The sequence below is a fragment of the Protopterus annectens genome, chromosome 3.part0 (genome assembly GCF_019279795.1).
Source record: "Protopterus annectens isolate FY-2018-M chromosome 3.part0, PAN1.0, whole genome shotgun sequence".
NCBI lineage: Eukaryota > Metazoa > Chordata > Ceratodontiformes > Protopteridae > Protopterus > Protopterus annectens.
In genome coordinates this window covers 1,806,851,056-1,806,923,144 of record NC_056731.1, presented here as the reverse complement: position 1 = coordinate 1,806,923,144, position 72,089 = coordinate 1,806,851,056, and positions in this window count along the sequence as shown.

Below are 72,089 nucleotides of genomic sequence, written 5' to 3'. Positions count from 1 at the left end.
AGTGTTAATCAGTCTGACTAGGATTTCCAAATGACAAGTTGATGTGATTTGATCAAAGAATATAATCCATCATCAGTGAAAGACACTAACATATTATCCCCAATGACAATGAACACGAATTTCTAGGATTTACCCTAGACACGTCATAATTTTTCTCTCAGCCTATAATCCATTAAGTACAGAAGAAGTAATTAGGGACCTGGGGACCCAAGTTGATAGCAATCTCTCATTTGACAACCACGTGGCCAAAGTGGTTAGAAAAACATTTTATATAGCCCACCTAATCATGAAGGGATTCACATCTAGATCAGGGGACGTCATCGTGCCTCTTTACTCATCCCTCATCAGGCCCATAATTGAGTACAATGCCCCTTTTGGGATGTACCTTACCAGACACCTGCAGCAACTGGAAAGACCCCAAAAGTACCTCACCAAGAGGATCAAAGGGCTCAAACAGATGCCATATGCTGCCTGGTTAAAGAAACTTCAGCTCTACTGAGTGGCATACCGCCTGTTCAGAGGCGATCTGTGCCTGATGTATAAAGCCATGTCCAACCCGGAATTAATGGATATGCTGCACCTCAGAAAATCCAAATCCCATCGAGCTACGCACTCGAGAGACTTGAACCTCAGCACTGAAATAAATAGGACATGCTGGAGGGACAGATTCATAACCCAGAGGCTCCCTTCACTCTGGAATAAAATCCCAGTCCAGGTTAGGCAGAGTCCCTCATTGACTCTCTTCAAGAGGAATCTTGATGAGTGGATGGGAGATCGTAGGTTTACCCCGGGTATCACTTCTGTGTCACTGTTAGACAGGCACAGTATACTAACCTCGAAAAAGGGCATAGCAAAATAAATTTAAAATGGGTGGCGAAAGCCAAACACATTCTGGCTAGGCTTATAAATGCCCTAGGGCAGATAGCCTAGTATGAACCTATGAACCTATGAACCTATGAACCTATAAAACACACAAGCTTCAGTCTCCTGAACTTGAGACCCTAGAAAACATCATTATGATGTATTCATGTCTAGATATTGGTTCCTTATTACACCCAGAGCTACACTTCTTATCAATACCCTCATATTTAAGATACTAAAATTTGGATACAGTCCCCTTTTAACAAGAACATTACTGCTTAAAAAGCAAACCTACTCTGTTAGAGGCACTGATGAAGAAAACATTTGGTTTCTAGTTCTCTTTTGAAACAACACTTGGAGAAAGAGCCGTCTCTAATCTAGGTCTTGCTACATGGAACAAACAAAAAAAAATGTGGAAATCAACAGACCTCAACACCTTTCAAAACTGAATTAAAAAAATCTACAGGATGAAGCAATTTTCATAGGTTAGTATTAAGCTAACTGCCTTTGCGAGCTGTTGTAAGCATAGCCAATTATCTCTTGTGAGACTCAAACCCTGCACCTTGTGTTTGTTAGGCCACCCTCCCAAACCCTTTTTATTTATTTTAGGGATACTGTATAGATTTGACATCATTTTTTGTACCTCATCATTAGCATGAAATGTCTTCAAATTTCTATAGAGCTGTTGTAATATGTAAATATTAAAAATACTGTTAATTCTGTACTATATTTCTGTACTATTAATGAATTTCAAACATTTTCAAATGTACCTTAGACCTTATTGTATGCTCCCTACCAGATTTAAATGTACATTGCAATTTGTTGTGTGTTTGCTGCTGTCTGGGCCCTGGCCATAAATGAAAAGGGTTAGTAGACCAGCTTATAAACTCAATTAACAAGTAAACAAATAAATAAATAAATAAATACTTACATACATGCATACATACATACATACACACACATAAATAAATTAAAAAATAAGCAAATAAATAAATAATGGACAGTTTTCATATGGGTGTGATCAATGTGGGAAAGCATAGGTATCCACATTATCCAAAGAACACAAAAAAGAGAGACAGCGGGCAAGTTTGAAAACATGTGCTACATGAACATTGAACTTGCAGCATCCCCCAACCACAGAAATAACTGTTGGATAATTTTTCTTTTTTTAACTGACCAGGCTAGAGTACTTACCCACTTGACCTTTTTCAGGCTCTGATTGGGAGCATTAAGCTGAGAGAACTAAATTGTGCACCTCAGGAAGCACTTTGTTAATAATGCATGACCGTAATCCTCTTTGCCAGCTGCTCAGTTGATAGCCTATGTGCAATAAGAATGCAACAGGCCTTTTTTTTCCAAGTTTGCTTCATGATTCTGCAGTAGAGTTAAGGTTTAGGTTTAGAGTGATAACTCCAAAAGTGTATGCATTGCTGTCCACATTGATTTAAGCATTAATTGATACTACTCAACCTCAACCATGTGGAAAGCCCTACATTTCTGAGCATAGCAGTCCATCACCATAGGACATTATAGGTTACTACACAGTACACTTCCAAATAAATTGGTATGCCATTTAAAAGAAAGTGTGAAATATTCAGTTATAGTTTTTTTTCTTTCATTTGTAGCAAAAGGTGTCACAAAGAACAGCTCAGTTTGAGAAAGAGCACTCCGTCCAGAAAATAATAAATACACTTCCATATTAAAAAGAAACTTGTATACCTATCATTTACCTTACCATATTATAAGAAAGTGAGAGAGCTGCATTATCACTTTAAAATTACTTTTACTTGAGTGCAAAGACAGTAATACAAAGTGATAAACCATTAAGTTATACATTATGGCTGTCATGTGTCCCAAGTAATCAGATTTTGTTCACATTCTGAATTGTATAAACACGATAGCTTTGGATAAATGTACTCTGTATTTTCATTATGCTACTTGAAAATTTTCTGCCTTCATTGCACATGGCTCTTACTGTTCACAAACTCTACCCCTAGGAAAGTACAGACGCAGCTGTTAAATTTCTAATATTTCTCTCAGTGTTCCAGTGTGTCTGCAATAAGGTCACTCTGCACTGTTTGCATTCAAGCGTCTAATGACCTCAGTGACAAATAGGAAATTACACCATGCAGACATTTTCTATAATGTAAGAAAACATTTTTAGCACATGGAGACCAATAACACCATCTGCATGCCTATTTTTCCCACAGAGACTGTGGTTCTATATCTGTTTATAGACAGACAGATAGATACATACATACATACTGTAGATGTGCCTATATCATCAATATTTATACATATATTTCTGTATATACTTATCTCTCTCTCTCTCTCTCTCTCTCTCTTTCTATAAACACACACACACACACATATATATATATATATACAATCACATAGTCGCTCGCACTGTGTGCAATTAATGTATGTGCGTAAATCAGGTAGCAGAACCATCAGTGTGAGTACAATATTGTCGAACCTTACAATAGCAAACAGCCACTATAGCAAGATTTGACAGTGTAGTGCAGAATGTACTATAGTGGGGATTAGGAAATGTACCCTTTCCTCAGTGTAGTGTGATCTCGGAGTTTGTATATATAAGTAGGGGGGGGTGCGGGGTGCAGGGAGATTTGCCCTCCTGCAAAACATGTTAAAATATGTTTAGCGGTTATGAGCATTTCAGTGAAGTTGAAATGTTGAAATGTTCGACATTCGACTTCACTGAAAAGCTCAGTTCAGCATTTACTGTAGTTGGTGTTGTGATTTCCAAACATTTTCTTCAGATATCTGCACTTTTGGCCACAGTAGTTTCGAACATGTGATAGTAAACCATATATAATGAGAGGGAGGACAGAGGAATGGTGAGGATGCAGGGAGTAGAGGTGGTGAAGGTGAATGAGTTTAAGTACTTGGGATCAATAGTTCAGAGTAATGGTGAGTGTGGAAGAGAGGTGTAAAAGAGAGTACAGGCAGGATGGAGTGGGTGGAGAAGAGTGTCAGGAGTGATTTGTGACAGACAAGTACCAGTAAGAGTGAAAGGGAAGGTCTACAAGAGGGTAGTGAAACCAGCTATGTTATACGGGTTGGAGGCAGTGGCACTGACAAAAAGGCAGGAGTCAGAGCTTGACGTGGCAGAGTTGAAGATGTTAAGATTTGCACTGGGTGTGATGAGGATGGACAGGATTAGGAATAAGTATATTAGAGGGTCAGCCCAGGTTGGAAGGTTTGGAGACAAAGCCAGAGAGGCAAGATTACGTTGGTTTCGACATGTGCTGAGGAGGGATGCAGAGTATATTGGGAAAAAGATGCTAAGGATGAAGCTGCCAGGTAACAGGAAAAGAGGAAGGCCTAAGATAAGGTGAGGGAGGACATGCAGGTGGTTGGTGTGACAGAGCAAGATGCAGAGGACAGGAAGAAATGGAAACAGTTGATCTGCTGTGGCAACCCCTAACAGGAGCAGCCGAAAGAAGAAGATATACATATATATATATATATATATATATATATATATATATATATATATATATATATATGTGTGTGTGTGTGTGTGTGTGTGTATATGTATATATGTATATGTATATATATATATATATATATATATATATATATATATATATATATATATATATATAAAACATCGAAAATTCAAAACACTGAAAACCCAAAACATTGAAAACTCAGAACATTGACAGTGTGCTTAATAACCTTGAAAACTACATTGCACAAGGAAATAAGATTACCTCCACCTACAACAACACCTAACTAACAAATACACTTTCGATTACGTTTCTGCAGGGGGGCAAGCCAACCTGCACCCCCCACAACCCCGGTAAATTAAATATACCAACTCCAAGATCGCACTACAGTGGAAAAAAGTAAATTTCTTAATCTCACCAGCTCCAAGATTGCACTACAGTGAAAAATAGTTTATGTCCTAACCTCAGTGTACGGTGATTGTGATATAGTGAGGTTAGGAAATTAACTTTTATCCATTGCAGTGTGATCTTGAAGTTGGTATATTTAATTTACTGGTGGTGCAGGGGGGCTTGCCTCCCTTCAGAAATGTAGTAGAATGTCTGTTTGTTAGTTAGGTGTTGTTATAGGTGGAGAGGCTGTTATTTACATATGCACTGTAGTTTTCAATGTTATGAAGCACACTTCCAATGTTCTGAGTTTTCAATGTTTTGGGTTTTCAGTGTTTTGGGATTTATATGTTTTGGTCTCAATGTTATGAAATTCAGTGTTATGAAATGTCACTGTTATGAAGTAGACCTTTATATATATATATATATATATATATATATATGTGTGTGTGTGTGTGTGTGTGTGTGTGTGTGTGTGTAAATATAACTCTCTCTCTCTCTCTATCTCTCTCTCTATATATATATCTACAGTGGATATAAAAAGTGTACAGACCCCTGTTAAAATGCCAGGTTTTTGTGATATAAAAAATGAGACCACAATAAATCATTTCAAAACTTTTCCCACCTTTAATGTAACCTATAACCTGTACAATTAAATTGAAAAACAAATCTGTTAGGGGAAAAATATAAAAAATAAAAAATCATACAATAAGCTGGTTGCATAATTGTGTACACCCTTAAACTAATACTTTGTTGAAGCACCTTTTGATTAATTACAGCATTCAGTATTTTTGGGTAGGAGTCTATCAGCATGGCACATCTTGACTTGGCACTATTTGCTACCTTTCCTTGCAAAAGCGCTCCAAATCTGTCAGATTGCGAGGCATCTCTTGTGCCCAGCCTTCTGCAGGTCACCCCATAGATTTTCTATTATATTTAGGTCTGGGCTATGACTGGGCCCTTCCAAAACTTTAATTTTATTCTGGTGAAGCCATTCTTTTGTTGATTTGGATGTATGCTTGGGGTCATTGTCATGTTGAAAGGTGAAATTCCTCTTCATCTTTAGCTTTCTAGCAGATGCATGAAGGTTTTGGGCCAAAAGTGACTGGTATTTGGAAATGTTCATAATTCCCTCTACCTCAACTAAAGCCCCAGTTCCAGCTGAAGAAAAACAACCCCAAAGCATGATACTGCTACCACCCTGCTTCACCATGGGGATGGTGTTCTTTTGTGATGTAAAGTGTTGTTTTTGCGCCAAACACACCTTTTGGAATTGTGGCCAAAAATGTCAACCTTTGTCTTATCAGCCTACAACACATTTTGTCACATGCTTTTGGGAGACATGATGTATTGTTTTGCAAATTTTAGCTAGGTCTGGATTTTTTTTGTGTAAGAAAAGGCTTCCATCTTGCAACCCTAGCCCATAGTCCAGACATGTGGAGAATATGGGAGATTGTTGTCACAAGTAGTACACAACCAGTACTTGCCAGAAACTCCTGCAGCTCCTTCAGTGCTGCTGTACGTCTCTTGGCAGCCTCCTGATCAGTTTTCATCTTGGGCAGGATTCACGAAGCCTCCATGTAAGAGATACAAGGCTTACACGGAGGCTGCAGTTAAACGGTGTGACGTCAGCATGTCATACATATGCATGAGGGCATGCTGAATCACACCTAAGGCTAACACGGTCCGTGTAAGACAGTAGAGGGCGTGTCCGTAGGCCGAGCCCTGCAAGCGGACACGCCCCCAGAAGAGTAAAAGTGCCCAAAGTAAACACCCACGACAGAGGCCATGGAAATGTGAATAAACACAACACAACACATGCCCCCACAGACTATGAACATAAAAATATATAAATGAACATGTTATATATTTTTTTTAAATCGTAAAGATGTTTGCCCGTGAGTGCGCTCGTTTGCGCAGGCGTGTCCGTAGCTTAGCCACAGTTAGCAGTCAGTGGAAAAGCATATAAGAACTAAATATGCAAAGTAAGCTAAGAAGCAATAGCGTAGCAGTAGAGATGTTGGCTGAAAAGCAGACATCCATGGTTCAAGCCCCCACAACATCATTTTTTTTATTTTTAGTAAAATAAGCATGAAACAAGTCCCTGACAAATATGTACACATATAAAATGATATTTTATGTAAAATGTAATGAAATAGTCCATTTATTTTGAAGAAATGTGAGATAACAAAACAATAAAAAATGCGAGATGTGCCTATAGCTGAGCTACAGTTTAACAAGGTGAGTGCATCTGCCCGTAGGGGAGCAGTGGTTTAACAGGTGCAAAATGAGTGCCCGTAGGTGAGCAGTGGTTTAACATGCTGAAACTGTGTGCCCCTAGCTGAGCTGCGCACTGCACTAACAAGCTGATGGGCAACGTTGAGCAAGCTGTAACAAAACTTCCTTTACACAGACACACCCCCTAGCCTGTCTAGACAGTCATAAAATATGAAAAGCAGTGGCCAGGTTCGAATCCAGGATACCATGCACCATAGTCAAGGTACTGAACCACTAAGCCACAACAGCTGTACTTAGAAATGCAGTAATAGCAAATATATAGGAATGAATAGAAAGTGGAGCATGACAAAGCAGGTTTTGTGAAGTTGATACAATTCCAAAATGGCCAATCACAGATAAGTGCGGGAAAAACGGCATATATAAGCCCCATAGGCAAGAATACGCAGCATAAACGATTGTAGAACTGACTTGCAGCCAGAACGTCAGGAGTAGGTGAGGGTAGTTGCTTTTGAGCACAGAGGTGGGGCGTTGAGGAGTCCAGATGCATGGTCTGGCTCCTAGTCCACAATCATGAGGCCCAACTCATTCCGGGCCAGGTCCTGTGGGGAGCATATAGGGCTGAGGCATGGGACCAGTTGGCTCATGATCTCACCAGTGCCACAGGGATTCCAAGGACTGGTGAGCAGGTCCGTCACCACCATGCAGACCTGAAGAGACGCAAGCAGGACCAATTGAACCTTTGGATCCAGGAGGCCCGGCAAATGCCCAACACCCCACTACTGAGTAAGTTACATTTAATTATGTATGTAAGAAATTAAATTAGCTGATATTATGGAGATGTGTATTCCAATATTACTTCATTTATATTACAGCTGCAGGTGTCCATTCTGCAAACCACAGAGCCTATGGTGATAGGCTGGTGCGGTTGCGCCACCAGGCAGGTCAGTAATCCACTCCCAGTAACTGTAAAGAAATTTAAAAGTATGACAGTTAGCAAAAGAGTGCAGTGTAGTCACTAAGTAATAAAATGTGCAAGTAACAGTGTAAAAGTGTTTGCAAGTATTGCTTGATTCCAAAAGTGTGTTGCAGTCTGTAATCCAAACAGAAAAATGAAAATGTCTGAAATAAAGTCTGAAATAAAGATGCCCCACCTGTAATATAATAGTACACAACCTGCAGCAGGCTGAAAAGTACAGTTGCAGAAGATGAGCAAATCACATGTGTATAATATATCTGTTGAAATACTGAAACATGATAGAAGTGAGACTGCTGGAAAGGATTGTAATAACTACAGGTAAAACATGTCAATAAAGCCTAGAAGTAAGTACCATCCTGAATAGTAAAATGAAAACAAGTGAGAGAGTGTGAGAAAGAGTTATGAATCCACCAATAAAGTAGTAATAACCCCTGAATAAAGTATACTGCAGTCAGTACAGAATGAAATGAATGTGACAAGTAGAACTAAACTGCGAAATGTGTTCAAAGTGTTGCTGCAGCTGGAATGTGTATCCCAAAATCTGGATATGTTGCTCTCAGTCTGCAATATGCAGATAGTATGACTATCTGAAATATCAAACATCCACAGTTGTCTATAGCTATATAAAGCAAATGTAGCAGGATGATGTAGCTGAACAAAGCCAGATATGAACATGTATGAATAACAATAAAATGTATATTGATGTAGCAGTAACAGTCCTATCACCAAATTGAAGTAGTTATCATATAGGAAACTGTAGTTAGAACAGTAGTGTGTATATATCTGTAGCTATTAGAAATGTACAGCATATGTATTGGTATTCGAAGGTGTAAATAATATTTTCTTCACCCCACCCTATAACCACATATAATCCATTCCACGTGAAATTGGTATGTGCAATTACAATTAACACCCCTGGACATTTGTCCTGTTGGGTCATAAATATTTGCATGTCCGTTGATGCATCTGCCCTGTTCATACATCCAAACCTGATGGCCTGTTGCCATCAATCAACCCTGCATGTTGTTGGACTGTGTATTGCTGTTCAAATTATGCATGTGTTATGCTCGCTGTTCAATGGTGTGAATATCTGGGTGTTTGGTTAATGGGAATACTAATGCATGCTGTTACAAATAATTGCGAATGGTATTGTATGTTACTAACCCAAACTGTCATGACATAATGCAAAACATAGGACGACAGGGAAGGCGGGTTCCAGCAGACCCACCTCTCCCACCTCAGCTGGCGAGTGCACCTGGCACTAGTGCCCAGTCTGGACCCTCCTCCGGAGGCCCTGTGCCACCTGCGGGTGGAAGCGCAGCAGGGGATGGGGCCCGTCCCCCCTCTGCAAGCGTGGCCGGAGGAGAACCACCACTCACCCTCCGTAGCGTCCGGACTGTGGTGCATAGGGAGATACGGGACTGTGTTCGTGGGCCCCTACGCCAACTTGAGGCACATGTGGCACAACTTACGGGCATGCCTGTTGCCCAGCCTACACAGCCCCCAGCACAGCCCCATCCTGGGCAGTGAAGGAACAGTGGCAAATGCCCATTGGTGGGGATATCAGTTCCACTGTTGCCATATGTGGGCTCATGGGCTCTGGATATACAAACATCCGTCCCCATCAATTGTGTAACCCCCCCACACGTGTCATACACCGCCCCTGTATGCGTCTTGTTTGTCTTGTCTGTTGACCTACCCAACCTACCTCCCCAGCTATACTGTCTTCCTTCACCTGACATACCACTCTCACCTGAAAAAAAAAAAAAAGGCACTCTGTACCCACAAAAAAATTACGCCCCATACATAGCTGCCCATTCCGCACATATGTCTGCTGCACATGGAAACTATCAATTACAATTGGCTGTACAACAAGTATTATTATTGTCCTGACAACTCTCTCAAGGGTGGAAGGTTTCAAATGTCACACCAAATTACATACATATGCACAGCTGTTGCTGATGAAGAAATGGGCAGCTATGGGCCTTACCTACATCCCTCCTGCAAAACCCGAGCTTGTTTCCCTACTGTCTTACCCTCTTTGTGACCCCTTTTTCACCACTTTCCTCTCTCCCCATTTTCATTTCTTTCAAAGAAAATAGCGCGGGTGTGCGCAAGAGTAAGCACGTTTAAGCGGTTGTAAGCTGGTGTGCACGGAGCTGAATGCCAGTGCGCATGCGGGAGCTCCACGCAAACCAGCGCTAACCCGGTTACAACTGCTTAAAAGTGCCTTAGTCACTCTGATTGACAGGTCCTGTAGTCAGTTCAAAAGCAAAATAAAATCCCACTGTCAGTCCCGAACCCAGAACGAGTAGGCTGCATGACTTACCACTAAGCCATGACTGTTATACAAGAACATCGTGCTAAAATAAATATTTCATGTAATAGTAGGAATGAATGTAAAGGGAATATAGGATGTGTAGTACACAAAGCATGACATGTATATTTACTGTCAAATCTAGTGGATATCTATGATAGTAGTGTGTGAACAGAAACAGCCATGCTAGTTGGTAGCTAGTAGGTAATAATGTCACTGTAGCACCTTGCAAGCCACACACATACTCACAGCAGGATAATCACTGCCCATACCAACCTGTTACAGGAACACATCTGGACCAAGTAATAAAATATGAGGAGCAAAGGGCCAAAACCAGGGACACATTACAAATAATGTTACAACAAACTTAGACAGTTCAGAGAGTAACAGGTTCTGCATTTTGTGGGATGTTTGGAAGGGTATGAAGTCTGAAACTTAAATGTTTGTCACTATATTCTGACTTGAGCCCAGAGTGATTTGCCAGAAAAAGCTGTGCATGAGATATTGACCAAAATATGAGGCAGAAATGTGGACAACCTGCAAATATTTGTACACATGAGAGGTCTGACACCACTATATTTGAATAGTTAAAAGCCTAGACATAGTAACAGTGACTGAGTTACAGGGATGCCCCACAGATTCCATGTGAAATGTACAAACAGTAGGCAGAAAGGTGTTACAACACATGCAATGGTAACTATGAAGTCCTGAAAGTATGCACCACTTGCATGGCAGAAACAGTGTAGTAATACATATGCTCATGCTATCCCACAGTCACAACTGCAGCATACCAGGCAATTTAATGGGTGTACCCCACTGATATGTACCATTCCATGAGGCAGATAACAGATGCACCAGAGAGTCTCTGGGGCCTGCTCAGCAGCATACTCAAATACCCTAATAGATGTCAAGGCCCACACCATGGCCAGACCACACTGCATGCTGTAACACCCTAGCAGATATAGCAAGCATTCCAAGGTGTGAATGTACATGGAAAATAGGAAAGCCACAGCAGCACACTACAGTCAGGACACCTAGCAGGCATACAAGTAGTGACTGTAAAGGGCAAATATTGAAGCCATAACAACAAAGTGCAAGAGCCACTGCTATACACCAGTTACACCACATGTCCCACAGGAAAGCACACACACACACACACACACACACACACACACACACACACACACACACACACACACACACACATTAACAGTAGTAGTAGTCGTAGGTGTCAGTGTACATACACAGTTAGTACAGGAAACTGGAGAAATGAATGGAGAAATGTTAATCTACAACACAGCTGGAAATATGAGAGAGATACCAACCTTTACACTCACAGAACATTGTCCACAGCATACTAGCATGGTCCCTGCTCTTAAAATCTGAAAGGGCTACGCCTATCTCACATACCTTTTTATAGCACTGTTCTGAAATCACAGTGAGAACTGCAATCAGTACACAACTGGCTGCATGCAATTAGCAAATGCTGGCTAACAATTGGTGCAGAGGCCATCACATGGACATATGCAGATACCTACAAAAGCATGCTGTACTCCCAGTCCACACATGCAATACTTTCATTGCACCCTGAGGAGGAAGTGAGAGACAGAGAGAGAGACAGAGACAGAGACAGAGAAAAACAAAATGAAACATACACAAACAAAACTGGTCAGCAACAGCCACCTGAAAGCTGACAACTGGCAAGTGGAGCAGCAGGACACAAAACCAGATGGCAACACAAGCAGCTGTGACAAATACAGGTAACGTAAAGTAATACTATAAAGGTCTACATACTGTGAACCCTCCATATGTGTCATTGATCTGTATCCATATGTATATGAAGATGTGCAAAGGGCAGGGGACATACAGCATCTATCAGTGAAGGCTGTACATACATTTGTATGTGAGAGCAGCTATGTGCACATATCAATGTAGGCTGAATGTAGGTTGTAGTGCAATGTACAAAGTAGGTTTCACAGTTATGTATGTTTAGCAGTATGTTAGCGTGTGTATACAGTATGGTAAACAAACATGTTGATATACCTATCTATCATATGGATACGTATGTATGTCAAAATATGTATGTATGTATATATATATATATATATATATATATATATATATATATATATATATATATATAATATGCATATATGTATACATAAATAGAGAGAGATGTAGGAATACATAGACAGATGTAGATAGATAGAATATGTACAAACATATATATGTAATACACACATACAGATATAGATATATGTAGATACATATACATAGACAGACAGATCTGACTATCTACAGGTATGACTGTATATGACGACCTCAACACCCCCTGTCCCACCCCCTCTGTCACTCTCACCCCCTCTCTGTCACACACACCCCCTCCATATCTATAGCAATATATGTACATCAATATATATATGTGTATATGTATACAGACATATATATATATATATATATATATATATATATATATATATATATATATATATATATATATATATATATACATATATATATATATATATATATATATATATAGAGAGAGAGAGAGAGAGATGTATATATATTCTGAGTGAGGCACATGTGTACAGATGTATTGCAACAGGTGCCTGGTGACAACGGCATGGAGTGAACACCAGTGTCAAAACTGGAGTACCATATCCCATTTCAAACCATCTACACCAGTAACCACCAGATATGTGATTGGCTGCCCACCACTGCATGTGTCAGGGGTGAACAGGGTCATAAATGTGTACAATAGTCCCCCCAATGATATTCACAGTGGCACACTATTCCTGGAATACCTGCACATTGTATGTGTCAGCAGACATGGTGTGTCAGCTATGGACATGTAGGTCAGTGTACCCCTCTACACCACATAATGGCTGCCATGGTATGTACCTCACATGACAGCTACAGATATGGAGAAGGACACAGTGACATGTACAACACTGTGACAATGCACTCAAACACATTACTAATGCACAGTGACTGACAACACCACAGAGTACACACATACTACCCACATAGAGGTTACCACTCCTGGATTTACATACTTAAGTCACACCCATGACAGATGTCCAACAACCATAGTAACACCTCACACCATCCACAACCTAAATGACTGCTGTGTGTCGTCCGTGCCACTGCAATAGAGAGCACATGTGGAGGTAAAGGTTCCTACCCACAGATAAGACATACTCTGCAATAAACCACACAGTGTTAAGAAGCAAGACTCCCCATGAGTACATGTCACACATACCCCTGCTGAATCTTAGTCAGATAGGTAATATGCCATATGAGTCACCCTGTGTAACTGTTTGAGAGCAGCAGGTACCATCACACCACATGTGTCACAATGGTCAGGGTAGCAGAACAGTATGCTGCTGTAGTCCCAGGGGCAATAACATATTGTATAGTATTGTATTGTAATGTATTGTATTGTGTTGTATTGTATTGGTATGTTGAGGTGCCTCCTTCGTGGAGTGGAACCACTGCTGCTGTGCGCCAGTGTACAGGTACATATCCTGTAGTCAGGCTAGTGTTACATAGCACTTCTATATGTGTGTTTAGCTCCTGTCGGAGTTCATGTAGCATGCAACCGGGGATACCATCAGGTCCCATTCATGTTATGTATTCTGCTTTCCTGAGGGCGGCTCTCACCTGGACATCTGTGATGACAGGGAGGTAACAGTCAGCTGGGATAACTATGTCTTATTTTGGGGGAGAAGGAGGGGTGAAACCTGCACTGAACCTGTCTGCCACAATGTTGTCAATATCTGTGGTTTCAGTGAATTATTTGTTGTTGTGTACTAACTATGACCATAGTGGAGGGATTCTGACCAGGTTGCTAACATAACTGAAGAAGGCCTTGTGGTTATCTGTAGTGTCCCTCTTGATTTCCCTCTCAAAGTTGCCCATGGATGTTTGTATGAGGGAAAATAGATCCTTACTAGTGCTGCTCAGACATGCCTTCCCTTTATGGAATTATGCTCTGTCTTGCAGTAGCTTCCATCTTTTGTAATACAATCTGTCTATGGCTGGGGTCCTCCAGACAGGATGCTGTCTCTTTGTGGAGAGTGTCTTGGTCATATATGGGATTGCATGATCCATGCATTCTCGGAGATATCCGTAGAAAGCATTTGTGAAGGGGTCAGCATTGTGGGTTGTGTCTTCTACTGGCCCAGTGGGCTGAAAGGATACCATGTCACTGTTACAAAGTGTAAAGTTTGCATTTGCAATTTTATTCACTATAGTCGTTTGTGCTGGTGGTGGAGGTGGGATATGTATATCCAGGGCAATTAGTTTGTGGTCATCTCACAGTAGTTGATGATATAGCCCATACAGTACCTACGGTAGCAAAAAGGCAAACAAACTAGTACAAAAACTGGAAAAAGCAACCTTGTAGCCGGAAAGCCAACTCTAACCCGTAAAATAATCAAATTCAAAGTAACTTCTTTAACGCAAAAGTTTTTATTATTCTACAAAAAAGAGCGTTTTCGCCGTGACTCCTGTCACAGCTTCATCAGAAGAAAAACAGTTAGAGACAGCTAACCAAACTGTTCAAATACTCACATACAGGAAATGACAAAAGAGAACATATCCTGTAAAGTCAATTAAAAACATAAAATTCTAATTAAAATCAATACAGAATTATGTATATATAACAAACTACTTATTGCTAAATAATATATATATATATTAATGATATATATAAAAGCACATAATTCTGTTTATAATAGTACTATAAAAACCATTTCTGTATTTTTAACAGGAATCAAAAATATTTACCTAAAATAACTCTTTAACTTCAATATACAAGAAATATTACAATTCTCATTTAGACCGACCGGTCTAAATGTCAAGTTCAACTGCCAAGTTAGTTCAATACATTCAAGCATAATTTCAAAAGGGCCTCCCCTAATGTTTTGAGGCACCTGGTCAATACCCATGAAACTAAATGAGTGACCTGGGTTGTTTTTTACATGTTTCGCTAAAGCATTCTCAAGCAATGGTTTTTTTATAGCGTAAAGGTGTTGGTAAACTCTTTCTTTTAGTTTGCGGTTTGTCTTTCCTATATAAAAGGATGGACAACAATTGCACAAGGCAATGTATACAACCGACTTAGATTCACAAGATATCCTTTGATTGATCTGGTACCTTTTGTTCCTAACTAAAAAAGAGTTACCTGTCATCATGACTTTACACATGTTACAACGGCCACATTTAAATGAGCCACTGGCTCTCGTAGAACCATGGGAATTAGACATATGCTGCAATAATTCTTTTAAATTGCTACTTCTTCTATAAATAACAAAAGGGCGCTCGCCTAACTTTTCAATAAAGTTAGCAGAATTAATTACCAACGGCCAGTTTTTCAAAATTATAGCCCAAATGTCAGTAGAGTTTAAGTTATATTGAGTAATAAAACTCAAAGAAAAATTCCTACATTGTTCGAAACGGGTAATAAAGGCATTTTGATTTGTTATTTCATTGTCGGTGGAAGGCCGAACATCAGTAACTTGGTCGAGCAAAGGCTTGTAAATGCCCTTTACCCGCTTAGAATCAACTTCTAGAATAAGGTCATTTAGAAGTAGAATGGGGTATCCACGGTTTAAAAACAAATCCTTCAAGAACTGACACTCAGTTCTAAAATCACTTAATGTACTGCACATCCTTCCTGCACGTACAAGCTGGCCCTTAACTATAGATTTTTTCTGTTTAGGTGGGTGTAAGCTAGTGTAGTGCAGGAAGGAATTGCCTTGTGCAATTGTTGTCCATCCTTTTATATAGGAAAGACAAACCGCAAACTAAAAGAAAGAGTTTACCAACACCTTTACGCTATAAAAAAAACATTGCTTGAGAATGCTTTAGCGAAACATGTAAAAAACAACCCAGGTCACTCATTTAGTTTCATGGGTATTGACCAGGTGCCTCAAAACATTAGGGGAGGCCCTTTTGAAATTATGCTTGAATGTATTGAACTAACTTGGCAGTTGAACTTGGACGCATTTAGACCGGTCGGTCTAAATGAGAATTGTAATATTTCTTGTATATTGAAGTTAAAGAGTTATTTTAGGTAAATATTTTTGATTCCTGTTAAAAATACAGAAATGGTTTTTATAGTACTATTATAAACAGAATTATGTGCTTTTATATATATCATTAATATATATATATATTATTTAGCAATAAGTAGTTTGTTATATATACATAATTCTGTATTGATTTTAATTAGAATTTTATGTTTTTAATTGAGTTTACAGGATATGTTCTCTTTTGTCATTTCCTGTATGTGAGTATTTGAACAGTTTGGTTAGCTGTCTCTAACTGTTTTTCTTCTGATGAAGCTGTGACAGGAGTCACGGCGAAAACGCTCTTTTTTGTAGAATAATAAAAACTTTTGCGTTAAAGAAGTTACTTTGAATTTGATTATTTTTCGGGTTAGAGTTGGCTTTCCGGCTACAAGGTTGCTTTTTCCAGTTTTTGTACTAGTTTGTTTGCCTTTTTACTACCGTTTGTTTGCTGCTATGGATACAAGCACTCCTGTTTGTCCGGTGAGCCCTAACCTTTTCGGAACAGCTACCAACCAAAAAAGTTCTAATGATGTGGACATATTTTCTTTACTAGCTTCTATTTCACAAAAAATAGAGGCTTTACACATCCGTATGGATGCCATTGAACGGATTCCTACTACAACCGGAAATGTTGAACTAGATGTTTTGGCACATGGGAATGTTGCTCCAGTTCCTGCTTCAGTTCCTTTTTCGGACGGGTCCGAAACTTCAATTCAGGCAGCCCAACCGTTAAGAGGTTTACCTCCACGGAGTAACCAACAAGGTACTGTGTCTTTGAACCATCGAAATGGTGGTTTATCTACTATGAGTGAAACGGATTTGTTTCCTTCAACATCGCAAGTTCCGAATGAGCTTGCACAAAGTTACGCTGCAGTTGCTAATTTAAATACACGCACACCACCTGTTTCTGTTTTGAATGAAGTGCATGAAGCCGAGTTGGAGTGTGGTCACGTCCCTTTGACTGTTTGGATTAATAAAGAAAATCCGTTTTCTTTCCTTCCAGTTGATACGACTGGGGCAGATTGTTTCAACGCTTCCGCTCCAGTGAACGATGTGAATAAAATTAATGACTGCCTAAAGGTATTTGATTCAAAATTGCTTAAATTGAAAAAACTGCAGCTGGAGGCTGCTTATTTTAGGCAATGTTTAAAAGAAAAGTTAATACCAAAAGGCTTAAGGAACAATTTTACTCCTTCAGGACTGTTAGTGGACCAAGCCTACTTTGCAGAATTGGAATGTTTATTTCAGGAACAAGGGTTTCAATTACTAAATGTTATTGTCAAGCATTATGATGTTCATATTTTGTCGCTTATATCCGAAGTTAATATTTTGGATGAAGAAATTAAAACTAACATGTCTTTTTTGCAGTTTAAATACGATTATGAACGTATTTTTTCGAGCATAGATGCTTTGTTAATTAAGTTAAAAACAAATAAAAACAAAAAATTAGTAAGAGATAGGGCTGTTTACTTATCTAGTCAGGCTTATCCTAATTTAATTACTAGAGTTCCAGTTTCTAAGACTACAGGATTAAATGGGTCCTCTAGTACGCTTGACACAGAGCCAACGCCGAATATAGTAGAGGAGGGTGAACAATCTACTGCCTCTTCTACACAAGGTGTGAGAAGAAGTAATAGATTAAAGGGTTCTTCAACTGTTAATAACAACAACAGATATCAAAAAACAACAGGTAGAGCTGGCCAACAAAATCAAGGTCCAGCTATAGCCCCTAATGAGAATGTTTTTTTAGGGAACTATCAGAGGAAACAAGGGGCGACTACGAATCGGAAGAAATAATAATTGAGAATGTTACACTTACAGGACCTCAAACTCTCCCACAAGTACCCATTATATATACCAATCTTAAAAAAGATTTTACGATTTATAACTTTTCTACTTTAGAATTAGATTCTGATTTAGTGGAATTATTGGCATTGGGATATACTTTCATCCCAAGTACTTATGGGAGCTTAGCTAAAACTCTTATCGACTTGAAATGTTATATACGCAAGTTGAATTTGAGAATGTTATTTAACAATGAGATAACAAGTGTTAATAACAAACTTAGACTACCTAGTGTTTTTAACCCCCCCATCCAACCTAATCTATTACTTTTTGAACAGATGTGTGAAATAGATATAAGACATCTTTTTACTACATACAAAACAAATACTATTTCTAAAAGTATGAACATCTCTGACGAACAACGCCAATGGTTAAAAAACCTGCGTTCTTTACCAGTAAGGTTCTTAAAGCCAGATAAAGGGGGTGGTTTAGTGGTCTTTGACGACTTCCATTATAAGGAGAAAATGCTCGAGATTCTTATTTCTGAGGCTTATGAAGATTCCTCCTTAAATGAGATTAATGTAGTTCAAGGTCGTATTCGGGGGTATTTCCGGGATCTTTTTCTTGCAGGCAAAATCGATTTGGATACATATAATTATATTGACATTATTCCACCAAAGTTGCCTGTTATGTTCGGAATACCGAAGATACATAAAGACCAACAAAACCCCCCCATGAGGGCATTAATAGATGGTAGGTCTTCTATGACCTACCCTAGTTCAAAATTGATAGATAACATCTTACTAAAATATGTGAAAAAAATATCTACAATCTGTAAGGACTCTTGGTCCTTTCTACGTGACATCAACAGTATTAAGTTCAATCCTGAGTTGAACTTTTTAACTGTTGATGTTATGGATTTATACACATCCATTCCACACAATGAGGCAGTAGAATGGATTCAACTTCTGATGAAAAGTCTAAATGCACCACAAGGGGAGATTGATGTAGTCACTGAACTTCTAGGTATAGTGTTGTCTTCCAATTTTTTTGTATTTGATCAGAAATTTTATTTACAAAAACGTGGAATAGCCATGGGCTCGCCCTGTGGGGCGAGCGTTGCTAATTTATTTGTAGCTTTTTGGGAAAAGCGTTTTATTTTATCCAATGAATCTATAATGCAAAATGTTAAATATTACACCAGATTCTTGGATGATATATTCATTCTTTTCAAAGGAACTGAACAAGATGCAAAACTTTTTGTTGACTACATAAACAGCACTACGGACTGTTTAAAATTCACCTATAATTTCTCTACCAATGAAACAGAATATTTAGATGTGAGACTAGCCAAGGATGTTATAGAAGGGGTTTACTTTTCAAAGATTTTTAGAAAGCCCACTTATTGCAATTCCTTCCTGCACTACACTAGCTTACACCCACCTAAACAGAAAAAATCTATAGTTAAGGGCCAGCTTGTACGTGCAGGAAGGATGTGCAGTACATTAAGTGATTTTAGAACTGAGTGTCAGTTCTTGAAGGATTTGTTTTTAAACCGTGGATACCCCATTCTACTTCTAAATGACCTTATTCTAGAAGTTGATTCTAAGCGGGTAAAGGGCATTTACAAGCCTTTGCTCGACCAAGTTACTGATGTTCGGCCTTCCACCGACAATGAAATAACAAATCAAAATGCCTTTATTACCCGTTTCGAACAATGTAGGAATTTTTCTTTGAGTTTTATTACTCAATATAACTTAAACTCTACTGACATTTGGGCTATAATTTTGAAAAACTGGCCGTTGGTAATTAATTCTGCTAACTTTATTGAAAAGTTAGGCGAGCGCCCTTTTGTTATTTATAGAAGAAGTAGCAATTTAAAAGAATTATTGCAGCATATGTCTAATTCCCATGGTTCTACGAGAGCCAGTGGCTCATTTAAATGTGGCCGTTGTAACATGTGTAAAGTCATGATGACAGGTAACTCTTTTTTAGTTAGGAACAAAAGGTACCAGATCAATCAAAGGATATCTTGTGAATCTAAGTCGGTTGTATACATTGCCTTGTGCAATTGTTGTCCATCCTTTTATATAGGAAAGACAAACCGCAAACTAAAAGAAAGAGTTTACCAACACCTTTACGCTATAAAAAAAACATTGCTTGAGAATGCTTTAGCGAAACATGTAAAAAACAACCCAGGTCACTCATTTAGTTTCATGGGTATTGACCAGGTGCCTCAAAACATTAGGGGAGGCCCTTTTGAAATTATGCTTGAATGTATTGAACTAACTTGGCAGTTGAACTTGGACGCATTTAGACCGGTCGGTCTAAATGAGAATTGTAATATTTCTTGTATATTGAAGTTAAAGAGTTATTTTAGGTAAATATTTTTGATTCCTGTTAGAAATACAGAAATGGTTTTTATAGTACTATTATAAACAGAATTATGTGCTTTTATATATATCTGTCTGCCATGTCAGTCATAATGTTATCCAGTGCAAATACCATGTATTCACATGTGGCAGGCATCAGGCATGGTAACTATTGATGGTCACAGGTACATATGTGTATTTGGCACACACATACATCATCTGTGTCCATTGCCATTACTGGTTTAATCAATGTCATGCATTATTGTGAACAACAACCCACACACATGGGCATTCTGTGTGACAAAAACACACGTGGCATGTCTGGAATCCAAAGCCATAACTAACTGTGCTATGACAGTAGTGAAAGACGCAGTAGCAGAGCGTGCTATTTGCATTACTGGGAGATTTGCCCTGTTCCGCTGTACTTGTAGGGTGCTGACATCATCTCTGTGTAGAGATTGGAATATGCAGTAGCTGGTGTGTTGTAATGGTTGGAAAAGGGTCAGTTCTGTCACACATACTACTTTCACTTGTCTCCCACTTGCTATTTGCAGGATTCAAACCCCCTACCTAACTATGTTACGACATTCAAGATGGACGAATTAGCAAAGCGCGCTATTCACATTACTGGGAGGGTTCCCTTCTCCTGCTGTACTTATAGGGTGCTGACATCATCAGTGTTTAGAAAGGGGAATGTGAATCCTGTAGTGTGTTCTCCTAGTTGCCAAAAGGGACATTTTTTTTATACAGACTTGCACACACACTAATCCCCTCCACACATACTGAGCATTTACAGGATTCAAACCCCTACCTAACTATGTTATGATACTCAAGACGGACGCATTAGCGGAGTGTGTTATTCGCATTACTGGGAGGTTTCCCTTCTCCTGCTGTACTTATAGGGTGCTGACATCATCAGTGTTTAGAAAGGGGAATATGCATCCTGTAGTGTGTTCTCCTAGTTGCCAAAAGGGACATTTCTTTCATACAGACTTGCACACATACTAGCCCCCTCCACACATATTGAATATTTGCAGGATTCAAACACCTACTTACCTATGTTATGACACTCGAGACGGATGCATTAGCGGAGTGTGCTATTCGCATTACTGGGAGGTTTCTCTTCTCCTGCTTTACTTATAGGGTGCTGCCATCATCAGTGTTTAGAAAGGGGAATGTGCATCCTGAAGTGTGTTCTCCTAGTTGCCAAAAGGGACATTTCTTTCATTCAGACTTGCACACACACTAACCCCCTCCACACACACTGAGCATTTGCAGGATTCAAACCCCTACCTAGCTATGTTATGACACTCGAGACAGACGCATTAGCATAGCACACTTTTCGCATTACTGGGAGTTTTCCCTTCTCCTGTTGTACTTATAGGGTGCTGACATCATCAGTGTTTAGAAAGGGGAATGTGCATCCTGTAGTGTGTTTTCCCAGTTGCCAAAAGGGACACTTCCCTCACACAGACTTGCACACACACAGTGAGCATTTGCAGGATTCAAACCCCTACCTAACTATAGTATGACACTTGAGGGAGACGCATTAGCAGAGTGCACTATCCGAATTACTGGGCATCTGTTCTGCACCTGCAGTATTTATAGGGTGCTGACATCATTATTTCTACAGAGGTATGTACATCTAGTACTACCTGTCAGGTGGGAGATAGCATATATATGCATTTGCAGCCACCTACGTCAGGGTCAGATATGCACATTGCACTGGCAGGTTATGTTTTATACCATGCTTCGTGACCACAGGACCTGTAATACACAACACAACCAGTCCTTACCACCCCTCCCACATCCAGGACACACACTTTGCTTCCCTGGGAACAGTGCCAAGATATGCAGGTGTTCACATACACCATTCCAGTTGTTAACATCAGGTACAGGCATATTGTGTGTGGGAACTACTCAGGCCTCTACAACATTACCCTACAGCCACTACAATATGTGAGTCCATGTGCTATGGCAGAACCACTCACCACAGCCACAAGGGGGAATACATATTGCACCTGACCATCTACAACATGGGTACTCACTGTTCCACACCAGAGATAGACCACCATTGTTGATATCTGACCATACCCACCTTTCCCTGGCCATCCATATCCCATCCCCACCCCCAGGCAAGGTTGTCACTGCAAACAAACTGTATTTATCAAAAGCAGACTTTACACTTGTGAAGACTGGGGTGGAAGACTTCAAAGGACCCATGATGGGGGAGTATACAGGCCACTCTGCATAATCCTTGACAATTGCATTCTATGAGCATGTGGAAGATTTGCATTGATCATGCTATCCCAAATATACCCATGACTGCTTCACAACAGGACACCTGTCAGATGTACACCAGCCATATATGAGCTGTCCAACAGACAGAGTGAGCTAATACATTGCAGAGCAGTAGCCCACAGAGGGAGGACATCTCTGAACAGTACCGGCACGACACTTCAATCCCTCATAATCATCACGACACAGTGTTGACAGTGAAATTGTCCAGACAATGCAGATAAGGCTCCCCTCAGTCTGTTATTGATGCCCACTTACTGTTAGTGGTCCTCAGCAACCCTCTTCCAGCACACACCAAAAACATGGCTGTGGCTTAGCAAATTCAAACCCTGGGATCTCCACTGTGTCCCTGCTTGACAGAGGCACAGCACACTAGCCTCACACGGTGCCTTATGTGACCTACTTTACAGTGGCACAGTAGCCTACTGTACTGGGGAGGCAGACGCCAAGAACACTCTGGCTAAGCTGTCATTCCCTAGGGCAAACAGCCTAGTGTTGACCTCTACACCCATATGTTTAATTGTCAGATGCACATTATTTGTTGCTGATAGACTGTTTGCAGGTCTTTATTGCCATAGCATCCCCTGTTTGTATGAACAACTTGTGTATCTGTGGAAGATGTTTGCATATGGGAGGGATCCACTATATCACGTATGTCTCTGTAGTCATTTAACTTTGTGCACTGGGCAGATTGCTGTAATGTGGTTGGTTCCTGGAATAACACGTACAAATACCAGATATGTGTGGCCAACTGCTAAACTGAGATTTGGCCTAAGTGTGTGAGCATGCCCGGTTCAGCCTTCCCATGGCATGTTGTCTGACATATGTCTCATTTATCAAAGTGTGCGAGCATGCCCAGTGTGAGATTTCCATATGTTGAACTCTGCAGCCCACCACATTTGTGGATGAGTGTGAACTTCAACAAATATCTCCCGTTTATGGTTGTGTGTTGTGTGTCATGTTGTGTAGTTACTGTCCAACTGCTTTGTGTGTGAACACAACAGGGATTATACTGTGCCTGCAGAGTTTGCATGGGATACTTTGCATACAGTTGTCAACATCCTTTCATACTGACCTAACACTGTAGTACCATATACTGTACTGGTTCAGTACTTTCACTGTGGTGGACAGTATCATGGGCTTTAGTCCTATCACTGCTTTACATTTCCATAGTGAGCACAACAGCCTGGTTAGGGGCCAGTTGTGCACATCTGACCATGTTGCATTATGTTCAGATATGAACTACTTAAACCAGGCTTGTCCAACATTGGTAGTGTATTCCACAACATAGGTGTACATTTGCAAACACTAGTGATGTGCCCTAGGCCATTTCTAATGCTAGTTGGAGAGTGTGTTTGTCCTTCGACACACATTGTAAGTGGAGTTTGCCATGACATATGTCATGGTTAGTATACTGTGCCTCCGTCTACCTGTGACATAACAGTGATACCCATGGTAAACCTACAATCTCCCATCCACTTATGAAGATTCCTCTTGAGGAGAATCGATGAGTGACTCTATGGATAACCTGTACTGGGAGTTTACTCATGAGTGGGGGTAGCTTCTGTGTTATGGATCATGCAGTACAGCTTGTCCTATGTATGTCAGTGCTGGGGTTCAGGTCTCTCATGTGCATAGCTCACTGCCATTCAGATTGTACAAGGTGCAGCATGTTCACTTGATTCCAGCTTGGACATGGCTTTATACATCAGGCACAGCTTGCCTCTGGGTGGGCAGTATGGTAGTGTGTGTAGCTGCAGTTTGTTTAATCAGGCAACACATGGCATCTGTTCAAGCTCTTTGATACTCCTGGTGAGGTATTGTTGGGGACTTTACAGTTGATGGAGGTGTCTGCTGAGGTACATCCCACAGGGGCTATTGTAGTCAATTGTAACGCTGATGAAGGATGACTGCAGAGCCACAATGACCTCCCCTTATCTAGATCTGACAACCTTCATGATTAGGTGGGTATATGGTATGTTTCTGTAAACACTACAGCCACATGGTTGTCCAATGCAGGATATCTATCACCTTGTGTCCCCAGGTCTCTCATTACATGTTAAGTACATAATGGGTTAACACCTATGTGGTAATTGGTGGGCACTTACTGTATATCCACGGGGGTTGACTATACACTTTTCTGCAATTAGCTTGCTGACATGGCTATGGCACCAGTTGTCTGTTTCTATGTGGCCCTTTTGTGGGATGCTTGTGTAAGCTGGAGGGTCAGATATGGTGGGCAGTTTGTAGTCCTCTGCAAACATGTTCAGACACAGTCCTTCCATGTTGGCCTGTACCTATGGGACATACATACCAAACGAGGGAGGTCCCAAGACCAAGCCTTGTGGGATGCCAGTTATATCTGGTTTGTAGTCTGACATGGCTGCAGCATGTCTGACCATGTCAGTTCTGTCCTTGGTCTGGTTTGCAACCCCTCTACTGACATAGGGGTTTATATTTAAGCTGGTGAGCATATCTATAATGAACACGTAGGGTATTGTATGGGAGCCTTTGCAAGGTCCAGCTACGCTGTGTGGACCACATTGCCCTCATCAATGACCTTAATGACTGTTTCAAATGAGTCAAACATGTTTAGGGGCAGGATCTGCATTTAAGAAAGCCACACTGGGTAGAGTCCATTGTCAGTAGGTCCCCAATATCTTTATGTCTGCGGTACATGCTGATCCTTTCCATAGCTGTGCAGACCAAGCTTCTCAGGATTCTGGGGTGGTAGTTTTCAGTATCCATTCAGGCAACACCTTTGTTGAGAATGACCACTGTTGTTGTACACTGCTCTTTCGGTACATATCCTGTGGTAAGGCTGACATTGAGCAGTAGTGTGATTTGGCATTCCATTCTTCTTGGAGTCCATGTTGGACTCAGCCCAGGACACCATCTCATACCATTGCTGCTGTGTGTTTTCCTTTGTAGATGCTGGCTGTTACCTCAGCATCTGCAATGTCATGGGGCCAGCAATCTGCTGGGATAGATATTTTGCATTCGGGGGGGGGGGGGTTGCACTGCACCTGTCAGGATGTATGTTGGCAATATGTGTGTGTGTTTGGTATGTTGTTTGTAATATTTGTGTGATTCAGAGCATATCTGTGAATTCCCAACACGGTTCCTACCATCAGTTGAGGAAGCGTTGGGATTATCCTTAGTGTCCTGTACAATTTGTATCTTCATAGGTTCATAGGTTCATACTAGGCTATCCACCCTAGGGCACTTGTAAGCCTAGCCAGAGCATGTGTGGCTTTCACCACCCCTTGCTATGTGAATATTATGGCCATTTATGATTTGCTTTGCTGTGCCTCTGTCTGGACCTGACACAGTGAAGACCCCCAGTGTAAATCTACGATCATCCATCCACTTGGCAAGATTCCTGTTGAAGAGTGTCAGTGAGGGGCTCTGCCTAACATGGAGTGGGATTCTGTTCCAGGGTGTGTGGAGCCTCTGGGTTATGTATCTGTCCCTCCAGCACATCCTATTTCATTATGTGTTGAGGTTGACATCTCTCACTCTCACAGCTCCGATGGCTTTGAGTTTTCTGGGGTGGAGCATGTACATTACTCCTGTGTTGGACATGGCCTTGTACAACAGACATACAATGCCTCTGTGTAGGCAGTATGTGACTGCATTCAGCTGGGGTGTCTACAGCCAGGCAGCATATGACATATATTTGAGACCCTTTATCCTCTTGGTGAGGTACCATTGAGGTCTTTCTAACTGCTTCAGGTGTCAGGTAAGGTACATCCTAAATGAGGCATTGTACTAGCTTATGGGTCTGTTAAGAGAACAGTATAGGGGCACAATGACCTCTGTTGACGTAGATATGAATCCTTTCATGATACGGTGTCCAATATAGACAGTCTTCCTAGCCACATTGGCAATGTGAGTGTCACATAACAGGTTACTGTCCACTTGTGTCCCTAGGTCCCTGATTACTCCTTCCATACATAATGGTTTACCACCTATGTGGTAATTTGTGAGTACCTTGTTTGGTATTTGGTGGGACATTCATACTGTCCAGTGTCTTCAGGATGGCTGGGTGGGGTTCCTGTGTGTGAGAGTGTGGTCTGTAGCATGCTGCAGACTGTACAGCAGTCTTGCCTACGGTTAGTTGCACATGGGTGGACTCCAATGCCTTGTGCATTGTCAGTTACCTAGACGTATGGGTGTCTGTGCTGAATATGGATACTCACCCTCCTTTTATGTTTTGTTCCAGGTTTTGGGGCCATAATGCATGATATGTGGTATAACTTGGTAGTGCTGGTGTGCTGTCAGGAGGCTTGCAGCAGGTTTCTGTCACTGCACAGACATCGATGTTCTCCATACTGGGGAGGGCCTCGGGAGCATGCATATTGAGGTTTGCACATCTGGCATTGGTCAGCATTACCCTTATGTTTCTTTCCACTTATGTTTTCTAGGGTGGTGGGTTAGTCTTTTCAGCCTTGCCTACGAAAGGCTCTATGGAGGTGGCAAAAGCCTTATCCAATATCCAGACGCCCAGGGGTAACAGGTGCAAGCCATCCCTGGAACAGCTGCATGGCTTGTCAAGCATGACATCCCAAGCAGACAGACATTGGATCTCCTTGGAATGACACCAGTAATTGTGACACTTGTTATAACTGATCATTCTGTGTTTGTACTGTGGCATCATTCTTGGTGAGGGTAGGATGCTGCAAACGGTCAGTGTCATACCGACCTGGACTACATAATCGGAGAGCTCATCTATGTCTCTTTTCATGTAGTCCGGGGAGGTACATCTCAGGTCATTCACACCAGCACGGACTATGACTGCATCATATTTCTACTTGCTTTGGGGTGACCTGCATACTTGTGTTATGTGGCGTATTGTAGCAGCCTACAGGCAGCTTACTGTACCCTTTCTCTTGTTCAGTCTGGTGTGCGGGACAGCAGCGTGTCTCACTATGGAGTCACCTATTACAACTGTATCAGGCATGTTGTTTCTCCTTCTGGCCTGTGACTGTTTGGCACACCAGCTTTGTGTACTATGCATTGCATGTGCTATGTTTGGAGGTTGTTTGATTGGGTGTCTGCTTTGGAGGCCTCTGTTGGTGTGGTGTTTTTGTAATTCGGGCCTCCGGGATTGTTTTTCTGTGTTTATGTCTTGTGTTTGCAGTTGTGATAGGTCTATGTGGGTCTGGGTTTGTGGTGTGTGTGGTTACCTTCTCCTCCTGACTAGTTTTGGGAGTTCTGAGTTGAGGGAGCTCAGCCTCCAGTTTGGATAAATGGTTGCATCTCTCACATATATTTGTATTTCTTGGGGGGAGTTGAGGATTGTCTGTGTACTTGGGGCAGGTGTAACATTGCCTCAAGATTCACAGATTCAACTTGTTGTAGCTGGCCTTAGTGGATTGTATGTGTGGACATATTTTATTGCCATACTACTGATCAGTGATTACTTCTTTTTTTTATGTTTGCTCTATCATGGCTGGAGTCCACCATGCCAGATGCCTGCGTGTATGGCATTGTGCCTTGTTTTAATTTAGGATTGCATAATCCAAGCATTCCTGGCAGTGTTCATGGAATGCCTGTATAACAGGTTCTGAGGTGTGGCCCATATTTTGCACCTGCACAGGGCCTTTAATGGATTCCACATCAGTTTGGAGGAGTGCAACTTTTGCTTTACACATGTTTTTCACTGTGGTTTTCTGGCCAGGGACTGTGGTCAGGATGTGTATATCCAGTGTGATTACTCTATGGTCTGGTCTTACCAGTGAGCAATACAATTCTCATCTTGCCATCCAGTACCCATGTTGCTGATTATCACATCCAGTATGCTTACCCCTCTTGTGGGAGTTTTACATTGTTCCTGGGTATTTTGGTTTATGGATTCTATGAACTTTTGTCCTACAGTGTTGGAGCTAGTATAATGCTCCCAGTCTATGTCTGGGTATTTTCAGTCACCCAATATAATGTGGTTTGGAGGACTTGATATATTCATGTATTCCAACATAGGCCAGGTGCAGTTCCTGGTGTTGGGATGGTAGTCTGTAGCAGGCTATAAACTGGGAGGCAGTTTTAGCCACTGTTACATGACCATGGCTAGTCCATGCTGCTTCTTGTTGTGGTACCAACATGGGGGTGTGGCTATCCTTGACAATTATTGCTAGTCACCCTCCTTTTGTAGCTTGTTCCATGTTTTGAGGCTGTACAGCACAGTATGAGGTGTAACCTGGTAGTGTTAGGGTGCTGTTGTGAGCCTTGACCCAGTTTTCTGTTACAGCACAGACATCAACATTCTCCATACTGGGTGAGTTTAGACTGCATGCATCTTGCTGTTTAGACTTCTGGCATTGGGTAGCATTACATCTAGGTTCTTATCCCTTCTGATACCTATGGAGGTAGGTTTGTGTTTTGAGCCTTACCTATTCAGGGCACACTGTGGGTAACAACAGCCTTTGCCAGTATCCATACGGCCTGCAATGATAGGTGCACGCCAGTCCTAGCAGGTGGAGCAACATGTCATGCTCAGCATGTCATCCCAGGCTGGCACACATTGGATCCCCTTTGACTAACTGCAATACTTCAGCCAATTATTGCAATTGATCATCTCATTGTCATATTGTGGCATGATGCCTGGTGAGGGTAGGATGTTAGTCACGGTCCTCAGGTGTGCATATAGTACATGGTGTTACATTACTTAACACATGGCATTCATGCCTCAGGTGGTGCTGCAGGGCTGCCTCTGTCGGATGCGCATATTACACTCCCTGTACATGTTTGTGATCAGGTCATGTCATTCTAGGCATCCCTGTTATTATTTGAGTGAGTCAGAGGGGGTATCATTCCCAGGGTTCCTACTGAGCCAGTGTATGTGCTATGCATTGCCTCTTTGCCAAGGCCAGGGCATACTGGGCATGCCTCCTTCTGCCTACTGGGGCAGGCTCAGGTTGTTCCTCCTCCGAGTCACGCTCTGCCTGTGATGGCCTTGGCAATGGTGGGGGGCTGTTTGGCCCAGCCCTATGCTGGTCCTGCTGCAGCTGTTTTCGCAAGATCATATTATGTAGCATAGCACATACCATGACAATTTGGGTACATGTAGTTGGTGTGTACTGCAAGGCTCCACCAGATGTGTCCAGACACCGGAACCGTGACTTGAGCAGCCCAAACACATGCTCTATTACATTACGTGTTTGTGCGTGTGCCTCATTATGGCATTCCTGTTCAGGTGTGTGTGCGTTTCTGATGGGTGTCATCAGCCACGGCTCCAGTGCATAACCTGCATCCCCCACTAGGTGTCCGTGTGGGATGTCCCCAGTGGCAAATGTCTGGTACAGCTGCGTCAAATGCCAGATGTGGGAATCATGGTAGCTCCCAGGGCAGCCAGCACACACATTCATTATTATGCCCTGGGCATCACACATGACCTGGCAGTTGATGGAGGGGAAGCCCTTGTGGTTAATGTAGGCCCTACCCGCTCACCGGCTGGTGCTTTGATGCGTATGTGCGTGCAGTCTATTGCACCCACTACCTCAGGGTATTCCGCTATTTGCTGGAAGAGACGTATATTGCTGGCCAATACCTCACGGGCATTGGGGAAATATACATGATCACCGACATGTGCTGACATGGCATCCAGGAACTGGTGCAGTACCCTGGAGGCTGATGCCTGTGATATCCCCATCATATCACCAGTTGGTCTTTGGAAGGTACCTGTTGCTAGTATTCTTAGGCCAACACATACCTTGGTTTCCACTGGGATGGGTTCCCCTCTGTTGGTTCTGTGTGTGAGACGTGGCCTGCACAGCTCAACTATTTGCTGCAGGAGGTCTCTGTCCACTCTATAGCGCTCTACTATCTCCAGCTCATGTAACCCATGGTAGGTGACCCTGGGCCTCTTCTCCGTCTCCTCACTGTGGGTTGTCTGGCACCAACTGCATTGTCACCACCCTCAGCAAGTTGCCTATGTCTCATTATGACAGCTATGGCAGCCCCTAACATTTCTGCTCTGAGTTCAGCTTTTTCAGTTTTCACTTCTAATAGCTTACTACTGTCTTGCAGTGTCTCTTGAGAGAAACATCCTGCACTGCTGTTTGCAGAGTTTTAAGTGCTGGGCTGGGCTACTATTCTGCCTGTGTAATTGCCTGCTTCTAATTGTTTTCACCTGCTAGCTCCAGCAGTATTCCCTGCTAGCATCCTACGAATTCTGTTGCTTCCTTTTTCCTTTCTGTTTCCTCAGGGGGGAGCAGTGTGCATACCAGCAGAAACACGCTCACAGTGGCTTACACGTGCGCACACATGCTTACACGGTTCAGAATCTGCTTATTCGGGTTAAAATGCGCGCACACCAGCGCAAACAGTGTTAAACATCTACCAACAGGCTCCCACATGCTCAGTCTGCCTTACACGCGAGCACACTGTCCTACTCGCGCTTCATGGCACGCACACGTGCACATGCACGCCCAGCAAGAAACTTTGGTGTAGGCAACAGTGTACACCTTCCATTTCTTGACTTTCCCATGCTTATGTTGTGGCACTCCTCTTTCCATGATATGCGTCTGACATCTGGCATGTATCACTGACCTCCAATGAACTGCATTTCTTTCTGCCATTCCCCCCTATGATGTCACCTATCTCCTACTCTGTTCCTCCCCCTTATGTAAGTCTTACACTACTCAGGATGTGCTCATTTGATATGTGACAGTGGAATTCAGTATCCTAACTCTCATTTGCATCAGATTGCCTACTAATGCTTAGTTACATTTCTTAGACTCAGCTTCCCCCCTTAGCAACCACTAAACAGTGGCCATGTTGTTTTTGGTCTGCTGGTCCCTGCATTGTAAATCCATGTATTGCATAAGACCCACATTTGTGGGTTTATAACCTTCATTTTTATGTTTTATATACCGCAGCCCGTTTGTGCGGGGCTGCGCTGCATTTAAGCACCGGCGCCAAAAAAAAAAATATTTATTTCTCAGATTTGCATCGGGGTACCTTGCCAATGGCCACATATTTGGCCATTGGCATGCTGCCTGACACATATGCACCCTTTATTTGGAGCTGACATGGCTCTATTGTGTTTTTTGCAGAAACGTACTCAGTTGTCAACTGAGTACATTTCTGCAGCTAAAACGGCTCTTACACGGGCTGCTTTGGGCTTCCTGGATCACTAATCTACCTCATTTGCATGCTATTCGGCTACAAGTGAGGTGATTAGCATATCCACGCCCACTCCGTGTAAAAGACGTTTTAGCTGATCTCTTACACGGACTTTAGGGCTGTTCCTGGATCGCAAAGGCTGCATGGAGTCTTACACTACTCTTAGACTCCCTGCAAGCCTTCGTGAATCCTGCCCCTTGTCTTTTCATCATTTTTGGAGGGACGTCCAGTTCTTTGCAAGTCACTGTTGTCCCATATTTTATCCACTTTTTGATGACTGTCTTCACTGTGTGCTATGGTATATCCAATGCTGTGGGATTTTTTCGTACCCTTCTCCTGACTGTTACCTTTCAACAATGAGATCCCTTTGATGCTTTGTAAGCTCTCTGCAAACCATGGCTTTTGCTGTAGCAGGCAACTGAGTAAATTTCAGAAAAATCCTACTAGGACAGTGAAACTTTATTCATGGTTAATCAGAGTCTCTTTAATTGATGGCAAATGTGTACCCAAGAAGACTGACTGCTGTAATTAAATCAAAAGGTGTTTCAGCAAAGTATTAGTTTAAGGATGTGCACACTTATGCAACCAGCTTATTGTACATTTTTTATTTTTTATGTTTCCCCTAACATATTTGTTTGTTTTTCAACTGAATTGTACAAGTTATAGGTCACATTAAAGGAGGGGAATGTTTTGAAATGATTTATTGTGGTCTCATGTTTTTATATCACAAAAACCTGGTATTTTAACAGAGGTGTGTACACTTTTTATATCCACTGTGTGTATACACACACACACACACACACACACACACACACATATATATATATATATATATATATATATATATATATATATATATATATATATGATTGTATTAATATTTGACGTTTATAACTTGGGTACAGCACCAATCACAATAAATCAGTTTCAATTATAAACAGTAAAAATAGAGACAAAACTAAGATCACAGATGTGTAATATAAGTTCATTAATAAGGAATACGTAAGATGAACAAAGTATACATTACTGTGAGTACTTACAATATGAGTAAAGCATTACATGGAGAAATGAGGGTAGAAAAAGTGTATAGAGAAATCCTTAAGTTTACACCTATCTGACCCATTAGTGATACACAGAGTTAGAGACTAATGACTGTAACATTAGAAGGGAGATAGTTATAATTAGGTTATGTGCCCTGAAGGAAGGCAATTGTACTCATGTGTATTTAGCCTATTTGAGAAAATGTGCTTTCAGATGAGTACAGAATTATAGATATAGATATAGATATAGATATAGATATAGATATAGATATAGATACAGATATAGCTATAGATAGATATATATATATGTACGCAGTACAGTTCTTCACAAGTTCCTTTCACCAAAAATGATAGTCATTGAGATTAGACATTTTTATCTAATTAATTGCAGCCTCACAGGTAGGCATACATAAGTAATGGGGTGTAGGGGTCACATCTCATGCATTGAGGGTGTTAGAGAACAATGCTTGCCATTTCTCTAATTGCGATGTTTCTACCTCAAAAAGCCCTGCTTCAGTGAACTGACTTAATAATTAGATGACATAATTCTACATATGTATGCATACATTTCACCTTCACGTGCAGAAAAGCTTTACTTGTCTGAATGAATAAACACACAGACACAGACACACACACACACACACACACATACACACACACACACACACACTGGAATATTAAAAACTCTTCCACATAGAGACTCACACCATCTGTCTCACATTCACACATGCAGATGTTCATCAGAAGATGGACTGATGAAACAACTGGATCATCCCACTTTGACAAAAGTACTCTTCTGATGTAATTAACATAATCCTTATATTCATGCATATAAAATAGTTGTGGACATGAAGCATTTAGCTTATTAATTAATTATTAATTGTGCTTTTCACTCCAGGCCTGCTTATGAGACTTTACTAGTCAATAAAGATAAATAAATAATAAATTATAAATACATTTTGCTAATTCTAATGCTGTAATGATAGCAGTATATGTGGGCCTTAAGAACATGCATTACTTTATTCGATATCTCTCAATTGTCTTTAAAATTTAAAATTCGTTCCTGGTTTTGGGCCCTTGGCCCACCACTATTTTTGTCTTTCTTCAGGATTCTTAAGAAATTAACTTGATAGCTACAGATGGATTATCCTTCTACAGAGAAATGAAGACTTGTTAGTTTATAATAGCATTGAAAAAAATGTCATTAGCATAGCTGCATACATAATTTGTTCACTGACAGAGAGATATAACTAAATAGAGCCACGTCAGAAATCTAAGCTACACGAAAATGATGACAAAACGCACGTCTGGTTTAGCTATGTGCAAAGGAATATGCTGCCAATTGTCTGCAGCAGTTTCCCAAAGAAAATCTGGTAAACTCTCATTTAACCAGCATTCATGGACATTGGTAGATGCTGGATAAGTGTAGTTTCTCATTGTTTGAGAGTTACTATTAAAAATAGGTCTGCCTAATACTGTACCCTATACTATTTGTTTGGTTTGACTTGTTCTCAGATTGGGGAGAGAGGGAATTTATTCCTAGCTTCCTTTTAAAAACCCTAAAACTCTAAAAATGTAAGGTATGTTTCTGCAAGGGGAAAACAGAAAGTGCAACACATGAAAATTGTACTGCATTTCTTCAATATTTTTTGCCGGTTGCTTGAGTTCCGGTTGACTGATAGTTTACTGTTCATGTTTCAATAATTTAGATCATAACTTAAATGCTCAGCATGATACACTTCCAGAATGTTTTCAAATATCTGATGAGAATAGCAATAAAATAACAGTAAGAATCTAATATGCAATTATTTTACAGTTGCTTTATAAAATGTAATATATTACCATATTAAGTTGCATACTGACTTCACTCTGCCATGTTAGCTGTATTACAGGGTGTCTACATAAATTTGACATTTCTAGTTATTCTGCAGATGAGTTTCCCTTACATATAGCCTGCATCTAGTATAGTTGCAACAAAACAATACTAAATTCATTTACTATCTATCTATCTATCTATCTATCTATCTATCTATCTATCTATCTATCTATCTATTTTATCTCTTAAACATTTAGTGGTGTGGAAAGTCAAAACTCTAGCAGCCTACATTCATTCTTGCATTTCAGAGCACTTTCTGAAAAAAACAACTTCAAAATATAAGATAGATAACTTCTTGTTCACAAAATATTTAGTTATTAAAACTGTACAAATAATAGTGTTTGTTATCAGTAATAAGTATTATTTACAGTGATAGTAATCAGTGCATTCATAGTACCCCACAAATACTATATGCTATAATGCACACAAACCCAGAATTATTTTTTGCTAAATTTTCAAAAATAAATCTGTCATAGCTTATAAACTTTACAGCCTAGACATGCATTGTTAGAACAATGCTGTTAAGCAGACATAAGACCAGTTTTTGAATTATAATACAAGCATTGTAATCATTGTGAAAGTCTGTGAGTACTAAACACATTTGGGTTTCCATATAATCTGAGTAACAGCAGTGGTTCAAGAGTTATGAACAATTGTTTCCATAATGTTTCTAGAGAAAAACAGTCAATGATTGTCGTTGTTCCTATGGGGGAAGTTAACAGCCAGACTTCAATACCTAATTTGAAGAAAACAAGTTAAACACTAACAGCTATGTCATGGTTAGTGCAAACAACTTAGCGATTTTTTTCTTTTATATGCAGATATACATACAAATATTTCAGGCACAGGCAAGAATGCCCTTCTAGCCTGCCAATACACCAAAACAGTCCTAATAAGTATCATAGCTGTTCTTAAAAATATCTATACTGATACTTGGTTTAATATAATTTAATAATATATTCCAGACCTTATCTATACCTGCTGTCTCTGACAACCAATGAATACATCTCTCATTCACATATAATTTACTACAAAAGCTGTCTGATGCTTCTGTACAACTCTTTAATAACCCCCAGAAGTACTTGTCTCTAAATCCTTCAATACCTAAATAAGGTCTCCTCTTAAATAGCTATATGAGAACTGTACATGTTCAGATATTTTAATCTTTAATAACTTAAGCTTTCTCAGAAATGAATAACATTGGTATATTTTTTTCTGGACTATTTTAGATTTAATCATGCCTGTTTTCTTATGTTTCTATATTATTATTCCATACTCTAGTTTGGGTCTAATGTAACAAACAAAGATTTCATAATTTCTGATTTCCTAGACTTTATACATATTTCACTCTGTCTGTAGTTTTATAACTATTATTAACTGATTGCTTGATATGATAAAAAAAAAAAAAAAAAAAAAAAAACCCTGAAAACTGGACCCACTCATATTCCTAGGTCCTAAAATTAATCCACAGTTTCAATCACTTTGCACTGTATTAAATAATCATCCTTTAGTCTATGGGTCGGATTGCAAAAGATTTCTAGAAGTCAATGGAATGTGCTGAGTTCAGCATAAATATTGTCAGAAGCCAGGTAATATACTAATGAATTACAGTACAGAAACAGTCCATCAGTATAATGCACCTGCTGAAGATGATCAAAAAGTTTGGTGAAACAGCAAGTATCATGTAGACAACACATGGGTACCAAACAATACCCATAAGAACATATGAGAGAAGTCACAGGACATTTGAAGAGCTCTATGGCAACACCCATATCTGCTCTGAGTTACAACACAATGGCATGAAAATTACAGAACCAACTGATATTGCCAACATCCTGGCATATAGGTTCAGTGCTAACTTTACCCCCCTCTCACCCCCTAAAGGGCCCATATCTATACATGAAGAATGCAGAGTCCCTGTAATCAGGTCTATGCAGGTAAATGCTGTACTCTCTAAAACCAAAAACACAGCATCCATGGGACCGGGCAACATCCCAGGCTGCGTTTTACATGAACTTCAGAACAAACTGGCTCACCATCTAAGCACCATGTTCAATCATAGTCTCACATCAGGCTTTGTGCCCACTGAATGGTGCACAGCAGCAGATATCCCACTCCACAAAGGGGGAGCCACCACTGATCCTTGGAACTATCACCCTATTAGGCAGATGAGCCTGGTCTGCAAGGCCATGGAATGTATCATCATGGAACTCATAAACAAAGACATTGGTAACTTCCAAACTCTGGACCCCACCCAGTTTGGTTTTGTGAAAGGCAGATCATGTCTTCTGAACCTGATCGAGGCACCAAAGCTGTAAATGAAGGTAAGGTGGTTCACACAGCCTATCTTGACCTTGCCAAGTCTTTTAACACCATCCTCCATTCTGGAATTATAGCTAAACTCACTAAGCTAGGTATAAATCCCTACATCACAAGATGGGTTGCCAACTGGCTCACTGACAGAACCCACACTGTAAAAGTTGCAGACACCAAATCTGACTTCAAACCAGTGACAAGTGGAGTACCACAGGGTTCAGTCCTGGGACCTCTCCTGTTTGGTATCTACTTCTCTGAAGTACAGGCTAACACAGAAGGCCTTTGGCTAATGAAGTTCGCAGATGACTGCAAACTAGGAGCCATAGTCAAGTCCACAAATGATGTGGACATCCTACAGAAGGGCCTCACTGAGACAGATGCCTGGTGTCAGAGGTATGGCCTCAGGCTCAATGCCAAAAAGTGCATTGTCATCCCCTTTGTTAAAAACTCTGTACCCATAAACTACCACATTAACGGCAGTCTACTTAATGCCAAATGTGTGATAAAAGACCGTTGACCAAGGTGGACAGTAGTCTCTCCTTTGATAATCACATCGCCGCAGTAGTCAGGAAATCCTTCTGTGTGGCACACCTCATCACAAAAGGGTTCTCATCCAGGAAAAAATAAGTCATTGTTCCCCTCTAATCGGCACTCATTAGACCCATTATAGAGTACAACGCCCCTTTTGGAATGTACCTCACAAGACATCTGCAGCAGCTGGAAAGGCAACAGAAGCACCTCACAAAGTGGATTACTGGCCTCAAACAGATGCCCTACAGTGACTGTCTCAAAAAACTCCAGCTTTACTCTGTAGCATATCGCCTACTCCGAGGAGATCTCTGCCTAACATATGAAGCTATGTGAAACCCAGAGCTGTTGGACATGCTACACCTAAAGAAATCCCAATCCCTCCAATCTACACACTCTAGGGACTTAACCTTGTCACCACAATAAACAGTACATGCTGGAGGGATAGATTCCTGTCCCAAAGATGTCCTATACTCTAGAACAAGCTACCCATCTATGTCAAGCAAAGATCCTCATTAGCACTCTTCAAGAAAAATCTTGATGAGTGGATGGGAAATAGGAAATACACCCCAGGGATCACTTCTGTGGATCTACTCAACAGGGGCACAGGAAATTAACTTTCTTGGGTGGCATAAGCCAGGGAACCTTGTTGACTAGGCTTACTTAGGCCCTTGGGCTGATAGCCTAGTACCTACCTATGAACCTATGAACCTATGAACTTATGCAAACAAGTAGCAAAGTTTTGCCAAGGTGGCATATAAGGCATGGCATTTCAGCAATAATTTAAGAGAAAGTAACATTCCATGTATACTATAAGCATTTCCCATTATTGTGTAGATTCCTTCATAACTTGCAAATAAAACAATGATATTTATTAATGGACTCCATTGTAACCCATGCAAAAAAGTTATAAAATAATTGTTTTTTTTGGTGATGTTGCATGTATAACCATATAACTTAGATAATAAAATATTGTATTTAAAATACAGTAGGATGTGGAGGAAACCTGTTTAAAGTACACACATTATGAAATGGGGGTGACAGAACAGTAAAAAGTGGGTGAGATTAAAAAAGAGGGACAGACATGATAGAAGAAGGTATAGGAGGATTAGACGGAGGGTAGAGGGTCATGGGTATTTTTTGTTTGTTTAGTGGGAATAGTCCCCATTTTGATTTTTTTTTTTTTTTTGAGAAAAGAAGGATTGGTGAAATTTTGGGAAAAGAATAGGAGTACAATTCACATAATAAAACACACCACAGAACAGACAAATGCAGGTAACATACAAAAAAGGGCAAAAAGAGACAAAGACAACACCAATACAGATTATACAAGAGTAGATCACTGTAAGCTAAAATCAGGTTAGGGATGCAGCCCAAGCATGATCTACCATGCAAATATATACATAAAGTAATGCATCAGTGCATATAACTGCAGTCCATGATGCACCAGTGCGTTACTTTATGTAATACATCAATGCATACAGCAGCTGCAGTGCCATGATACAGCAATGCATTACTTTCTTTAATACATCAGTGCATACAGTAGCAGTGCCATGATATTGATAACCATATGACAGTCTTACAAATAGAATCAAGAATGATGTTATGCATATGACAGGGATCAATATCTGTCCAAAAAGGGCAATGCAACAAAGCTGCATATATATCTGTAGCCATGACCTTGGCTGCGAGCACTGCAAACACAAGGCAACAATCAGCAGGGAAATCAGATCCACACAGAGAAATGTAGGATCACACTTACAGAAGTCAGTTTAGAACCTCCACGCATGCATGCAAGAGGTAACGCACTGTCCATCAAACAAAACACCAGTCCTGCATTGTACAGGATTAATAGCTGTGTTACAGACAAGTGATGATAAGAAATGCAATGCTGGTCAGGAGACCCTTCACAGTGTAGGCCCAGGAAATATCACAAACCTTCAAAAACAATGCCAATGGGCAGGTTTGCCACAGGAATATATGCCATGCAAGCAGTGTATACAACATGTCCATTCCTGATTTGTTGCAATCCAGTGTTCACCTATGGCACATAATGGTACATTCCTGTACATTGCACCCATGGTGATGAGGGTATAGTTAGCCAAACCACTGTAGCACAGCATTGCAAATGTCATCAGTTAAGACCTGGACATACTATGTAGTATGTCCCTTGTGAGAGGGTGTCCATCTGTAGAAGTTTCAGAATACAAGAAGAGTGTAGTTAAGAATAGAATTGGCAAGTTCCTTCCCATCTTTATATTACCACAGAGATCGGGAAGAGGAAGGGGAAGAGATAATAATAACTGCTTTCCAAAGCAATGCCTTGTAGCTATAATGACAGTGTAAATGAGATTACAGATATTATGGTGAAAAACTGGGCAACAGTGGTTGATACATTTGACCTGAAACAAAATGATGGATGACAGACCACAATTTCTGTATAAAAAGAGGAAAAAAATCTGAAACAGATTTTTGAAGGGAGATCTGATGACTTTGGCAGTGAAGTATAAATATAGAAGATGTACCTGATGTAGGCTTATTCTCTAGGCTAAAATGTGGTATCTGATTGTTTTAGACTATTATCTCCTAAAGGTCAATATAAATTGTAACACAAAGGGGGTTGTATATTTTCCTCAGCACTTGTCCTGTTTACCTTTTATAATGACAAAACTGAAAAACAGCTTAGAATTAGGATTTATCAACATCTTTATGGCATTAAGAGACAGGATAAAACCAATGCATTCTATAAATACACTATACCCTGTCCTGACTTTAAGAAATTTGCATTTTTTATTTAAGAATGAGTACCACCCTTTAGTATGAGAGGCAATTGATCAGGCCACTTGGAATTCAGAGAGTTATACGGGCAGTTATTATTAAATGCCAGAAAATTTCCAGGTATTAATGGAATAGTTCCAATCAATGAGTTGTTGGTACAAAATAGGGTAAAGGTATAATTAAAATAGGGTTTTCTTATATATTTTAATATATATTGTATACAAAGCATTAGTTAAAGAGATTTGATGACTTGATGTCCTGGCAAGTGTGCATTAGTTTATTTTCTAACTTTTAGTAATGCAAAGTAATGTTAATCATATATGGTTTTATGAAAGGATGATTTTTTTTTATTGTGAGTTATCACATGGATTTTTTGTGGAGCTATATAAACTGTCTAACAATTGTTTTTAATTGTTCTTATGAAGTTCTGTGGTTTTAAGGAATGAAGGTATTAAACCTTTGAGTAGTAAAGAATTCAACAAATTGTGTAGTTTTGAAAGAACATTTTTTTTCAGTTACTACAAAAGGTATAAAACCAAAATATTGACATGTGAAAGAACAAGATATCTGATATTGTGCAATATATATCCTAAGGAGAAAGCAAATCTAATCAAAACAAAAATGTGCATATGCATAGATATTTTGGTTTAGATGTTCATCGATGAATACTAGGCTATCTGCCATGAATGGCCATCATAAACCTAGTCAATAACCCCAGGTCAGAATCAACCCCTGTACCTTGTGTCTACATGGAGAAGACCTTAACCATTATGCTAAACTCACCTAACCCTCCTGGATGCAGAGGATGTCCATCCTCCTCATTACCATCATATCGTCCACTTCCAGTGAAGCTACACTGAGTGTGGTGATCCTTTAAAACTTTTTTTTTTTTTTTTTTTTAGTGTAGCAATCCTTAGTTCATTTTTGATAGGTTGAGTTGTTTTACATGCAGCTTTTATTCATCAAAGCTATTTCAGGTACGCAAGCTGGGCAACGTGACACCAGCCAGCCAGTAGCTTACTGACCCAGAGCTACTGGGCTTTATGGCAGGCACACAATGGTCAACAGGGGCACATACATCCCTCCCACCATTAGCATGGGTCTCTGCTGTAGGTATGAGTAAGCTGGATCCTCAATCCACTTATCACTGGCAAATACCCATGCCCATTTGGCAATATTTGTGAACATGGCCGAATCACCTACAGCCATATTTTTACACCTCCCAGTGACAGGCTCAGCTATGTCATTCAGTCTGTGATCAATGTTCTCCTATCTTGAAGATATTGCACCCCATAGCAGATGTACAAAGTTATTGGCCTATACAACTCTTTCTAATCTAGAGCACCATCTAGAGTCTGTGCTGCTGCCCACAGCTCCAGTCTTGGGTGAATTTGAGATGGAAACAACCAGCATGTTTTTTTGGAGGTGGGTGAAACCCCACAGAGACACAGGGAGAACCAGTAAACTTCCAACAGGCACTGGCTGGAGGTCAGGATCAAACCTTGTACCTTGTGCATGGGAGGAGAAGACCTTAACCATGAAATTAAATACAGACAAAGGCACTCACGTATGGAAAAGGGGAATGTATAAAGGAAGATGTTTGAGTTAGAAGTTAAACAAATAGAAACTGAGTGGTGGACTCTCTGCAAATTGTGGAAATTCCAGCAGAGGCAGTATCACAAAATGACGGAACAATGGATCCTGATATGAAGGAGCAGCAGGCTGAGTGGGGTGCATCTGAAAAGGGTTTGCCACAGGGTGATGTCCTGGAGTCTTATGTAGGAGCCCAGTAGGAAAGTAGTGTTGAAGTTGTAAAGCAAGAGAAGTGGCAAGAAAGAGTGGAACACCTGACACAGGTAATGGTGCAGCATAATGAGCCAATGGGTCCAGGTAAGGAAGAGCAACAGATGAAGCAGGATGCATTTGAAGATGATATGCTACAGGATAGTGTTCTTGTACCAATTTCAGAATATCCAGAGGAAACAGACAGCAAAAAGCTCTCAGTCCAGAAGAAAATAATCTGAGGAAGGAACTGCTTGACTTAATACTGACAGTAGACATATTAAGATAGATGAAAGAAACAGAGTACAGAAAGTAAATAAGACCCAAATGTTAAAAGATTGGTAAACAAGATGAACACAGCAATTAAGACTATTAAGAGACATTCATGTGATATAACAATCATAGGGTACATTACTTGCATTTAAACTAATAACAGATAGTGTGTTACCACAAAAATGTAGAGCAACAAGAGAAAGGAAGGGAGCAAGTGGAATCCCACCATGGAAGCACTGAATAAAAAAATCCGTAAAGAACTACAACAATTATCACAACTGAAAGAATACAGAAATGAAACATGTCATCAGGAATCCTTAGAAAGATAGACATGTTAAAACAACAAATAATATAAAAAAACAGGATTTATCATATACTATTTCTAATAATAAAATAAAATAGCGCAAGCAGAAACACTTAAAATGTATGCAGATAAATATAAAGGGAAAAAAATTAAAAAAGACAATTCAGTAATGACCTATAAAGCTTATATAGAGATTGGGAAATAAAGCAAAAGGAATAGAAATACCCCTTAAAAAGAAGAAGTAGGTATATTTTGAAGACACATTTATGAAGACCCTTTTGAACATATTGAAAATGTGGAATGGATAGATGAATTAAAAGAAGCAGTAAGGAGTTCTAATATAAATGATAGGAAATAGAGTAAAGTAATAGCTAGAGAAACTGCGACAAATTAAGAAACTCTTCTAACTGGAAAACTCCAGGCCCAGATGCAGTACCTAACTTCTGGCTGTATGTATTAATAACTTTACACAATGACATATCATTAAGTAACGATGACTTAAATGCACATCCAAAACAGACATAAACTTGATTAACAACAGCAAAAGTGATACTCCTCCTTAAGAATGAACCTGTAAGCCATCCTAAGAACTAAAGACCAATAACTTGCCTTCTGTTAATATACAAATTATATACTGGAACTGATACAGGCAGAGTTTACAGTCATTTAAAAAATCAGTTATGGCAATAGAATAAAAAGGTAATAAAAGAAAATCAAAAGGTACAAACAATAATTTGTTGCTAAACAAAACTATAAGAGAGAGTTGTAAAAAGGAGAAGAATATAGGTATGGCATAGATTGACTGCAAAAAATTGATAGCATCCCACATTCATAGATAATGGAATGCTTATAGATATTTAAGATACACCTTGCAGTGATCAATTACATTGCAGTGACTATAAAACAGTAGCAAATAACTTTGCATCTTAGCTGGGAAAAAGGGCAAATTATTATCCCAAGGATAAAAATTTAAAGGGGATATTTCAATATTATAATTGTCTCGACTGCTGCTTTGTTCATAGGTTCATAGGTTCATAGGTTCATACTAGGCTATCTGCCCTAGGGCATTTATAAGCCTAGCCAGAGTATGTTTGGCTTTCATCACCCATTTTAAATTAATTTTGCTATGCCCTTTTTTGAGGTTAGTATACTGTGCCTCTGTCTAACAGTGACACAGAAGTGATACCCTGGGTAAACCTACGATCTCCCATCCACTCATCAAGATTCCTCTTGAAGAGAGTCAATGAGGGACTCTGCCTAACCTGGACTGGGATTTTATTCCAGAGTGAAGGGAGCCTCTGGGTTATGAATCTGTCCCTCCAGCATGTCCTATTTATTTCAGTGCTGAGGTTCAAGTCTCTCAAGCATGTAGCTCGATGGGATTTGGATTTTTTGAGGTGCAGCATGTCCCTTAATTCCGGGTTGGACATGGCTTTATACATCAGGCACAGGTCGCCTCTGAGCAGGCGGTATGCCACTGAGTAGAGCTGGAGTTTCTTTAACCGGGCAGCATATGGCATCTGTTTGAGCCCTTTGATCCTCTTGGAGAGGTACATTTGGGGTCTTTCCAGTTGCTGCAGGTGTTTGGTAAGGTACATCCCAAAAGGGGCATTGTACTCAATTATGGGCCTAATGAGGGATGAGTAAAGAGGCACGATGACCTCCCCTAATCTAGATGTGAATCCCTTCATGATTAGGTGGGCTATATAAAATGTTTTTCTAACCACTTTGGCCACGTGGTTGTCAACCTCCGAGAAATATATACCGAACAAGAGAGGTCCCAGGACTAAGCCTTGCGGGACGCCACTTGTAACTGGTTTGGAGTCTGACATGGCTCCAGCAATTCTAACCATGTGGGTTCTATCCTTGAGCCAGTTTGCAACCCATCTAGTGACATAGGGGTTTATATTTAAGCTGGTGAGCTTATCTATAATGCCCGAGTGGGGTATTGTATCGAAGGCTTTTGCGAGGTCCAGGTAGGCTGTGTGGACCACCTTCCCTTTGTCAATGGCCTTGGTGACTGTTTCAAAGAAGTCGACCAGGTTTAAGAGGCAGGATCTGCCCTTAACAAAGCCGAACTGGGTAGGATCCAGTGTCTGTAGGTCCCCAATATCTTTATTTATGAGGTCCATGATGATCCTTTCCATAACTTTGCAGACCAAGCTAGTCAGGCTTATGAGGCAATAGTTTCCAGGGTCCGTTGAGGCACCACCTTTGTGGAGAGGGACCACTGTTGCTGTACACCACTCTTTGGGTACATATCCTGTAGAAAGGCTGAGATTGAACAGTAGTTTTATGTTTGGGTTTAGCTCTTCTTGGAGTTCATGTAGGATGCAGCCCGGGACACCGTCTGGTCCCATTGAAGCTGTGTTTTTTGCTTTGGAGAGGGCGGCTCTTACCTGAGCATTTGAGATGTCAGGGGGGCAGCACTCTGCTGGGATAGATATTTGCCCTTTTGGTGGGGAGGGGGGGGAGTTTGCACTGAACCTGTCAGCTAGGATGTTGGCAATGTCTGTGGGTTCGGTGTATTTTTTGTCATTTTGGACTAATTCTGAGCATATTTGGGAATTCCCACCCAGGTTCCTAACATAACTAAAGAAAGCCTTGTGATTATCCTTAGTGTCCTGTGCAATTTTTCTCTCGAAGCTGGCCTTAGACAATTTTATGAGTGCCCTTAGTTTTTTGCTAATACTGATCAGAGATGCCTTCCCTTTTTGGGATTTTGCTCTATCATGTAGTAGCTTCCTCCTTCTATTGTATAGTTTGTTTATGGCTGGGGTCCACCAGACAGGGCGTCTGCCTTTGGAGGATTGGGTCTTGGTTTTATTTGGGATTGCATGATCTATGCATTCCTAAAGGTGTTCATAGAATGCATTTATAAAGGATTCTGCGGTCTGGGCCGTATCTTCCACAGGCCCGGGGGCTTTGAAGGATTCCACCTCGGTTTTGAGGAGTGTGAAATTTGCTTTAGTAAAGTTTTTCACTGTGGTTTTCTGGGCAAGGGGTGGGGTCGGGATGTGAATATCCAGTGAGATCAGTTTATGGTCTGATCTTACCAGTGAGGGATAGACTTCTGGTCTGGAGCATAGAGTCCCCATGTTGGTGATAATCAGGTCCAGTATGTTTTCCCCTCTTGTGGGAATGATAACAAGTTGTTCCATAGCATTTGAGTTTATGAATTCTAGGAACCTTTGGGCTAGGGTGTTGGAGCTAGAGTAATGCTCCCAGTCTATTTTTGGGTAGTTGAAGTCGCCCAATATAATGGTGTTTAGAGAGACCTTCATATTTTCCAGTGTTCTCAGGAAGGCCGAGTGGGGTTCCTGGGTTTGGGAGGGTGGTCTGTAGCAGGCTATAAACTGGAAGGCAGTTTCACCCACTGTTAGTTGCACATGGATAGTCTCTGATGCTTTGTGCTTTGCCGCCAACCTGGAGGTGTGGGTATCTTTGATGAATATCGATACTCCCCCTCCTTTTGTGGTTCGGTCCAAGTTTTGGGGCCAAAAAGCATGGTATGAGGTATAACCTGGTAGTGCTGGGGTGCTCTCGAGAGCCCTGAACCAGGTTTCTGTTACTGCACAGATATCGATGTTCTCCATGCTAAGGAGAGTTTCAAGTGCATGCATCTTGAGGTTTAGACTTCTGGCGTTGAGTAGCATTACTCTTAGTTTCTTATCCCTTGTGATACCTATGGAGGTGGGTTTGTCTTTTGAGCCTTGCCTAAAAAAGGCACTATGGGGGTAGCAAGAGCCTTTGCCAATATCCAAAAGCCCAGGGGTGACAGGTGCAAGCCGTCCCTAGCGAAGCATCGTGACTTGTCAAGCATATCATCCCAGGCTGACAGGCATTGGATCCCCTTTGAATGACACCAGTACTTAAGCCAATTGTTGAAATTGATCATCTTGTCTTCATATTGTGGCATCATTCTTGGTGAGGGTAAGATGCTACTCAAGGTCAGGGTCATACTGGCCTGGGCTACATGCTCAGAGAGCTCCTCTATGTCTCTTTTCATGTAGTCCAGGGAGGTACATCTCAGGTCATTCACACCAGAATGGACAATAATTTGTTGCTAAAGCTTGTCTTGCCATTAACCCATTAAGCTGTTAACCTAATAGGATAGGCCATGGTTATAGCTTAAAGTCTAGAAGCCAGCCTTGTCTAAAGACATCTCATCTACATTTTACAGATGATTTAAAATTGTATAGTTTATCAGACAAGGATCTTAAAGTACAACTACAAATGGATAGCATCTTCTCAGATGATATAAGAATGACATTTCTATTGATAAATGTGCAAATGTAACACGTATAAAAGGGAAACTGCAGTACCAAGAAAATTATCAACTTGGGACAGGAATGCGATATAAAGGAACATCATCAGGAGTGAGTGTTTTAAATAATTAGGAATAGATGAAGAATCGACAATATTTGATTTATTAACTGGGAATGTCCGACTTGGAACAAAGCCAATTTTCACTGGAGTTCTGGGGAGAAATACTCCAAATGCATGTCTTTGTAATGTGGGAGGAAACCCACATGAATGCAGGGAGAACATGCAGACTCCATACAGAAGGCACCCCAGCTGAGAATCAAACCCAAAAATCTTTTGTTGTGAGGCAACAATGCTACCGCTGCACCACTCAATCAACATTAAAACATGAAGAAATGAGAATAAAGCTCAGTATGGCATACTTCAGAAGACTACAGATCTGACAAAATTGACGAGTCACAAAAACATTGAATCAGACAGGAAAACAAGAAACATGTTTTTTTCTTATCAAATGATATATAAAATCAGTGTATACCATGATTGTACATCACTTGTTCTGAACAAGATATTGGCTTTCTCAAAACTGACTAAATGTATATAGATCTGCAGTTGTGAGGCTGCATACATATTTATTGACCTCATCAGATCTAAACATAGTGAATGTTCTACAGCATAAAAATGACATATTTGCACAGCTCAGCAGAAACATTTCAGAATAAAGTGGGGATGAAAATCATACCAGAAGTAGACAAAATCAGTGAGCAACAAAGATTGCCAAAAAAGAAAAGAAATAATTCTACAAACAGTAAAGATGGGAAGGGAAAAATCACTGGAAAGTCTACAACTATAGTAGCAAGCATCCAGATCTACTGGAACAACCTCATGTTGATTAAGACGACACAGGAATGTCTAAGAAGAGGTAACTTAAAAGATGAAAGGCTATTAATGACTACCTAAGATAGTGAACCATGTACACATTGGTTTACAAAGTCTATAGAGCAAGTGGGATAAACAGACAAATTCAGGTCCTGGAGAACTGATCAGAAACCAGTTGCACATCTCATTTCTGGGTGTAATACTGTTATGGCTGACAGTCTGTACACTTTAAGACAAAATAATGTGGCAAGACTGTTGTACTGATGATTGTGCCACAGAAGTAGCAATGGAGGATTGAAAACATGAACCAGAAATCATTATGGAGAATGATGATGTTTATACCATATGGTATCAGCCCTTACAAACAGTTCTAAAAATAAATGTAAGAAAACCAGAAATAGTAGTTCAAGGAAAAAAAGGCAAAAGTAGCATTGATCACTGAAAATCACCCACCTAGCAAAACATAGTGTCTTATGTAGAGACAGACATCAAATCATTAAATTCCAGGTCTTGCAAGCAGAAATGACAGCAATGTGGAAGAAAGATCCCTTGACAGGTTCAATAATAGTAGGTGTGACATAAAAATAATTTGCAAGTATACTTAAATATGCTACCAGTACATGTAACCCTATATGAACTGCACAACAGGCAACTATGGGTACATTGCTGGGTCTGAAAAGAGCACTTCAGATAAGATCAAAGCTTGAAACAATATTAATTTCATGAACTCTGCGTGCACACTGACTTAGTAATGTGGCCTTTTCCCAATACTTCTGAGTGAATTGTTTGCAATGAATACATACAAGCAGAACCACAGTGATACATCTCTTTCACCATATTTACAAGTGAAGGTTGCTAATACTGGCTGAATATATGAACAGATAAGAAATAACCATTGTGGAGGACTTCATCAGTGTATCAATGTCATGTGTATATGTTGCCCATATGCTAGCATGAGTACTGTAAGAAATCATTAAGTCTGCAAATACATAGAGCATATAATAACTTGCACACATTGCAAAGCCTTTATAGCTGGAGAATGCAGTACATAACAAGTGACGATCTTTTAAGTTGTGACATAAAAATGTGATTGAACATAGGAATACAGTACCATATGGTGTAACAAACCATAACCCGCAAGGAAACATGTCTGCATTAGCTTAAGGTGTTTATTATCAAGTGCTAGTATACCACGCATCAACAGATATAGTGGAGCATCATGGGAGCACACAAACATATATTTGGGTATATTTATCATCTCAGGATACCTTGGCTTATATGACAACAATGAAAGTTCCACTGGTGGTATGTCTAATTTATGAAGACCACACACATACAAGCCATACCTCTTTCCCAACATCACCTCCAGGCTGCACATCCTCATGACATGCATGGCTCTATTTCAAGCAATCTTTTCCATAGCTGAAGGGAGACAAAAAACAAGGCAGAAGTTGATAAAAGCCACAGATATGTGACGGATTCAGTTGGAAACATAATTCACTCATTTAATGCAACATGTATGTCCATTCACTTGCTATAACTATATTATAAGAGGTGCTGATATATATTAACATAATCAAAACTCCAGGAATGAACCAATGTGGCATATACATGTCGTATACTGTGGTCTTCCAAAAGTGTGTTTTATTAAGTATAGGTAAACATGCAGAAAGCAACATGCCAGGTGATGTAACACCTACCTAGAAGAAGCTGTATTTGAACTTATACAAGCAATCCCCTTATATCAAAGTCTAGACCACTACCTGTTATGCTGTGCCCATCTGATGAAAGTGATCCTTTGCTACTGGCACGTGTCAAATGTCATTACCCATTACATTGATGGTAAACATTAACATATTCTGTCAGTTAAACTTCACATACTTGTGCAATATATAGACAGATATATGTGAATGTATATGTATATAGGCATACAATTACATCTGCATTGGCAGAGGAACTGACACAGCTAGATATGTTTACTATGGAATATAAAGATAAATAAGCAACCCAACATATATGTACTTTCTCTGCATATTTTACATCTGACCATTTACTACCAATACACAGGATTATGTTAGGTAGTGGTGCTGCGGTAGCATTGTCACCTCACAGTAAGACATCGTCCTGTTTGATTCTCAGTTAGAGCGTCTTCTGTGTGGAGACATGCGTGAATGGGGGTACCTTCGTTGAAGGTTGTGTATCAGGGCTGGCAACTTGGCATGTAAAAATCTACTGTCAATCATCAGTGGACTGGAGTTCCGCTGTGGCGACCCCTAACCGGGAAAAGCTGAAAAAGACAAAAAAAAAAAAAATGTTTGGTTATTGAAAAACACATTGTCAAAGCAATATGGTAGAGACCATATGATCAACGATTTAGTTATCGAAAAACTAACTTAAACCCACACAACACACGGCAACAACACAAAGCTCCCTCTACACCCCCCTCACTCCTTGCTTATTATTTAGACCAACTCCAAGATTGCAATATAGTGGGAAAAGGGCAAATTCCATGATCAATACTGTACTTTGATCTACATCAGAATGGTTTGGAGAAACAAATTGTCGACCATATGTTGTCACGAATATGGGTTTCATCAGTTTGGTACTTAGATAAACTGACATACACCTCCAAAAAATACACATGCATATCAAAGTAGTTACACAGTTATGTTCTGAGAAATACATATCACCTGCAAATGTCATACAAGAGAATATATGTATACATTTACACAGCTAACGATTAACAATAATGCTTATCAGACAACAACCAAAATGAATACATTTAACCCAGATATCTCACCACAATGCCCTTCCTGCCCTTCAACATCACCTGATCTTTTACATATTTTATGGCATAGTAAATATTCACACAAACTTTGGTGTTCTCTGAAGGTTAGACTACAAAGAATGGGTAATGAAAAATGTACTCTGTCTTGGGAGTTTGCTATTCTCAACATCACTACCCTTAAACTACCAAAACAAAAACTGTAAGTTCTTATAACTCTCTTTGCTTTGGTTAAACTTTATATAATCCAAAACTGGCTAGACACCTCTAAACTCTCTTGGTTAGGCTTCAGAAACATGGCTGTCAAATACATATCTTTACATACATTTTTAACATGTAACATGAATAAACATTCCTATTATCGACAATACTGGAACCTCCTCCTAGAGCATATATTGAGCATATATTGAAAGATCTCTCTCTCACAACTACAAATAAAGACCCAGAACTGTTTCACGAAAATTGAAAACTGGTTCACTGAACTGAAACTACTACTAAATCCTGCAAAAACCAAGATGCTACTATTTTTCCCCTCAGTAGCTACTCCCCTAGGTAATGAACCTCTATCTCCTAATAGTCTCTCATTCCATGTAAAATCCACCAACGGGACCATCATAGACCCTGTTCCCAACACTAAACTATTAGGAGTAACAATTGACCACAAGCTGAAATTTGACACTCACATTAGCAATACCATCAAGACAGTTAATAAAAAACTTGGGTCAATGTATCGTATTAGGAAGTTCTTGACCCCTCACACCAAACTTACCATTGCTCGAACTCATCTTCTCTCTACCCTCATGTACGCTTCCCCTATCCTATCTTTCCTCAATAAGCGTGAACTCAACATGCTCTCCGTCGCCTATAATCACATAGCAAGATTTATAACTGAAACCCCATACCGCACCCATCATTGCCTTAACCTAAAGAAACTTGGCTGGCTTGAACTCCCCAATCTTCTCAAATTCACTCAACTTACGGAAGTATTTAAAATAATTAACCAGCCTGACAGAGTCCCTGCTCTGGCCAAAGTATTTCCACCCTATTCAAACCTGAATTTCCTCCGTTCAGCGCATAGTGTTCAAATTAAAACCATCATATCCAAGAACTCTGGCGGGGATGCCATCTATGCCAACTCCATAGGGAAAACCTGGAACGCACTTCCCAACAATTTAAGATGTATAACCTCGCTTAACGTATTCAAAATTAACCTCAGCCAATTCCTGAAATCACACTGGTTATGCCCTTGCCCTAAACCAGACTAAACCTAGCCAACAACCACTTCACTAGACTCTAATCCATGGTAGACTAGTTGACTATCATCCCCTCATTTAGTATCTCCTCCCCACCTCACCTCCTCCGTGAAGGAATCGTGAATTACTCACTAGTGGTCATTGATGTACTCATTTATATCTATGTTAAAAAATGTTTTTTGTTCTCTACCTGTTTTTATCTCCTTAGAATATTATGTATGTTTTTTACTTTCTTAGCATATTGTAGTGGAGCTTTTCTCCCCGGGCCTCTGCTGAAAATGGACATGTATCCAGCTAGACCAGCCCGGTCAACAAATGTAAAATAAAATAAATAAATAAAATATAATAAAGATTAAAGTTATCAGCAGGACTATTTTATTCTGAATTACACAAACAGCTCTAATATCTAATACCCAAACTCAAATGATGTCATCAAACAGCTGTATACGTCAAAGATATAGCATTTCTTTTATTGTCATTTAACAGCATATGTTTATTTCTTTGTAATCCCTGTCTTATTAATATTTTTTTTCTGTGTAGCGCATATTGTAAATAGTGTATATAATTCTGATGTTTTGTTATGTTGTTTATATGATTCCTTTTCTGTTTTTGTCTTAAATAGCCTTGTAACTGCTATTTCTTAAATCATTCCCCAGGATTCACGAATCGTCTGTGTAAGAGTAGAGGAGGCTTACACGGAAACGCCAGTGTAAGAATAAGACAGCAGCGCGCCATGCATATTAATGAGGGTGTGCTGCCTCATCTCTAAGGCTAACACAGAACATGCACGAGTGTAGAGGGTGTGTCGGACTGCCGAGCAGTCCAAAAATCCATGCCCCTGCAAGTCTCACAATAGGGAAATGTCAACTGACATGAGCAAGACCGCTCAAATGTGTACATTCCCAACACTACACTCCCCCACAGTCTAACCCCCAGTACAATAATAAAATGTAAATAATCATTTTTTTTTATTATACCCAATATAGTTGCCCGTATTTGCGCGTGTTTGCGTGGGTTTGCCCATTGCTTAGCTACAGTTAGCAGTAAGACATCGAAGATGATAATAAGAAACCTATACGCAACTTAAGCAAAATAGCAATAGCATAGTGGTAGAATCTTTGCACTAAGAGGAGGCATTCCCGGTTCGAGTCCCACCACTCCCCTTTTATTTCCTATTGGAAATCCGTATATGAAAAGAATTCCTGCCATTTACCAATGAAATCTTATGAAAAAGCATTGAAATGGCCTATGTAATAGTGAACAAAATTTATATATATATAAGAAAGTGAAATGGTTATGCATACTGATGAATGCACATGTAATGCATCTTAAGCAATGTGAAGCACTGCTAAGCAAAGTTTACCAGTATTAAGCACATTTCAGTATAATTGCTCATAGCTTAGCACCGCTTTAACTAGTGCAATAGCTTTGAGCGGTGCTGCGCATCGTGCCAACTAGCACAACGTAGAGCAACGTCGGGCAACATAGGGCAACATAGAGCAACATCGGGCAACATAGAGCAAAGATGGTAAAACATAGCCACACCTCCTAACCGGTCTGGCCAGTAGTGAAATAAAAAGCAATGACAGGACTCGAATCTGGGATACTGTGCACCATAATCACAGTAATAAACCACTAAGCCATGACAGCTATTCATAAGTATGCACTTTCAACACACACATACATATCAATGTAAGTTTACCCATTGCTAAGCAGGCGTACCTTCAGCTGCGTTTTTTCAAAACTGGCCAATCACAAATAAGTGCGAGAAATTATGCATATTTAAGCTCCATAGGCAGGAATACTAGCCATAACTGGTTGTAGCTCCCATCTGCAGGCAGCAATGGCTGGTGCTGGAGAGGGCTCTCATTTTCAATCACAACGTTGGGGCATTGAGGAGTCCAAAGTAATGGTTTGGCTCCTTGTCCACCATCATGAGGATAGACCCCTGCGGGGCCAGTACCAGGGTACCCAATACAAAGCGGAAGCCTGAGACGGTCTAGCTCATGAACTCACCAGTGCCACAGGCGTTCCTCGGACTGGTGAGCAGGTCAGACACCACCATGCAGACCTGAGAAGACGCAAGGCGGATCAACTGGACCAGTGGATCCAGGAGGCCCATGGTATGCCCAATGCCCCACTACTGAGTAAGTAGCCATGGAATTAAGTATGTAAGAATTGTTATTCTAGTGTATACTATGGATAGGTATGTCTCAATATCACTTCAATTACTTCACAGCTGCAGGTGTCCATGCTGTGAATCAGCAAGCCTATGCAGATAGGCTGCTAAGGCTGCACCACCAGGCAGGTTAGTAAGTATTCTGCATGTACTGCTATGTAAAATAAATGAGAGAGCCTGAAAATGTGTTTAAACACAATAAATAAAAGTATAATAAATCTCTAATAATTATTCTGCATGTACTGTCATATAAAATAAATAAGAGAGCCTCTAGAAAAGTGTTTTAAGTCTTTAATAAAGGTATAATTCCTGGAGTGTGCCTGTGTCATTTCCTTTGATATGTCGTTGTACTCTTGCATTATAGGAATAGTACTGTTGTATTAAGTGCTGTGAACACACAGTTGGGTAGGCCCATATAAAGTGGATGAAGGGAGTGCCAGTAGCTTTTAAGCAAATTCACAGTACTCAACTGTTGGTTCATGCCCAGCATGTACAGGTTAATCTGGCACATGAGTAGCTTGGTATTGTGTTCCCCAGAAATGTCATTGTGCTGTCATAAATGTAGGAAGCTGTTAACATATAACTGATAATTTCACCTACACATATCTAGATAAGTATATGAAAGTAGAGCTGTCAGTGTACCATCTCAGCAGTATTGTGTCTGAGCAACTCACAAAATATGTAGCAGTAACATCTGCATCCCGGGCAGTTGGTATGTCAGATACAGCCCATGTATATAAAGATCTAGCAAGACTCATTTCATGATCCAAGGACAATTGTGTATTGTAATAATACATGTAGGGGACATAGAACTGCAGTCAATAGGAATGTAGTGTAAACTAGAAGAATATATAAGTTGTTAATGGCGCTATCATTTTCCACCCTACTGTATGTGCATACAAAATGCAATTCCACACCTCAATGGGTATGTCTAATCTGAAAACATTTGTTGGGACATATGTCCTATTGGTTTATAAATATCTGCATTTATTTCAATGCATGTGCCCTGTTCAAATACCACAATATTGGTGGCCTGTTGCCATCAATTAAACCTACATGCTGCTGCAATATTTACTGTTGTCCCATATATGCATGTGTCATGCTTGCTGTTCAACTGTTGGAACTCTGGTGTGTTGGGTTAATGGGAACACTTCGGCATGCTGTTATAACTAATTTGGAATGCTGTTGATGGTTACTAACCCATATTTCCATTAACTCCTCCTAAACATAGAACGTATGAGAAGGCCAGTCCCAGCAGACCCACCTGTCCCACCTCAGCTGGCCATGGCACCTGGCACCAGCAGGTCCGGTGCCCAGCCTGGGACCTCCTCTTCCATTGGCCCTGTGCCACCCTCAGGTGGAAGCGCTGCAGGGGATGGGGCTTGTCCCCCCATGCAAGCATAGGCAGAGGAGGGCCAACTATCACCCTCCGAACAGTCCGGGCTGTGGTGCGTAGGGAGATTGAGCGTTATGTCGCTGATCCTTTACGCCAGCTTCAGGCACGGGTAGCGCGACTAATGGGTGAGCCTGCCCCTCCTACGCAGCCCCCAGCACAGCCACCCTCTGGGCTGTGAAGGTGCAGTGGGGACTGCCCATGGTTGGGAATCTCAGTTCCACTGTTGCCATCTGTGGGCTCATGGGCTTGCGATTTCCAAACATCCTTCCCCGTCAATGGTGTTCACCCCCCACATGTGTCATATTCCGCCCTTATATGCATCTTGTTTGTCTTGTCTGTGTACCTCCCCAACCTACCTCCCCAAATATACTTACTTCCCCTACCCCACATTTCACTCTCACCTGAAAAAACAAGGGCATTCTGCTCCCAAAAAAAAAATGACGCCCCATACATAGCTGCCCATTTTGCACACATGTCCGCTGGACACATAAACTGATATTTAATTGGCAGTTCAACACACTTTGTTGTCCTCACCCCTCTCACAGGGGTTGAAGGTTTCATATTTCACTCCAAAATTATTGCATATGCACAGCTGTTGCTGTTAAAGAAATGGGCAGCTATGGGCCTTCCCTACACCCATTTTGCACATCCCGAGCTGTTTTCCCTACTGTCTTTCCCTCTTTGTACCCCGTTTTCACCACTTTCCTATCTCCCCATTTTCTTTTCTTTCAAAGAAATGAGCATGGGGGTTAGTGGGCATAAGCACTTTTAAGCAGTAGTTAGCAGGTTTGCGCGAGTGTGCGCCTGTGTGCACTTGTGTGCACTTAGCTAAGCTTGTGTGCGCTTAGCTAAGCATCGCGCAAACCCACGCAAACCCGCTTACAACTGCTTAAAAGTGCCTTAGTCACTCTGTATGTCAGCGTCCTTGTTCTGCTCAGCAGCAAAATAAAATACCTCTATCCGTCTCAAACCCCGGACCTTGTACACACTAGACTACATGAAGTACCACTGAGCCATGGAAAACATACAACAAATTGGTGCTAAAAATCAATATATCAGGCATCAGAATGAGTGAATGTAAAGGAAAAATAGGAATGCCATACAGAAATCCTGTTCTGTGGATCTTTACTAGCAGTTCTTGTGGAATTGCATTACATGACTGTGAAAAGAGAACCAGCCATTCTAGCAGGAAATAATGTTACAGCAGCACTTTACAACCCCCACACAGTATCATAGCAGGACAAACACTAGCATATCTGATTAGGGCAGAGGTCATACTTCACAACTGTGACTAATTTTCAGGCATGTCCCTGATTTCAAGACAGGTTTCAGCTGTGTCCCTCTGAATCCATCTGAAAGCTACTGACGTTAGGCAGAAAGGTGGTGAATTACACTTAATGAATAATGACAATAAGTAAGAGTTAGACACTGCTTGTACTTCAGGAAATGTGTATTAATCCATATGCTCTGGTTCTCTCAAAGTCTCAACCTAATGTCTCTAATATTGTAAAGGTGTACCGCACTTCGACCTACATTTCCCTGAGTCTGCTCAAATATGTACCTGAGTGTTTGAGAGGCCTGGAAGAGGCAGAAACACACAGGCATATCAGCTATTCTGCTGTTACACACTGTGCAAATAACTTTGGAAGGAGTTCCAGAAGCATACCCTTATGTAGGAGTACAACACTGACATACCAAGGGATGTAGCCATGTACTGGTAGCAACCAGCTGTGACAATGCCATTGTTCCAGTGCTGAAAAGACTGGTGCAGTGCACAAAGAATAACAGGCTAACCTCTGGCTACCATCTGGATAGGTCCACAGTTGGGAGCTACGCAGACAGACTACTTGCCTTGGTAAACTAACAGGTACACAGCAACCATTTAAGTCCAGCAAGATAAAGTTCACACATTAATATATAATGCTCTCTGTCCTTCTGCACCCCTACCCAAATGTACAATAAACCTGTGTGTTCAGGGTCTACCAAGGATGTATGTAGGCATTCTCAGTACTGAAATTTGTCCAGTTTTCTTGAGCAGCCTGTGCTAATGTCAACACTAAAAAAGCACAAACTGTTCAACAGTGAGTAAATAAATATTCACAGTACAGCAGTTCATAAACAGTTCATGTGCCAAATGAATACATCTCAACAACTACTTTTGTATGGCAGTTAATTGTATAAGTAGAAAAGAAACTACATACTCCCATGTATCTTGTGTTAGCATTTGTAGGAGTGAGTACAATTCTACACTGACAACTGTGTAGTAGAAGTGGCAACATTCAGGTCTGAGTACAACATTTATATCACTGGCTACACCCCTAGCTTCAGATATAAGAACTATACCAACATTCTGACTTACACAACGGTGTCCACAGCAAACAAGCATGGGTACCACTTTGGAAAGCTGAAAGGGCTACGCCTACCTGACATAGCAATTTATAACATTGGGTTGCTATGACAGTGAGTATTGTAATTACCACACAGCAGGCTGCATGCAATTACCAAATGGTGGCCACCAATTGGTGCAGAGGCCATCACATGCACATGTGCAGATACCTATAAAAGCAAGCTGTACTTGCTGGCCACACATGCAATCATCCCATTGCAGATGCTGAGAGAGAGAGAGAGAGAGAGAGAGAGAGAGAGACAGAGACAGAGAGAGAGAGACACACACACCCCCACCCACACCAGTGGAAAAAAATAATAAGCTAATAAATAAAAAAAAACATAAAAAAAAGAATTACATTAAGCCAAAGATACAGCAAACTGAATACTATGAACTCATACAAAGGAAAGGTATGTAACAGATATGTATTTACTGGCATGTAGTAGATGTATTTGAAGACTACGCTACATACTTTGAAACATCAATATGTGGCAGCAGTACGTATCTATGCACAGATACCCTGCATAACTACTGCCATGGACAAATCAGTGTGTAGCTGTGTGCAGTGGTACATAACTGAGATATATGTAGCTCAGCATTAAATGCCAAACATCTGAACCATGTTATCTGTGTTCTGTACAGTAGTGTGGACAATGGCTGTTTGGGGTAGTAGCACATACAGCTATATAACCATGGATGTGACAGAGTAACACATGCATGATAGTCATATCAATGTGTAGCATAGCATTGGCAACTGCTGTGCCAGGCTAGTATGCTAATCTAGCATTTGCAGCTATGTATACACCCTCTAATATTACTGTGTGCTCACACATGACACCTGTTCATGTTGCAGCAAGGCCCAACAGGTCAGCCGTTTGGTCCAGGAACTTACAACAGTGTGGACCTTGTGTGTGTATGGCACACACATGTAGACAGATATATCTGTGTCAGATATATTAGCATCTGTACATGTGCATAGAGCAAGGGACATACTGCAACTGTTTCTGAAGGGAGGTCATATATATGTTGGTGAAGATTGTTATGTGCATATTTGTATGTAGGTAGTAGTGTGTGTGGCAAACAAGACAGTATACATTGCTGGTATATGACATGTGGTGGTTAAACGCTGTGCATGTGATTTGTTAGGTTTGCAGTGTTGCAGCCAGTGAGGCCTGCTAAAGCCACATGGGCTGAGAACACTTGCAATGCATTTCGCACAAGACTGTGCAATATCATTACATAACCGTATACCTCACATACTTTGCATAATTGATATTCCCACCATGAAAGGTGGACTGTATATGTGCCTATATGTATATCTATATGCACACCAATGGATGTTTATATGTATGTGTATCTATATATATATATATATATATATATATATATATATATATATATATATATATACATATATATATATATAGAGAGAGAGAGAGAGACAGGGAGAGACAGAGTCATATTTACTATGACAGATGCCTGGTGACAAAGCCATGCCTTCAAGCTCAATGTCTGAAATTCATTGGCATTCCTTCTGCTAAAAACTCTGTAACCATGAACTACCACATAGGTGGTAGTTGACTTAACATCAAAAGTGTGATAAGAGACCATGGGGCACAGGTGGACAGTAGTCACCCCCTTGATAATCACAGTGCCACACTAGTCATGTAATCTGTCTACATGGCACAACTCATCACAAAAGCTGTGTCATCTAGGGAAAAAGAGGTCAGTGTTCCCCTCTACTCATCACTCACAAAACCCATTATAGAGTACAATGCCCCTTCTGGTATGTACCTCACAAGATATCTACAGCAACTGGAAAGGCCACAGACATACCTCACAAAGAGTAATACTGTCCTCAAACAGATGCCCTATGCAGACCATCTCACAAAACCACAGCTAGACTGTGTCGCATACCAGCAACCCAGAGGTGACCTCTGCCTAACATACAAAGCTATGTCAAACCCAGAGCTGTTGGACATACTCCACGTAAACAGATCAAAATCCCTATGAGCTACACGCTCTAGGGACCTAAACCTTGTCACCTCAATAAATAGAATATGCTGGAGGGATAGATTCCTATCTCAGAGACATCCAATACTCTGGAACAAACTACCTATCAATAGCAATCAAAGCTCCTCAGTAGCACTCATCATGAATAGTCTTGATGATTGGATGGGAGATAGGAAATACACCCCGGGAATCACCTTTGTTGCTCTGCTTGACAGGGACACATGAAACGAAATTACTTGGGTGTCAAAGGCCAGGGTACCATCTGGCTAGGCTTCTATAGGCCCTAGGGTCAATAGCCTATTACCTACCTATGAACCAATACACATCCACATGTACTTGTTGTAATAATTGCTATGTGAGGTTGACTGAGTGTAATGGTGAATGTGTTGGTGAATGTGTCACAGTTGTGTATATGTGAGATAGCTTAGTGGGAAACTGTTTCTGTCATGGTATCATGTGTCCTAGCTCTGATCCCAGCAAAAGATGTGTATGCTATTGCTAGCCAGAAAAAGCAGTATGGCATATGGTCTGATGTAGTTCCTTTGTGTTAACTGGGGTGTGCCATTGGAGGATAATGCAGTACATGCATGCTCATTGATTGGTACTGCTGGTGAATCAAACCCCTGTATGAACTGTAGTACTACCTGAAGCTGTAGGCCTAAACAGCACAGTATGGTGTATGTCCACATTGCTTGGAAACACTGTTTTGTGTGTTCCCTGTAGTCCTCATAGATTACATACCTCAGGCATAAGGGTATGTAAAACAAAATAGAGAAGAAACCACACAGTAGCACAGAACGAAATGATAAAGCGCTTTTCGTTTATTCCAATAAACAAACTTCTTCAGATCAAGAAAAACAAAAAGTCACAGCTTAAATACTCTCCGGGCTAATACTTACAAAGTCAATTAACTACTTAAAGTGAAAGCTGACTTACAAGGCACACCCTATTTGCAAACACAACTAGACTAAAAACTGCTTTTAAAGTAAAAGATAAAAATCCAAAGATTAAAGACCAGGTGATTTTTTACACCCGTTACTTGGACGATATTTTTATCCTCCTGGACGGTGACTTGCTCACGAGTGAAGCGTTAGTGGACTATTTTAATTTTATTTTAATTCAACTACACAGTTTTTGAAATTCACTGCTAGTTTCCATACTGAAGCCATCCCGTACTTGGACATTTTACTTTCTAAAGACACTAGCTTTCACAAATATACAGCTAATATATATAGGAAAGTAACGTACTCTAACTCATTCCTGCACTACACAAGTTGTCATCCTTTTCATCAGAAGCGGGCGATCGTCAAAGGTCAGCTAGTGAGGGCAGCCCGCATTATCACATTGGATAGTGATTTTGCCAATGAATGTGGACACCTAAGGAATATGTTTTTACACCGGGGTTACCAACATGAAATGTTAGACACTATTATAGAAGAAGTGTCGTCTAAGCGTCAGTGTCATTTTTATAAACCAATCTTGAATAGAGAATTGGTTCTTATGAATGACACTGAATCCTCGAACACAGACTTAGTAAATGTCCACACAAGAAGGCATCCTTCTGAATGTTTTGGTGTCACATTCATAACAACATACAGTCTCAATAGTAGTGACTGTGTTCAGGCACTACGTAAAAATTGGGACTTACTCAAAAAGGACAACACAGTATACCAAAAACTTGGTAATCACCCCTTGGTTGTTTATAGAAAGGCAAAAAACCTCAAAGCCCTCCTTGAACGACATAATATTAAAAAAACAATGACAGCTGGCATGTTTAAATGCCAGGCGTGTAATTTTTGTCAATACATCTTGGAATCCAATAGATTTAAATACAAGTTGAACCTAAGAGCTAACTGTAATTCAAGAATGGTGATCTACTTAGCTATGTGCCAAACCTGTACAGCTTTCTACATGGGCAAAACAGAACGATGCCTACGTGACCGCATTTATGAACATACTTATGCGATCAGGAAGCAGAAACTTGACAATGCACTAGCAAAACACATTTCAGTTTATCCCAACCATATGTTTAAATTTTTGATTATTGACCAGATCACACAGGACTTCAGGGGTGCTCCTCTCCCACTTAAGTTAGAAGAGCGAGAGCTGTTTTGGCAAATTAGACTCAATGCATACAGTTCACCAGGTCTGAATGAGAACTGTTCTTTAAGTAGTGTTCTTAAACTTAGGAGCCTTAATAGGTAGGCTGTGTCAGGTTACCTTCCACACTAGCACGACACAGTTATTCTAATGCTTTTGAGCACCTTGGTTCAGAGACCTTATGTGTATTTTTTGCTGAGAATTTGTAGTTTTATTTTGATATTTTACTTATTACCAATTATGTTCAGCACACTTGATGTGCTTCAACATACACAGTTTAGTGCTCTAACATAGGTATTTGTATTAACTCAGTTTTACAAACACCAGCGGAGTTTTTATGCACTTGTAATTATTATTTCTTTGCCTCACTAGCTTAGTAGTAGGCTAGATTTACACATTTTTTATAGACAATGCTAGTTGTACTTTTAGTCTGACTATTTGGATTTTTAGCTTTTACTTTAAAAGCAGTTTTTAGTCTAGTTGTGTTTGCAAATAGGGTGTGTCTTGTAAGTCAGCTTTCACTTTAAGTAGTTAATTGACTTTGTAAGTATTAGCCCAGAGAGTATTTAAGCTGTGACTTTTTGTTTTTCTTGATCTGAAGAAGTTTGTTTATTGGAATAAACGAAAAGCGCTTTATCGTTTCATTCTGTGCTACTGTGTGGTTTCTTCTCTATTTTGTTTTTCAGTAGACTGTTTTGCCTGTTCAGTTTATAAGGGTATGTAAGCACTGACACACAGTACTGTATGGTGCACACGTAAATCTCATCTGGGTTGCCATACCTCTGTGTCCTGTATGTATGTCTGATTTGTGTGTGGGTATGCTTGTAACATGTCCTCGGTTATATGTGTGTTACAGGATATAAGTGCATATCTACCAACATGTATAGTCTAGTACAGCAGTATGCCACCTATAGTCACGAATGTGCACATATTGTAGGCAGGGGTTTTCCATCAACATCTAGTGTGGTATACTGGTAATACTGTAACTGGACTTTACAATCATTGCAATGGATTACATATTTTGTTATGCATTAGCTTGATATATACCTCCTGTGGCTAGGTGGTGCATTGTGTCACATATAGTGTGCCATGTACTGTTGCATAGTCTTACATAGTGGTTTCTCTTTGTTGCTGTGCAGAAAATGTTTTAATATATAGAACGTGTCAGGCACTGTCAGGCAGTTGTGGGTTGAGCACTGATATGTGGTATTGAAAGTGTGTATCCTCTGACAGACAATAGTTTGCTATTTATGGCAGTTCAGTGGTATCTGTATTGTAAAATGTTAAGTGTGCCACATGACTTGCTCACACATATTGTTTTATTGTCTTCCAGGGTCATGTCCCACCATCGCAATCCAGCCTATAGCCGTACAGAGGATGAGATTTTAACCAACTGTCTCATCCAACAGAGCACCCTGCTATTTTTAAGAACCAGCCAGGACCAGCATGAACGGACTGTGCTGTGGCAATATGTTGTCCATAGGATAAATGAAATAGGCATGCATAACCGGACTTATGAGCAGGTACGACATCACTGCAGTGATTTACTTAGACATGTCCAGCAGCGTGCGTCTGATGTCCATAGGCAACAGCTGGCCACAGATGGTGGGGTTGCCAACCATCCCCCCTCACCAGAGTGGATGAGCTGCTCCTGAGCCTGGGGGCTCCCGGCCAACAACAACAACAGCACACATGCATCATCATGGAGGCTGGAGCCCCCCAGCAAATTCACATGGAGCGTGCAGGTAAGATGGCATGTCTGTAGACTACTGTTACCTCTATTGTTAGATCATGCATATGTGAGATGTGTACTGTGTAGTTAGAAAATGTGGAGTCTGGTGTTGTTCAATACTGATAATTTGGAACATGATGTGTAGGCCTGTGACTGTCAACCATTGTGCTACTGTAAGATTGCAAACCCACAGTAACAATGCCACAGTTGTTGCCACTGACAAACTGTTTCATATCCTTGTAGGTCCCTCTGGTGTGACAGCAAGGCAGAAGACCCATGCTGGTGAGTGTGTTCTACATTTAATATTGCTAACAAAATGTGCATGTCATAGTTGAGGTGTAGGCCATGTACACATGTAATATACTCATAATGCATGCTGTGCATGTTTGCTGTGAGACTATGCACAACTCAGTAGTGTGAGTGGCTGCCTCAAACACATGCAATACACAGAGCATCCCAAACAATTGTGGCTACACTATAGTGGACATTGGATAGGCAGTTGATACACATGCACATGACATACACAACTCCATCATATGCAGTACATGTTAATATGCTTCCCATGGCATATTCAGACACACACTGTAAGGTCACACTCCAGTATCCCAAATGTCATCCACACAGCACACATAATATACCTGAGGGGTAGAGGCCTATCATGGGGCAGTGCAACACTCTCCAACACACAACACATTCATGTTAGGCAATGCTCCGTATTGGGCACCTTACAAACCCATGTAACAACTGGCTGTGAAATGGTGAATGTAGCCATGATACTGCAGTTCAGGTACAGCATGACAGGTGCCGGTCTGGCACACATAAGTAGCCTTGAGTGACCACATGATGCTGCATGATGATGGCTCATGGTACAACACGCCATCCAGTTACAGTAACCACAGTACTACACATAGCATTCATTGCTATACACCTTAGTGTTGTGTGTGTGCAAACATATGCACCTATACACAATAAGCATAGCAATCACCATTTGCACAAAGTGACAAATATATGTCTTGTAATGCTATTGACTGTATAGGTCACATGACACACATTGGGTATGCGTGATGTTTAATGTTGCAGTGGTTTTGTAGCATGCCATGTCATGGCTGGCACTGGCATGTCCACAATATGTTCTACACTCACCATAACTACTGTACAATGGCTATGTTGGCAATGGTATTCCATCAGGTATACATGCACCACTCATCCTGTGCGTATACATAGCATGCATGAGCTAAACCGGTGTCCACAGTTATCTGCTAAAGACACAGATGCTCTAATCAGTAACGGATATCTTTGTGACACACAGCTAAACATCCAGCCATGGTATGTATACCTGTGAGTGATGGTGCACAGCACATTGAAGAGCTTGTAGTACTTGCACAGCAATGTTGTGGCCATGTACACATTGCATTCCAGAGTGAGGACAATCACTGAACAACAACACACATGCATCAAAGCCATGTATACTGTTATCAACAAGGACTGTCTACACTCGCACTGCATGCTGTTGAGCAACACACGTCCTGCATGCTGACACGTGTTATATGACTGTTTGTCTTGTGATACTGTACACCCGATCAACTGCTATTGGGTATGTTCTGGATTGCTGGTGGTGTGTGTGTGTGTGTGTGTGTGTGTGTGTGTGTGTGTGTTTGTGTGTGTGTGTCTCTGCTTTAGTGAGAAGTGTATTTGTGTGCATGTGTGCATGTGTATGTGTTCATGTGTTCATGTGTTCATGTGTGCATGTGTGCATATGTTCATGTGTGCATGTGTTCATGTGTTCATGTGTGCATGTGTTCATGCGCTCATGTGTTCATGTGTGCATGTTTTCATGTGTTCATGTGTGCATGTGTGCATGTGTTCGTGTGTTCATGTGTGCATGTGTTCATGTGTTCATGTGTTCATGTGTGCATGTGTGCATGTGTTCATGTGTGCATGTGTGCATGTGTGCATGTGTTCATGTGTTCATGTGTGCATGTGTGCATGTGTGAATGTGTTCTGTACAGGTCGTAAAGTGTGTTTCCTGTCTTCCTCTCACAGGTGCTGAGGTTGGGCTGATTCACTGCAGCAGGGAATCTGATGTCACTGAGTCAAATAGTGATAATGAAAATAGGTGTGTTGAGGCACAGGCATGTTTGCCAGGGTCTGTCGTTGGGCCACCAATCGACAGTACACAGCTGTCCACCCCATCCATGCACACAGTCATACTGCCAATACATCCCTCATCACCAATGTCCTTAGCTGAGGGACAGTCTACAGTCAGCAATGGCCAGGACAGTGTGGTACCTATGGTACATGCATCCGGACACAGCAGCCGTACCCAGAGGTCTGGGACAGTACCACATAGGCAGATGTCCAGGGGTTCTCGTCAGAGCACTGCTGGTCATCATGCCCCTGGCAGACATGCGACAGGTCTTACAACCTCATGCATGTTCCAGGCTGTCATGGAGGCACAGGCACATATGGAACGGTACACCAGACAGGGACTAAGGGTAGAGAGGGCACATAACACTGCTTTAAATGACAGTATCCGTGACCTAGCAGGTGCCATCCATAATTACACTGAGGTCATGGATAGACGTTGGGGTGAGACATTAGATGTCCTCTGCAATGTCATGTCCATGTGTCAGGACAGTGCGGGATGGGTGAGACATTGATGTGGATGTATGCCAGTAACATCAGCAGCTGGCAGTCACCGCAGATGTTCCTCAAGTCACAGCCGCTCCCGTAGTGCCAGTACCAGCCCCAGCAATGTTGGGGGTGGGCTGTCCATAGACCATCCTAGAAGACCATGTGCACATGGCTCTGGACAGTTCCAGCAGGGACCTGGCTCCAGTGTACATATGTCTACCTGTATCTGTGACCTAGCAGGTGCCATCCATAATTACACTGAGGTCATGGATAGATGTTGGGGTGAGACATTAGATGTCCTTCGCAATGTCATGTCCATGTGTCAGGACAGTGCGGGATGGGTGAGACGTCGACGTGGATGTATGCCAGCAACATCAGCAGCTGGCAGTCACCGCAGATGTTCCTCAAGTCACAGCCGCTCCCCTAGTGCCAGTACCAGCCCCAGCAATGTTGGGGGTGGGCTGTCCATAGACCGCCCTAAAGTCCATGTGCACGTGGCTCTGGACAGTTCCAGCAGGGACCTGGCTCCAGTGTACATATGTCTACCTCTAAGGGTAGTAATCAGTCTGGCTCAGTACCTAATACTGTCAGTAGCACCCCTGCCAGGCACAGGTACCGTATCCGTGGCTGGAGTCGGTGATCTGTAAAGCCTGGCAGGTACAGTCTGTGGCTGTCCCACAAATCCCCATATATGGCAACCACATGGTGGAACTGTGTGCATGCAGACACCCACACACATAAACCAGACACCTAGGGCTAACACATACCCGCACACATTACATCAACATTGGCCCATACCAGTACTCCTGGCCCTCACACACACACACACACACACACACACACACACACACACACACACACACACACACACGCACACACACACACACACACATGTTGATTGTATGTCTCAATGTAGGCCTCTGGCAAACCAACAACACACCCTGTGCATATGATGAAAACCTGTGCCACCTCCTGTCATCTGTAACATTGATGCAGGAACAGGCTAACATTGTGCTGATGCACATGGTGACTTTATGGCAGTATAGCAATGTTAGCATATTGTCAGCAGTAAAGTGTAATGTTATCCTTGAAGGTGTAGCTGAGCAGCCATGATGCATTAAAGCTATGATTGTTAGTGTAGTATTGTTTACACCAGTGTTAATCCCAATATTGTAGTGTCCGCCCACGTGCCACTTGGCTGATGTGTGTAGTATTGGCAGCATGTGTTAGAGAGTGGACAGTACATGTGGGATGTATGCAGCACAGGTTTGCAGGTGTACATTTGTGAACATGGTGGAGGTGCACTGTCTGCATGTACGTGCATAGTGGACACATGGGCAGGGTGACATGCCCTGTATTAAAGAGTGTTAACACTACATAGTTTCTGTTGGTGGCCAGTATGCATTGTACTACACGCATTTTGGAACTTGGGTACACATGTGTGTATGACATGGTTTGACACTGTGCTGTGGGTGATACTGTTACTTTCTGTCATTAGTTTGCATTCTGGTAGTATACATAACCTCTACAGCCTGACCATAAACAATCGTTAGATGATGTCTTGACAACTGAGAGACAGATGTAGGACACACAGTAACATTTGTACCCTTCAGGAACTATACTATGCCAGTAACCAGTGGTCTTCACCTGCACCCATTTCTGGGACCACTCCTGATTGCCATATAGCTCACTTAAGTACAAGCAAACACAGTAGGGATATGTCCGTCCATGTCTGGGAATGCAAACTGTGGCTTATAATGCATTCTCTAGATGACTCACACATCCTCCACAAAGGTACCATACGGACAGATAGCTGTTGTCAAACTCATGCTGTAAAACTATAAGCCAACTAAAGCATGGTCATCCACCTTTACAAAACATTGTATCCCCACAGTACCACATAGGTAGTAGCCGCCAACATGTTGACAGGTACCGATGTGTACATACAGCTAAATGTTACATCATGTCTCCTTTGGTAATCACATTTCCAAAGGTATTTTGAAATCCGTTGGTGAATCACATAAGCAATAAGGGGTCTGCATGCATATCCACAAAGGTTGTTGTACACCTATAATGTATAGCCATCATTGACAGTCTTTGCTGCATTTTAACTGGTCTGAAATATACCTCAGGCATAAACCCTCACTCACACTATTCAATAGAAACTGTAATGAGTGTGCGTGACACAGATGACTTATGCCAGGGATCACTGCAGTGGCTGGGATTGTCACAAGCATACAGCTGTGACCTAAGGTCTGGAAAGCAGCAGCACACTCTAGAAAAGATAACAGATGTGTTCATGGAGAAACCAGGGTTCCCACCTCTGAAATAATTTAGGTCACATGTACTTATATGAAATTGCCACACAGCTACCTGATGTACAATGCACATACTGTTGTCATTGTGATATGTCATACAGTATTAAAAGCAAAACCCACAACACAGTGACCAACTGTGGCACACACACACTCACCAAGTGCAGGATTCAAACCCCTACCTCACTATTTCATGATACTAGAGCAGTATGCATTTACACATTACTGGGAGGTCTTCTTTCCACAGCTATATTTGTAGGATGGTGACATCATCAGACTTGGCAAAGAAAAGTACACAACATTTAAGGTGTTGTAGTTGAGTCCAAAGAGATTGTTTCTCTACAAGGAGATGCACACACACTATCATACAATTATCAAGTGCAGAATTCAAACCCCTACCTAACTACCTCATAATACTAGAGCAGCATGCGTTTACACGATGCACTATACACATTACTGGGGGGTTCTTCTTTCCACAGGTATATTTGTAGGATGGTGACATCATCAGACTTGAATAAGATTGTCTCCAAAAAGGTTGCTCTTCTATAAGGAGATACACACACACACACACACACACACACACACACATCATGTGCAGGATTCAAACCCCTTCCTAACTACTTAATGATACTAGAGCAGTATGCATTTACACGACGCACTATACACATTACTGGGAGTTCTCCTTTCCACAGGTATATTTGTAGGATGGTGACATAATCAAACTTGACAAAGATAAGTATACCACTTTTAAGAGTGGTTGTCTCCAAAAAGGCTGCTCCTCTACAAGGAGATACACACACATATAGTTGTCATGTGCAGGATTCAAAACCCTACTTAATGATACTAGAACAGTGCACATTTACATGACGCACTACACACATTACTGGAAGTTTGCCTTTCCACAGGTATATTTGTAGGATGGTGACATCATCAGACTAGACAAAGGTGGGTATACCACATTTAAGGTGTTGTAGCTGTCTCCAAAAAGGCTGCTCCTCTACAAGGAGATACACACACACACTTTCATACAGTTGTCAAGTGTAGCATTCAAACCCTTACCTAACTACTTAATGATAGTAGAGCAGTACGCATTTACATGACACGCTATACACAACACTAGAAGTTCTCTCTTCCACAGGTATATTTGTAGGATGGTGACATCATCAGACTAGACAAAGTGGGTTATATTAGGTGACATTAGGTGGGCTACATAGAAGGAATTTTTAGACACTTTGGCAATGTGATCATCAAAGGAGATTTTACTGTCTACCTGTATCCCCAGGGCCATAATTACATTCTCCGTACATACTGGATTCCCACCTATGTGGTAATTTGTGTGCACTTTGTATTATCCAAAGGGGATGACTATGCATTATTTGGCATTCTGTTTGAGGGCATTGTTTTGACACCAGGTATCTGTCTCTGTAAAACCCTTCTGTAGGATGTCTGTGTTAGATGTGGAGTCGATTATAGACCACAGTTATCAGTCATCTGCAAACTTGTTCAGCCATACTCCTCCTGTGCTTGCCTGTACCTCTGAGCAGTATCTACTGAACAGGTGGGGTTCCAGGACCAATACCTGTGGGATGCCATTTGTGAATGGTTTAGAGTCGGACATGGCACCTGCAACTCTGAACATGTGCGTTTGATCTGTGAGCCAGTTAGCCACCCATCCTGTGATATAGCTGTTAACGTTCAAGCTGGTAAGCTTGTCCATGATGCCAGAGGAGGGAATGGTGTCGAAAGGCCTTAGTGAGGTCCAGGTGGGCTGTGTAGACTACATTCTCCTCCATCTATGTCATTGGTAACTGTTTCAAATAAGTCAGCTAGGTTTAGGAGACAGGATCTACCTTCAACAAAGCCAAATTGGGTAGAGTCCAGTGTCTGGAGGTCCCCATTGTCTCTGTTTATGGGTTCCATGATAATTTGCACCATATCTTTGCAGACCAGGCTGAGTAGGCATATAGGGCAATGGTTTCCTGGTTCTGTTGTGGCACCCCCTTTCTGGAGCTGGATGACTGTTGCTGTATGCCATTCCTTGGGTACATAGCCTGTGGTAAGGTTGAGTCTGGACAGTGAATGTAGGTGAGGGTGTATTTCCTTTTGGAGCTGGTGTATGTCGCAGCCTGGGACACCATCCAGTCCCATTGATGCTGTGTTCTTAGGTTTGGAGAGGGCTGTTTCTACCTGCATGTCCATGAAGTCTGGTGCTCTGCATTCTTCTGGGATGGATACAGGGCCTTTTGGGGGTGATGTGGGGGGGGGGAGTTTGCACTGAACATGTCCCCCAGGATGTGGGCAATGTAAGTTGGTTCAGTGTATCTTTTTTTCATTTAGCAGTAGCTGACAGCATTTTTGACAGTTCCATATAAATGTTTGGTACAGCTAATGAAGGCTTTGTGGCTGTTATTCTTACATTCCTTGGCAATTTGTCTTTACAAACTGGCCTTGGATTATTTTATGAGCGATCATTGTTTCTTCCTAATAATGATCAGTGATGCCTTTCCTTATGTGAATTCTGCTCTATCATGTGTTCGTTCCCTCCTTCTGTTGTATAGCTTATTTATGTGTGACAACCACCAGATTGTTTTCCTATTTTTGGAGGAGTGCATCATGGTTTTATTTGGCATGTCTCAATCCATGCATCCCTGTACATGCTCATAGAATGCACTTGTAAATGATTCTGCAGATTGTATAGCATTATCCTATAGCAAGGGTGCTTTTGAACTTTCCACTTTGGTCTTGAGAAGTGTGCTGTTTGCTTTAGAGACTTTCTTCACAGTGGTTTACTTGACTGTGTGGGGGCCGTGATGTGGATGGCCAGTGTGATTACTTTATGATCTGATATTACCAGCGAGGGGTTTAACTCTGTTGTGAAACACTGGTACCCCATGTTGGTGATGATCATGTCCAGTATGTTGTCACCTCTAGTGGGCATGGTAACCAGCTGTTCCGGAGCATTTGAGTTTTTAAACTCTGGGAAGCATTGGCCAAAGGATGTTGTACACAAGTAATTCTCCCAGTCAGTGTTTTGGTAGTTGTACTCTCCTCATATAATGGTGTTTGGTAGGACCTTTATATTTTCCACTGTTCTCAGGAATACTGAGTGAGGTTCCTGAGACAAGGTAGGTGATCTGTAGCAGGCTACAATCTGATAAGCAGCTTTGCCCAATGTTAGTTGCACTTGCATGGTCTCCAAGGACTCATGCTGTGCCACTAACCTGAAGGTGTGGGTATCCATAATGTAAATGGATACATGACTTCCTTTTGTATTGCACTCTGGGTTTTGGGGCAGAAGATCAGAGGGATTGTGAGTGTTTTATGTGGAGCATGTCCAACAGCTC